The sequence below is a fragment of the Triticum urartu genome, chromosome 3 (assembly GCF_003073215.2).
Source record: "Triticum urartu cultivar G1812 chromosome 3, Tu2.1, whole genome shotgun sequence".
Taxonomy (NCBI): domain Eukaryota; kingdom Viridiplantae; phylum Streptophyta; class Magnoliopsida; order Poales; family Poaceae; genus Triticum; species Triticum urartu.
The window spans coordinates 632,128,208-632,200,296 of NC_053024.1; the positions used below are offsets into that span (position 1 = coordinate 632,128,208).

A 72,089-nucleotide genomic window follows, 5' to 3' on the forward strand; every position below is an offset into this window, starting at 1 on the left:
CGCGCTCCGTGTGTTCCTCCTTCTCTGGCAACGTGCCCTGCGTCAAGTATGCCTTGAACTCCTCGATCCAGCACCCCTCCTGAGGCTCGAGTGCCAAGAGGAGGTGCACTCCTGAGGTTGGGCCGCAGGAGGGGGCTCCCAAGACCGGCGGCTAAGGGAGCTCCTCCTGAGGTGGCGCTGGCTCCACAGGCTGAGGTGTTGTTGAAGGCTCGAAGAGCCGTTCCTCGAAGATGCCAGGCTCTTGGGGCAACCGCTTGGATGCTCTTCTGGCGATGTCATCAGCCTCTTGGTTGGTGCCACGTGGCACATGCTGCAGCTCCAGGCCCAAGAACTGCTTCTCCATTTTGCGTACCTCCGCGAGATATGCCTCCATGTGCTCGTCCTTTGGCTCATACACCTTCTTGGAGAAGTTAACGAGGAGCTGCGAGTCTCCCTTGACGGTGAGGCGCTTCACTCCCAGGGCCACCACTGCCTTGAGGCCGGCGATGATGCCCTTGTACTCTGCGATGTTGTTGGAGACCTTCTCGCCCCGCTGGAAGCAGAGCTGCACGGCGTAGTAAAGTTTTTCCTGTGTGGGCGAGATGAGTACGGCTCCAGTCCCCGCGCCCTGGCGCACGAACGCGCCGTCGAAGTACATGACCCAGCCGTCCGGCACTTCATTCCCTGGTGAGAGGGATCGGTTTTCGCCTGCTTCGAGCTCTGGTGTATCGGTCCATTCTGCCACAAAATCGGCGAGCGCAGCCCCCTTGATGACCCTAGTTGTGCTGAACTCCAGGTCAAACGCTTGCAGCTCGATGTTCCACTCGGCAACTCTCCTCGCGGCATTGGGACTCCTGGGCACTCTCTCCAACGGGTAGGCTGAGATGACCTTGATGGGGTGACCCTGGAAGTAGTGGCACAACTTACGCGAGGCCACCAGGAGCGTGAGCAAGAGCTTCTGGGGCATGGGGTATCGCGCTCTCGCATCTCACAGCACTGTGCTGACGAAGTATACTGGGTGCTCGACAAGGGTGGGAGAGCTAACAGAGTTTCTGGCTCTTGGGGACTGAGGTATTTCCTGTGGATCTCCAACTCATGTGGCTTGACAACTAGCCAGTCCAGCCGTTTCCTCAAGAACATCGTCTTGGTGTTGTGTAGCCTTATCCGGCTTGGCGGCTTCATTCGCCGAGCCCTTGACTTGGGGCTCCTCTCTGAGGGCCACCAACGCCGCGCTAGCGGAATGGGGTGTAGCAAACAGGTAGAGTACCAAGGGCTCGCGAGGACGAGGCGCCACATCACCGGCGGGCTGGTCAAGTATCTCTTGAGGTCTTGAAATGCTAGGTCGGCCTCGGGGGTCCACTCGAACGGACCCTTCTTCTTCATCAGCTTGAAAAAGAGCAAGGCGCGCTCCCCCAGCTTGGAGATGAAGCGCCCCAGCAAAGTCACGCAGCCTGCAAGCTTCTGCATCTCTTTGAGGTTTTGTGGTGGACTCATGCCTTCGATTGCCTTGACCTTCTCCGGGTTGGCCTCGATCCCTCCGTGGGATACAAGGAAGCCTAGCAGCTTGCCGGAAGGGACACCAAACACGCACTTCTCCGGATTGAGTCGCAGCTCCACCTGGCGCAGGCTCGCGAAGGTCTCCTCCAGGTCCTGAATCAAAGTTCTTGCCTCCCGAGATTTTACCACAATGTCGTCAATGTAGGCCTCAGCGTTCCTCCCGAGCTGCCACCCCAAGGCGATGTGCATCAGCCGCTGGAAGGTTGCTCCTGCGTTGCGCAGTCCGAATGGCATACAAGTGTAGCAGTATACCCCGCATGGGGTTAAGAAAGATGTCTTTTCCACACCTTCCACTGCCATCTTGATCTGGTGGTATCCTGAGAATGCATCCAGGAAGCACAGTCACACTCCGCGGGGGAGTCAACAATTTGGTCGATGCACGGCAGTGGAAACGGGTCCTGAGGGCAGGCCTTGTTGACGTTGGTGAAGTCGACACACATGCGATCCTTTCCTCCTTTCTTCGGCACAATGACTGGATTTGCCAGCCACTCCGGGTACCGGACCTCGTGAATGACACCTGATGCCTCCAGCTTATAGGTTTCCTGAACGATGAAAGACTGCTTCTCTGTGGATTGTCGCATCGCCTTCTGCTTCACAGGGCGCACATTGGGGCACACCCTCATATGATGTTCGATTACTCCTCTTGGGACCCCAACTAGCTGCTTGGGCTCCCAGACAAATACTTCCTTGTTCACTCGCATGAAGTCCACCAACTCCTTCTCTTGAGCTGGGGCAAGGTCGGCGCCTATGATAAAGGTAGCGCCGGAGGCCTCGTCCATGTTGACTGGTATATGCTTCGTCTTGGCTTGACCTTGAGTGAATAGCTGCTTCTTCTTGGTCGGCGCAGCCCCCTTGGCCTTGGGCATGTCCTTGTCAGCCGGGCAAGCTGCCGCTGTGGCCCTGAAGGCTAGCTTGAGGGCCGCCACAGCTTCCTTGGTTCCCCAGCCATGGTAAGGATGCCATTGCTTCCTGGCATCTTCATGAGGTTGTAGGGAGGATGGGCCACCACCATGAACTAGGCTAGCATTGGGAATTCGAGGATGGCATTATACGGCAAACTGATGCAGGGCGATGTCGAAGTCGATTAGCTCGGTGCAGTAGTTGTCGCGCGTGCCGAAAGTCACGGGGAGACGGATTTGCCCCCGGGGGTTGGAGGTACCGCCGCCAACTCCGGAGAAGGACCGGCTGGGGTGGAGCCGCTCGAGCGGTACGTGAAGGATACTTAAGGCCTCCACAGAGAGCACGTTGAGGCCGGTACCGCCGTCGATGAGGGTCTTGGTGACGGCTACACTGCAGATGGTCGGCGTGCAAAGCATCGGCAGCATGCCCCAACCGACGGTGTTGACCGGGTGATCTCCAAAGTCGAAGACCAGGTCGGCCTTGGGCGCCGCCCACCCCGGGGGAGCCCCCTGCCGTGTGGCGGCGGTGCTGATCTGGCGAAATAACGGCTTGACGTGACGGTCCGAGGGTGGCGCCTGCGAGCACCGAGGAGAGCCGCGACGACCGGGGGTGCTGGTCCACCGAAGCGCGCGATGAAGAGGTCGCGCAGCTCCTCCCAAGAGGGCACGGAAGATTCTGGCAGATGGAGTAGCCAAGCGCGTGGCACGCCAACGAGGGCCATTGGGAACCAGTTGGCCATGATCTTGTCGTCGCCTCCGACCTCCAAGACAGCCTCCTCGTACATCAGCAGAAAGGCCGCCGGATCTGCCGCACCATCGTAATGGGGCGGCATCTCCGGCTTGAACTTGTGCGGCCACTGCACCCGCCGCAAGGTGGGGGTGAAGGCCCAGAGCCCCCCGGCGCCGCGGAGGGCGCCCGTCGATCCGGTCGGGGAAGAGGCGGCGTCCATGAGAGTCGGTCGGAGAGGCGAGGTCGTCGAGGGGCAAAGCTTCGGCGCACCCCTACCTGGCGCGCCAAATGTCGGATTTCGGGTTCTGGCAAAACCCTTGAGGTTCGAACACTAGGGTGCGCATGAAGATCTCCCCCCTCTCTAGCTCGCACACTCAACGATCTTACGGCCTAGCTCCACAGACCCAAAGAACACGAGACACAAGATTTATACTAGTTCGGGCCACCGTTGTGGTGTAATACCCTAATCCAGTGTGGTGTGGTGGATTGCCTCTTGGGCTGAGGATGAACAGTTACAAGGGAAGAACAGCCTCCTGAGGAGAGGTGTTCTTGTGCTTGGTGAACTTGTGTGTTTAAGGATGATCTAGATCCTCTCCTCCTTTGACCTGTCCCCCTACTATGCTGGTGGCTAGTCCTATTTATAGAGGCCCAGGTCCTCTTCCCAAATATTGAGCAGGAAGGGATCCCACAACGGCCAATTTGAAGGGAGACAACTAGTACAAGTTATCGTGACAAAAGTAGTCTTCGCCTGCCAAAGGCTCTGGTGGTGACGCCTTCTTGGGCTCCACGGTGACCTCTGTCCTGCCGTCCTACTAGTCTTGGTCTTGTTCCACCGATATGGAAACCTTTGCCTGATGCCTTGGAACTCCTCGCCTGCGCTTGCCTCCTTAGCACCAAAGAGGAAGCGAGGACACCGTGCTTGCTGGCGCCCGCCTGGTCTTGATCGTCATGGCTTATGTCATTGGAACCTCGCGAGGTTTGCCTTGCCTTGATCTCTCCGCCCCTCGCGAGCCAGCCTAGTGAGGCCACCCTTGAGGAGGTCTTGCGTCGTCCGCCTTGCGAGGCTTGGCCCCTCGTGAGGGTCTTGAATGTTTGCTGGTGAAGATGGGCCTTACGGGGCCGCTGGAGGAGCGATGTTGTGGGCCCCAGGCAGGCAAGTCTAGGGACCCCCGTTCCCAGAATGTCGACACGGTTGACATAGCCACTGCCAAAAATCCTAGTAATTTGGTTACATCGATATGGATCTCGGTCTCACCGAGATGGCCCTACAAACTCTCTGTTGCCTGTTGTAATTATTTCGGTCTCATCGAAATGTGCAATCTGTCCCACCGAGTTTTCTTGACCAACTCTGTTTGCTCTTTGCTAAAATTGGTCTCACCGAGTTCAAGCAATCGGCTTCACCGAGATGAGGTTTTGCCCTACCCCTAGCACATCGGTCCCACCGAGATTCCTAACATTCACATTTTGAACTAAATCGGTCTCACTGAGTTCTTCTATTCGGTCTGACCGAGTTGGGTCAAATGTGTGTAACGGTTGGATTTTGTGTGGAGGCTATTTATAACCCTCCACCCCCTTCTCCATATGTGAGAGAGCTATCAGAACGTGCCTACACCTCCACTACTCATTTTCTGAGAGAGAACCACCTACTCTTGTGTTGAGACCAACATATTCCAATCCTACCACAAGAATCTTGATCTCTAGCCTTCCCCAAGTTGCTTTCCACTCAAATCATCTTTCGACCATAGCCAAATCTGTGAGAGAGAGTTGAATGTTGGGGAGACTATCATTTGAAGCACAAGAGCAAGGAGTTCATCATCAACACACCATCAATTACCTTTTGGAGAGTGGTGTCTCCTAGATTGGTTAGGTGTCGCTTGGGAGCCTCCGACAAGATTGTGGAGTTGAACCAAGAAGTTTGTAAGGGCAAGGCCGCCTACTTCGTGAAGATCTACTCGAGTGAGGCAAGTCTTTCATGGGCGATGGCCATGGTGGGATAGACAAGGTTGCTTCTTCGTGGACCCTTCATGGGTGGAGCCCTCCGTGGACTCGCGCAACCGTTACCCTTTGTGGGTTGAAGTCTCCATCAACGTGGTCGTACGATAGCACCACCTACCGGAACCACGCCAAAAATCTCCGTGTCTATATTTCATTTGCTTTCTCCAAACCCTTCCCTTTACCTTCATATGCAATGTTTTACTTTCCCCTGCTACACTCTTAGAATTGCATGTGTAGGTTCATTGCTTGACTTGTACTAGTTGCTAAAAATCTGCCAACAATTAAAATTCGGAAAAGGTAAGATTTTTATTTGGTCAAGTAGTCTAATCACCCCCCTCTAGACCTACTTTCAATCCTACACTATCAACAATTGTAGAAATAATGCCAGGCTATGCAACAGAACAGGAGCTATCGGATCAACAATAGTAGCAACCTAATGCAAGAATAAGAGAGAAGAGAGTGGGCGATGTCTGGTTGATCAAGGGGGGTTTGCTTGCCTAGAAGCTCGGCAGAGAAGGACGGGTCGTCAACACCATAGTCGATCGGGGCAGCAGCGGCGTCAGTCTCGGAGTCTACCGGAGAGAAGAGGAGGAGGAAACAATGAATACAATGCAAACAAATGCATGACAATGCATGACATGACATGTAGCGGTGCTAGGTGTGCCCTAACGCGGTACTAGGCGGTACCGTCAAAGGGGGAAAACATCCGGGAAAGCATTCCCGGTGTTTTGGCATTTTTGAAAAGACGAACCGGAGGGGGGTGGTTGCATGTTCGATATGCTAGAGACGTGTGGCATACGAATGGACTGCATATTCGGATTCGTCTTGTCGTTCTAAGCAACTTTCATGTACAAAGTATTTTTCATCTGAGTTATGGATTATTTTATATTAATTTTTAAAATTTTAATTCACTTTTGGAATTATCATATTAATTTAATTAGAAAAAGCAATTATGATGTCAGTGTGACATCAGTATGATGTCAACAGGACCAAAGGTTGACTAGGTCACCCTTGGCAGGTGGGACCCGTTCGTCATTGACTGACTAACTAACTAATAGATTAATTAGATTAGTTCGCAGGTTAATTATGTTTAATTAGTTAACTAAACATGGTTAATTAATTAATTTTTATTTATATATTTTTATAACACTTGGGGGCGTGGGGCCCCATTGTCATTGGCCCAAAGGGGCATAGCGGGGCAGGCATCGGGCGCCTGCCAGGGCGGAGGAGAGCGCCGACCAGTGCGGCCAGGAAGCGTCGGGTGCAGCCAGGGGGCGCCGTCATGGGTGAGGCCGGCTGGCCGCAGCGGCCGAGCACGACGGCAGCGAAGTTGCGAGTAGGGGCCGCGGGCGCGGGCACAAGAGGCGCGACCACGGCGCGGCAAGCACGTGGCTGCGGTTGGAGTGGGCGAACGCGGACCAGAGCGCGAGGGGACGGAGTAGCCATGGTCAGGCGCGGGTGGCAGAGGGCAGCGGTGGTGGAGCAGAGGTAGGGTGGGGCAGCGTGCTGTCGGGGCGAGTTGGGGCGAGCGGGCGACGGTGGGTGGCAGCAGCAGCTCGCAGTGGCGAGCAGCAGGGGAAGGCGAGTAGATGCGGCCGACAATGACGACTACGGGGCGAGGCGGGCGAGGTGGGGCTCGGTGAGCCTCGGGCGCGGTGGCTGCGGGTGAGGTGCGGCGAGCGCAAGCAAGCTTCCGGGCGTTAGGCTCGGACGGGGTGGTGGCGATGGAAGCGAGTGGCACGGGCGCGCGGGGAGGCTTGCAGGAGCCAAAGTCACGGCGCGGACGGCGGCAGCAGTGTCGACGTGTAGCACCCAAGATGCGATTCTATTCCAATCACGTGATGAACTCATGATCGGGGCACAATCATATTTCGAGCGCATAGCAAGGTGGATATCATTACAACATACCATGTACTGAATAGATGAGAATACAAGATAAAGTCTTACACTCGCCACAAGATACAACATCAATACAACAGTTCATCAATACATAGCAATCATCATGCAAAAGAGCAGCATCCGGCTACGGATGAAATCAAACCAGAAAGAAGAACGACGTCCGCCCTGCTAGCCCAGGCTCCCCGACCCGGAACCTATCCCTTGATCGAAGAAGGAGAACTCCAAACAAGCAAGCATCGCACTCACGTCAGACCATCTCATTACCTGTACCTGCAACTGTTGTTGTAGTAATCTGTGAGCCACGAGGACTCAGCAATCCCATTACCATGGGTATCAGGACTAGCAAAGCTTAATAGGTAAGGAAAGGATAAATGGTGAGGTTGCAGCAAGCGGCTAAGCAATGTATGGTGGCTAACTTGCGAGTACAACAATAAGATGAGAAGCTACGCAACGGTCACAAACTAGTAATGATCAAGAAGTGATCCTGAACTACTTACGTTCAAACATAACCCAACCGTGTTCTCTTCTGGAATGCACCCGAAAAGAGACACTCACGGTCACGCATGCGGTTGGCATATTTTAATTGAGTTTACTTCAAGTCCTCTACAACCGGATATTGACAAATTCTCATCTGCCACATAACCACGGGCACGGCTCTTGAAAGTTTAAACCCTGCAAGGGTGTCCCAACTTAGCCCATGACAAGCTCATGATTCGCGGAGACATTACTCCATCGCGGGACCCTCCGATCAGACTCGGAATCCCGGTGCACAAGACATTTCGACAATGGTAAAACTAATCCAGCAAGACCTCCCGGCATGCCGACACCGTGATAGTAGCCGTGCGTATCTCGTCTCAGGCCACGTTCGGATGGGTCATCCTACAGGTATATACCAAATACCTCGGGTTTCCCCAAGGCGGCCCCACAGTCTACCCGTTTGGGACCAACACCATCAACACTAGCCCCCTTTTATTAGGTTGAATAACAAACCTCGGGTAGCGCCAACTCCCTATGCGTCAAGTTTATTATCATGTTAATTTATTATGTTGAGCAAATGGTAAAACCAATGTTGGGCCTTGCTAGAAGAGTTTTATTCAAAGCGAACTGTCAAGAGGGGCCCATAAACCCTCATTGTGTTAGGGATGCAAAATCAAGGAACATAACACCGGTATGACGGAAACTAGGGCGGCAAGAATGGAACAAAACACTAGGCAAAAGGATGAGCCTTCCACCCTTTACCAAGTATATAGATGTATTAATTAAATAAGAGATATTGTGATATCCCATGATATCCATGTCCCAACATGGAACAACTGCAACTGCACCTGCAACTAGCAATGCTATAAGAGGGGCTGAGCAAAGCGGTAACATAGCCAAACAACGGTTTGTTGGGATGATGAAAAAGGTTAGAGGTTGTTTCATGGCATATTGGAAGGCTTGATAAACAAGTGGTAGGTGGCGCGACATAGCGATAGCATCTAGACAACTAGCAAAGCAAAGATAGTAGTGGTATCCACAGTAACAATCATCTTGCCTGAAATCCCGCTAGGAAGAAGAACGAGTCCATGAAGAAGTCGAGCCAACGTAGTCAAACGGATCCTCACAATCGCAACATAACCGGAACTATCAAGGAGAAGCGCAACGGGAAAGAAGCAAACATCATGATAAACAACCATCACATAAACATGGCATGATGCACAATCAAGTATGATGCATGTCCGATTTAGTAAGGCATGGCATGACAAAGTGCAACAAATAATACTACAAGTTAAGTGGATCTCAATATGCAGCGAGTTGCATATTGACGAAACACCACATTTATTTATTTAGTTCTCTCCCATTTTTGTACCCAACAATATTAAATATTTTTAAACATGGCAAGAGGTGAAGCATAACTAAACTAACTATTTAGGCAAGTTTAAATGAGTCTGAAAATATCAAACAACAATTCCGGTAAATCCTCATGTGCATTTAGCAATTTAATGCAAACACCAATTTTGAACATTTTAAATGTGGTTATCATGATGCAGATGACATATACAAGTTTATGCATTTTTATGAAAACGTTGACATGAGCATGTTATGAAGCATTTGCCACCGTGACGAAACGAAAGGGGTGCCACGGCAACGATAACTGAAATGATGACACAGCAACATTCCGATGATCCGACAACTCGTCGAGATGTCGGTGCAAAAGAAAGTGGGCGTGAGCGTGTCATGCAAGGATGGTGGGGTGATCCCGGATACCGGGTATCCCACGGGTTCGTGGAAAGGATAACAAGGAACGTGCAAGGATCAATTCGGACACGGTTCAAATATGAGCAACTCATACATCACAAACATTCGTTCACGGACGTCGTCTCGGCGGCTATACCTTTGAAGCATGCGTTTTGGGGTGGATCGAGCTTGTTGAGGGAAGTAGTGGTTCAAGTTTCGAAGAGAAACTTGACAGATTTGAATCCCTTTGGGGTTGTCGTGGTACTTGGGATCTTTGGTCTTGCCGGTCTCGTTCTTGCGACGGTAGTCGAACTTGACGTATCCAAGGTCGATGGTAGTTGTACATGACGCATTGTGGAAATAGTTGTACTCGCGGCGTATCGACAAGGTACTTGGCGCATCCTTGGTCCTTCGGGTTCGGTTTTGGCGATTTCGTAGATGGTAGAAGAGGTGCTGGATAGTTCTGGCACTTGGCAAAAATCCTGTGACGATGTATGACGATCTTGGTTCGGGATTTGGCGTCGTTCATCAGGGTACTTCTCGGGACAACCGTCCAAACCAGAGAATCACGAGGGGCACCGGTCAGGATGGAGCTCAGATCCTTAGCGAGGAAGATACATAGGGGGTCGAACGGAGCCAAGGCTAGGCCCGTCGAAGCAGGGAATGGCGAGCGAGACCGACAGAGGAGCTGCAAGAGCGGCGCTCAGTGGAGAAGGCAAGGCGGCGCGGCGCTGTGCGAACAGGAGTGTCGCCGGATATGGGCAACTCCTCGACTCTGGTAGGGAAGAGCGGGTCCGGTGAGGGAGAGGAAGGAGGCCGGGAGCTCTGCGTCATCCGGAACCAGAAGGACACGAGGCGGACAGGGCAGGAGCGCGCAGGCGGCGGCGCGGCCTGGACCAGGGAAGCAGAGGCGGCGGCATGAGGGAAAATTCCCACGGCGATGGGCACCGGCGAACGGAGGCGGGCGGCAGAGGACGTTCAGCAGCATGAGGGCTCGGCAGCGCTGGGAGGACGGCGCTGTCAAGGGAGACGAGGGAGTGAGGGAGTTTGGGATCCAGCGTGGGGCTCTCCTGGCGGTGCTAGGAGGAACGAAGGGGAGAGAGGGGATCGAGCAGAGGGTTAGGGTTAGATAGGGGTGCGGGCTAGCCTAATGGGCCGGCCTGGCTATGGGCTAAAACACATAGAAAGGAAAAAACAAAATGAGAGATGGGCCAGCCTCGATTAAGAGAAAAAAGGTCTCTTCTACTAATTATAGAAAAAAACAGAGAAGCAAAATATTTATTTGGAAGAGCCAAATAAATAGGAATTGTACTAACATTTGGCATGTGGCTACTTTGATATATCAAAGCTCCACAACTAGAGGATGAGTATTTGGAGAAGATGAAGGATTTAAAAGATTTAAAAACAAGAGGGAATTAAGATGCAAGTTTGTTATGGTTAATTCCAAAATGATGGAATATTATAATATAGCTCCCTAAATATTGGGAGGATATGTTTCAAAGAGAATTTCACCATGTGAATTTCCCTCGATTTAAATGGATAGAAGACCCATACAATTTATTTAGCTGAGTTTTAATAAGGAGTGCAAGATGACATGATGCAATGCACATGATGCAAAGATGAATGCAACGAACAAAACAAATCACACGACGAATCTCAGAATCCATGGAAGGCATCTGGAGTGCTGGTCTTGGGGCGTCACAACTCTCCTCCACTTACAAGAGCTCTCGACCTGAGATCTAAGGATGGCACTGGGGAGAAATGGAAGAGGAAGAGGTAAGACAAAGTTGCTTCTTTGATGAACGAGTGAAACCATGAACCTTGAGAGGTTGAAACTTAAAGAAAAAGACATGACGGAGATAATGAAATTGAAAAGGGAAAATTTTCTTTTTGCCACTCTAGATTTTGCCAATTTTCCTTATGCCACTCTAGATTTTGACATTTCAGTTCTGCCACTCTTAACTTTTGACAATTATCACAGTTGCCATTTCGTGGCAAAACCAAAATAAATTAGAGTGGTAATTGTGATACATTGTCAAAAGCTAGAGTGGCAAAAGTGAAATAAAATTAATTTGCTAATGCCACATAATGGCAATTGTGATATTTTTCAAAAGCTAAGAGTGGCAATACTGAAAATGTCAAAATCTAGAGTGGCATAAGGAAAATTGGCAAAATCTAAAGTGGCAAAAACAAAATTTCCCAATTGAAAATGCTCCGTTAGACAAGAGGAACAAGGAATATGACGAGAACAAAGAGGCTGAAGGGATAAGACAGGCTTTGAAACCACTCCGGTTAAAGCAAGATAGAGAAGGGATAAGAATGAAAGAATTTGGACATCACTCGGCTGAAAATGGAAGGAATTGAACATGAACTTGATTAGATGAGATGATACTCGATGAGAGCAATAACACAATGCCTCTGGAACAAATGAAAAATAGAATGAAAAGAACGGAGATGAGAGAACCAACATCTCTCACAATTGAACTTGAGAGAGCACTCTTATGAAGGGTTGAACGGAGTTGTTGGAAAATCAACAACAAAAAGATATGATTCCCATGGACTTATGGAAATCATCTCAAAATTATGAGGTGACAACCAGCCACTACCAAAAGATTGATTAGCTAAGAGAAACGAAGAGATGGAAAAACTTCTTTCACCGCGAGAACAGGAGGAAACTTGGATCATTGATAAACACCATAATAGCAACATTCCTTAGGGAAGGATTTAAGTGAAATCTATACCAAGATAACACCAACGAAGAAATTATTGGGTTGAAAAGATCTCGTGAATGAATTGAAAATGATGGGTTTAAAATATGTCACTCTTGAAAACTTGTGAATCATGAAACACGAAGGGAAATTATCAAGAATGACGTAACACCACCTCAAAAGATAATGGAGAAGAATTGCAGTTTGGAATGCAAGATGAAGAATGCTTGAGCTCCTCCAATAAAATCTTGATGAAGACTTCGAGAATGAATTAAATCTTCCATGAACCACCATGTAGAAACTCTCGAAGAACTCCGGATAGATAAAAAGATGATCGCAAAGAAAAGAAGCTTGAAAACAATAAGATGAAGCCTTGCAATGATTTAGATGGAGCTTCGTGGCGAGTTAACTGAGAGAGCTTGGAACTCCGGAAAAGAAAGATGAACAATTGAAACCAAGAATTTTGATGAACCTCCAGAATAAGGAATTGAATTTGCTCGATGACACAAGAATAAGAATTACATTATGCTTATCCTCCATCAATTATATTGATGACCAATGGATTTGGCATACTACTCATTCTCGTTGAAAGGGGTTGAGGAGTGATATAGCGCAAACTTGAGAAGGTCTTGATGGATCCACCAGTGGGATTTGGAAACAACGAATGAATTGATACAATAATGAAGGAAGAGAAATCTTGAACGAACCACCGTAAGAATTGAAAATGAACGTAGCAAAGGCACAATTCACCGGGAATAATTAGAAAACAAATGAAGATACTTGGGGAAATTTAGATACAAGAGAATGAGGAGATCACGAGCTAACTAGGGAATACTTGAGCGATGCACCGGCAAGATTTGGACAACGAGAGCTGAAGGCTGAGAATGGATAATTCCGAAGTGATGGGCTCCAGAGAATCAACAAGAGAAGTATGATCCTACTTATTTCCAAGGAACACAGCCTCAAGATGATATTCCACCACAAGACCACAAGCAAAAAGGCAAGGACAAGCTTCAAGAGGAGATTGATGCATTTGAGGAAGCTCCCAAAGCTTTGGTTAAGTGGGTTCCCAAGACTACATCAAGTTCTACTTCATCAAGTATGACTGCAACTCCAAGGATTCCCATCAAGATGGTGTGGATCCCGAAGAAGAAGAACTAGAGAGTTCTTTAGGGTGACTCCGCCAACATACTTCACTCATATCATTTTGGCGAGGACAAGTGCAAACAACCTCCACATCTTGAAATAGTTCAAGGAGTCACAAATCCTCTTCTTGGTAAGACAATGGACAAGGTAACCTAATGCTTTCATGGACATCATCCTATGTGAACATCACTCTATGTCTATGGATATCCTTGTTTGTTCCTTGTGGGACTAACCTGTGTAGGTATTGAAAGTGCAACTCACTCTAATTGATTGCTCCAAATGATCTACATCAACATTGAGCATCCACATCTTCAACACCTACATGAAGTCATCATCGACAAAACCCAAGGTTAGTTCATCCCTCTTAGGAGGGATATCACATCTAGGGGGAGCTTTACTCTAATCAACTGAGCTAAAGCAACTCTAATGGTGTGAACACAACAATGCTTTATGTAAAAGTGGCAACCCCACTTGTGCTTAAACGATGAGTATGACCTACGATCAAATGTTCTCATTTGACTGCTCAGTCAATATACTCATATATAGATGACCTAGTCATCGCAAATTGCTTGATAGATGCTATAGTGATTGTGCATGCTTTGTCACATATTCCATTTGCCATCTTATTGTGTGAGCATGCTTTGTGCATCGCAAATTTGCCTTCCTCGGACCTGTTCTGACTATCACTCTGATCAGACATCTTGAACTGTGCATCGCAAATGTGCAGCGGAGTAAGGGTTCAGATCCCTCAAGCACTTTTGATGATGGCAGCAGGAGCACTCCAAGTAAATTTCCAAAGGCAGCCACCAGATCTAGAAAGAAGAGAACCTCAGATTCAGAGGATGAGGACAATGTGGCTACTGAGGATGAAGTAAGCTCCACGAAAAAGGTGCTGAAAAAGGAGTATGGAACAACTGCTACAGTTAAGCCAGGGATGAATAAGAAGGCTCCAGCAAGAAGGATTCCTATGTCTAAGGCCAGAGCCTCCACTCAAGAGAGAATGGAGTTCACTCTTGAACCCAAAGAAGGTGGAGACGGCAAGAAGAGGAAGGAGAGGGTCAAGAAGACCATTGCCAAAGTCATTGGCAAGCCCTCCATGATGAGAGACCCCTCTGAAGATGAAGAAGAAGAGCATGCTCCAGCACCCAAAGCTCAGAAGCTTATGGGAGATGCTATAAAGTCGGGGGCTGCAACATCAAAGCCCAAAGCTGCTCCAAAAGCTCAAGCTCAAAAGCCTCCTAAGCCTAAGAGGAACAGCAGAAGTATTCCTGCTGAAGAGAAGAACAAGGCCCCAGTGCCTGAAGCTTAAGAAGAGGATGATGAGTCTCTTGTTTTGAGAAAGTTGAAACCCAAGATCCTAGACCACAATGATACTCATCCAATGGCTGAAGACATGCACATCAGAAAAGATGCTGGACTAAGATTGTGGAGACAGTTGGATCCCTATGCTGTGAGGAGAAGGACTACAGTTGACTACAGGTTCCACACAAAAGAACAACAAGACTTCTATGAAACTATTTTTCTTGACAAGAAGCCCATTGTGTGTGACATGAGATGGGTTGATTGGGAATTCATCAAGGAGAATGAAGATCACTTCCCAGGAGTATATGAAAGTTTCAAAGCATGTGGAGTCGATGAGTTTGTTGGACAGAAGCTCACAAAATGGAATAATGAGCTGATCATGCAGTTTTACTCCACTGCTCACTTTTACCTAGATGGGAAGATCATTTGGATGTCAGAAGGTACTAGGTACCAGTCCACTGTTGAAGAATGGGCCAAGCTGATAAATGCCCCAAAGGAACACGAGGATGACTTGGATGTGTATGCCAAGAAGAAGAAAGACCACAACACTATGGCAAACATGTAAAAGGAGATCCCAGATAAAGCTTTGGACACTCACAAGCTTGGATCAGTACATTACTTGTTGTCTGGTCTGCCTACCATCAACTGGATCCTTAGGCACACATTGCTACCCAAGTCAGTAGATCACAAGATGATCAGAGGGCATTCTATCAACGTGCTACAGCTTTTTGATGTCCCTCAGAAGTTCAAGGTCATGAGTATGATTGTAGAGACAATCAAGAGGACCGCCGCTGACCAGAAGAGAAGCTATGTGTATGCTCCACACATTCAGGAGCTCATCATCTCCAAGATGGGCACATAAACATATCTGTTGGATAAGGAGCATCTACCCTTATATCCTGATTTTGAAGACAATATTGTAGTGATGAATGAGGAGGAACCATCATCAGTTCAAGCACAAGAGAAGAGAGCCAAAGCAAAGGCTGAGAAAGCTGCTAAGATGCCAAGTGTTGAAGAGGCATCTCAAGTTTTCCTGAAGAGAAAGCAAGATCAACTTGCATATCTGATCCAGTCTACACTGAGGATTGAGAAGGGCTTGGCCACCCTGAATCAAAATCAGGAGAGCTTGGACAGGATCGTAGAAACTAAATTTTATGATCTTGATCTAAAGGTAACTGAGATTCAAACAGTAGTTGAGCAGCTCCAGGAGGAAGCGGAAGAGAAGAGAGGGAAGGCAACTACTGATGCATTTCAGCGAGTGCCTAGAGGACAGAGGTTTGGTGCAGTGCATGTACCTAATACGCGAGCAACAACATCAGCACCAGCAGCCACAGCCTCTGTACCACCTCCAGCAGCCACTCCACCAGCTCCAACTACATCAACGGATGCCTTCGTCCTTGGAATTCTCTCTACACCACCTCCCGAAGACCAAGCCTGAGAGACGCATAGCACTATGCATATTTGAACTTTTTGGTAACTTGTTGCCAAAGGGGGAGAAATATGTATAGATCATAGGCTTCGAGAGAGTGTTTTTCTTCTTTGCCTTTTGGTTGAACTTTTTTTATTGTATGCCTGTGTGAGATACTTTATGTCCTTGTGTGAGATACTTGTGTGATCATGTGATTGATCATATGCTACTTTAATGCTTGCTTGGATGATACTATCTTTTATTTCTCTATAAGATCATTCACTTTGCTTGGTGATGAGTGCATGCTTTTAAGTTATATCATTTTGAGCGCTCCAACAAGATGTACGTGACATGGAAGAGTGACCCATGATCCTAATCGATTGTGCATTTGCATTCAAAAGAAAATTTTAATTAATGCACAAATTTAGGGGGAGCTCTTACTTATCACATACTTCTCAAAGCGACGATGTATTTCAATCTTATAATCATTTGTCGAAGCTTTGATCTATATGTTGTCATCAATTATCAAAAAAGGGGAGATTGAAAGTGCAACTATCCCTGGGTGGTTTTGGTAATTCCTAACAACTTATAACTCATTGAGCTAATACTATTTCAAGATAAATATTTCAGGAAAGCTCAGTGATTGGCATGGCATGGATTAAAAATGTGGACCCCTCAAAATGCTAAGGACGATAGATTGGCTCAAGATCTAAAGCTCAAGACTCTACATTTTACCTTTTAGTGATCCAAGATCACATTGAGTCCATAGGAAAAGCCAATACTATTAAAAGGGGATGAGGTGTTGCTTAATGAGGTTCTGGCTCAAAATGCTTAGTGATATGCTCCAAAACCCCCCAACCACTTTCTCATGTCCACATATGTCCCAAACCAAAAGTCAAACTCTGCCCACCGAAACTTTCCATTCGGCGCCACCGAGTTCAGTTGACATAGCCACTGCCACAAACCCTAGTCACTTCGGTCCCACTGATAGGGGTCTCGGTCTCACCGAGATGGGATTGCAAACTCTCTGTTTCCCTTTGTAACTTTTCAGTCTAACCTAGATGAGCGATCGGTCCCACCGAGTTGGCAATGCAAACTCTCTGTTTCCCCTTCGTAACGTTTCGGTCCAACCAAAATGAGTGAATTGGTCCCACCGAGTTTTCCTGACCAACTCTCTGTTTGCTTATTACCAAAATCGGTCCCACCGAGTTTGTGTAATCGGTCTGACCGAGATTACGTTATGCCCTAACCTTAATGAAATCGGTCCCACCGAGTTTACATGTCGGTCCCATCGAAAATCCTAATGTTCACATTTTGAACTGAATTGGTCTGACCGAGTTTTCTGATTCGGTCCCACCGAATTTGGTAAATTGTGTGTAATGGTTAGATTTTGTGTGGAGGCTATATATACCCCTCCACCCACTCTTCATTCGAGGAGAGAGCCATTAGAACATGCCTACACTTCCATCATACATTTTCTGAGAGAGAACCACATACACTTGTGTTGAGGTCAAGACATTCCATTCCAACCACATAAATCTTGATATCTAGCCTTCCTCAAGTTGCTTTCCACCCAAATCATCTTTACACCAAATCCAATCCTATGAGAGAGAGTTGAGTGTTGGGGAGACTATCATTTGAAGAACAAGAGCAAGGAGTTCATCATCAACACACCATCTATTACCTTTTGGAGACTGGTGTCTCCTAGATTGTTAGGTGTCACTTGGGAGCCTCCGTCAAGATTGTGGAGTTGAACCAAGGTGTTTGTACGGGCAAGGAGATTGCTTACTGAAGATCAACCCTAGTGAGGCAAGTCCTTCGTGGGCGATGGCCATGGTGGGATAGACAAGGTTGCTTCTTCGTGGACCCTTCGTGGGTGGAGCCCTCCGTGGACTCGCGCAACCGTTACGCTTCGTGAGTTGAAGTCTCCATCAACGTGGATGTATGATGGCACCACCTATCGGAACCACGCCAAAAATCTCTTTGTCTACATTGTGTTTCCTCCCTCCAAACTCCTCCCTTTTACCTTCATGTGCAATGTTTTACATTCCACTGCTATACTCTTAGACTTGCATGTGTAGGTTGTTTACTTGACTAGTGCTAAGTTGCTAAAATCTGCCAAGACATAAAATTGGGAAAAGGCTAGATTTTTATTTGGTCAAGTAGTCTAATCACCCCCCTCTAGACATACTTTCGATCCTACACCATCAACCTCGGGCGCCTCCAGCGTGATCACGCCAACGCGAAAGCTGAGGCATCCCTCGCGACCTCACGTGAGGCCAGCGCTCGAGCCTTGGAGGAGGCCAGGGAGGCAGACCACCGCCGCGAGGTCGCCGAGAAGCGCAGGCAGGAGCTCCAGACCCTAAATCCCTGGAGTAGCAAGTGGAGGCGCGTAGAGCTACCTTGGCGTCGATGAAGGGGGCACCGTCCGACGAGGAAGAGATCTTGAAGTGTGAGGAAACGCTAATGTTGGAGGCCACAGAGCGGAGCCTCGAGCTTGAGCGGTTGGAGACGAGGGAGCGTCAGGTTGCTCGGGCAGAAGATGCTGCCAGCGCGCGCGAGGCCAGGATCCAGGAGGAAGCGGACCATAGGGTGGCGGAGGCTCGCGCTGATCTTGCCAATAGGTACGACCTAAAGCTGAAGCTCATGGAAGCCGAAGCTGAGGGCAGGTCCACCGCCCTCAGGTCAAGGTTGGCTGAGGTGGAGCAGCGCGAGAAGGCCGCTGCAGCTGCCTTGGTCTCCGTGCAGGCCGAGTTGGCCTCTGCCCGTGCTGAGTTGCCCCCGCTTCAGCAGCGAGTTACCGCTGCTGAGTCCCTCGCGCAGTAGAGCAGGAAGGAGGCGATTCGCCGGTAGACATTGCAGCGCGAGCACGCCCCCATGCTCCGAGACCTCAGGACGAGGGCCAACCGGGCACTGGGCGCCATTTGCGATAAACATGCCCCTCATCCCCACGCAGAAGACTACGCCAGCCACCTCCGCTTCTTCACTGATGTCGTGACGTGCCTGGAGGACCGGGCCGAGAGGGCTCGCGAGCTCGTGGACGAAAAGAGCCGAGGCCTCCTTGGGCGCACGTTCTCCTGCGTCTTCAGCCATCTTCACAATGCCGACACCAACTTCGACTTCGATGCTGCCATCGCCCCAGTGCCCGGAGCTATCCGGGGCAACCTAGCACGCTGGGTGGATGATAATGTGGATGCTCTAGTCAGAGCTTTCGCTACTGATGATGCCGCAGTGGTGGTCGTGGCGGATGAAGGCGACATGGTCGATGATGGTGAAGACGACGCTGGCGACGACGCTAGCAGCATGTCCGGGGGCGATTCGGAAGATGCTGTGAGCGACATGTCTGATTGAGCTAGTGCTCCTTGTTTTGAACCTACGCACAAAAGCTTGGGCATGGCCCCTGAAGATGTAAGTGCATTTGTGGGGGAGCCCCCCATGTAATCATACTGTTGTTTTACTTCCTGAGCCATACTCGAGGCGTGCTTTTGTGGGTTCTCCAGTTCCTCTGCGAGCTTGCTGTAGTAACTTACCTCAATCCAGGCGGGCCTCGGACTGGCCTTGTAGTTGTCGATGTGTAGTTCTCCTGAGGGGAGTCCTCCACGGGCTCGTGAGGTTTCGGGCTTCTGAGGAGCCCGCTGGTCCGCCCGAGAGGGCCTTGCGAGAGGCAAGCATTAGATCATGGTGAGATGCGCGCGCATACCATGCCCAGCCCCCACTCATGAGGCGCTCGCAAGGGCGGGGCACTAGGCGCTGGCATCGAAGCAAGGCACGGAGCCAGAAAACTCGAGAAACCAGCGTGAACGAGAAAAGATGCCCCCCTTGCTTTGTCAATGAAAATAGAACTGCGAGTTCCAATCCAAAAGACGGGAAATCAAGTTACAGAAAAGGGGTTGAAAGAAAATGGCCGCATCCGGCACCTAGCTAGTCTTCTTGTCTTCTCACGGGCACGGAGCCTAGTGCTTTCACTGGCCGTGAGTGTAGTCATTGGGGGACTGTGTCGACGGCCAGCGCTGAGCATGGTGCTTCCACTAGGACGTGGATGGGAGCCCCCGAGGCCCGAGGGCGGCTCTCCGGAGACTCCGGGGCATGTACAGCCCCACTCATTATTACGTGAGAGTGTCACGGGCGGAGACCTTCAACAGGCGCGAGCCTTGCTTCATATCGCCAGACGAGTCCCCCCCCCTTGCGCCACCCTCGACCACCGTTGGGGCGTCAGGAAACCAGGACGATGCCCAGGGGCAAAGGGGACGCTAGCGGCGTCCTCGGCGACCACGGGCCCTCTGCCGGGGGGAGGGCTCGCCGGCGCCTCCTCGACAGAGGACCTACCTCTGGACGACGCCTTGCCCTGCGTGACATGTGGGAGGGCCTTGATCCTGACCCTTCCGTGTAGCCCCTAGTGCGCTGCCCCTGACTGGATTGGGGCTGCCGTGCTGGCATCACCGTCCACTGCTGTGACCTAGTCCACCTGCGACCCATAGTTAGCGTAAGCCTGCTCCTGAGATACCAGTGGTACCCCATGGTGGTTGTCGTTGGCGGGGTCGGCGAGGCTCCTGGGTGGCTCATGGAAAGCCTCGGCTTCCAGCATCTCTTCTTCCCAGCCTGACTCAAGGAACGTGCAGGGGTCGTCCTCTGGCGTCTACTCCTGATCCACCATGCGGGGCACATAGGCTTCCTGAGCTGCCTCTCCGGAACTTCCGCCGAGGCGCCCTGTGCCCCACGCCGCCGAGCCCGATGCGCCTCCCTGTTAGCTGTAGGGTGGCGCTCGATTGGGACCATGAGGAGCAACACCCGCACCTACGCCCCCGGGGGGAGGCAAGGGCATGGTTGGACGTCCGGCACTGCCGGTTGTGCTGACGCAGGCGAGCCCTCCTGGTGCACCTGGGAGCATGCGGGTGCATCGAGGCCCGTTGTGTGACCTGGCCACAACCTGAGATGTAACTAGGGAACAGAAAGGCGGCGTTACCCCTGGCTGCAGCATCCAACAGCTCGGCGACGCGCTCCAGCAACGCGTTGCGCCCGCGCTCCATCAGCCGGCACCGCAGCGGCTCCCGCGCCACCATGAGCGCGGCTCGCATGTGCGCTTGTTCCCGTCGGATGTGTGTCTCCATCATTGTTGCGTAGCTTGCGGACCTTGCGGCGGCCCGCGCACGCCGCGGCGTGAGGGTGGCGGACGTCGATCCGCGCTGCCCGCGCCCGTGGCATTGGGTGGCGCGCAGGCCGCCTAGAGCGCGGAGTCGAGATCTTCTTGAGCGGATGGAGGTGCTTGAGCGGGCCAGGCCGCTGAGCAGTCGGCCTGCGTCCTTGGATCGTCAGACATCGGAGACGCGGGGCGACAGCAGGTCGACCGATGAGGAGGAAAACCTCGGTGCACCCCTACCCGGCGCACCAAATCACTACTATAGGATGTTGCTAATGTGACACTACGATCAGAGACCCTTCGACGGAACTATGTGCGATGCCATACTCGCGAACGGTGGTGTAAAAAACTCGTCAAAAAAGGTGCAACACGTTTGCGATGGAGGATGCATCAAACACGGTTCAGATTTTTGTTGCGTGTGCGATTGAGGGCATACAGTTCAGTTCAGTTAACCGTTTGTGATGAGGAGGAAAAAAAGAAACGAGCAGCCAGATGAAGGTGTGTGCGACATACATCATACAGTTCACTCGGATGAACTGTTTGTGATTAGGTGTGTGCGATATACGGCATGCGGTTCACTCGGATGAACTGTTTGCGTTGAGGCAAGAGAACAGAAATGGTTCAATATAACAAGATGTTTGTGATAAGCCGCAAACAGGTCCGTAATCATAAAATGTGTGCGAATACCGATAATGGCATAAACGGTTCCCTAGTGTGGTCCGTGTTCATCCGATCATCATCTCCTTCTTGTGCTAGATCGATGTTCATTCTATGTTAAGTTTCCATTAATTGATGGCGTTTTATGAACACGCCACCGTTTCCTGCCATTTCCTGACCTGTTTCCCGCCACCCAGCGATATTGCGCATAGGCGGTGCGCGACGCACGGAGGCGACAAGCGCAGCCTGTAGCACATCCACCTTTTCCAAGCATGCCAACCCACCAAAGCGCCGCCTCTACCATCAACCTCGTCGACGAGGAAAACGAGTAGGTGCCATGGCCCGTCGAGGCCGAGGCGCTCCCCAGCAATGCGATGGACGACACCATGATGCGTGTCATCGCCAGGGTTGAGCAGACCTTTGGCGCATGGCGCTTGAGCGCCGCGGATCAAGATAGGCATGTCAGCGCCGACGGGCTGCAGCTTGCCGCACAACATGATCGATGGCGCGCTGCAGAGCAAGCTAGGCGCGTCTGCGCCGATAGGCTGCGGCTCGCCACACGGTAAGACCGTTGGAGTGCCGCAGAGCGAGAGGCCGGCGCGCCGCACAGCAAGAGCGAATCCATCGGCGCTTGTTTGCTGTTGACACGGCATCGCAGCTGGGTACACTGTTGGGGAACGTAGTAATTTCAAAAAAATTCCTACGCACACACAAGATCATGGTGATGCATCGCAACAAGAGGGGAGAGTGTTGTCTACGTACCCTCGTAGACCGAAGCAGAAGCATTGACGCAACATAGAGGAAGTAGTCGTACGTCTTCCCGATCCGACCGATCCAAGCACCGTTACTCCGGCACCTCCGAGTTCTTAGCACACGTATAGCTCGATGACGCTCCCCAGGCTCCGATTCAGCAAAGCTTCGGGGATGAGTTCCGTCAGCACAACAGCGTGGTGACGATGATGATGTTCTACCGACGCAGGGCTTCGCCTAAACACTGCAACGATATGACCGACGTGGAATATGGTGGAAGGGGGCACCGCACACGGCTAAGGAACGATCACGAAGATCAACTTGTGTGTCCTAGGGTGCCCCCTGCCTCCGTATATAAAGGATCCAAGGGGGGGTGCGGCCGGCCCTAGAGGAGGCGCGCAGGAGGAGTCCTACTCCTACCGGGAGTAGGACTCCCCTCCCTTTCCTTGTCCAAGTAGGAGAGGTGGAAGAAGAGAAGGAAAAAGGGGGGCGCCGCCCCTCCCTCCTTGTCCAATTCGGACTAGGGGGAGAGGGGGCGCGCGGCCTGCCCTGGCAGCCCCTTCCTCTTCTCCACTTTAGGCCCATGAGGCCCATTAACCCCCCGGGGGGTTCCGGTAACCCCCCGGTGCTCCAGTTTTATCCGAAACTTCTCCGAAACACTTCCGGTGTCCGAATATAGTCGTCCAATATATCAATCTTTATGTCTCGACCATTTCGAGACTCCTCGTCATGTCCATGATCACATCCGGGACTCTGAACTAACTTCGGTACATCAAAATGCATAAACTCATAATAACTGTCATCGTAACGTTAAGCGTGCGGACCCTACGGTTCGAGAACAATGTAGACATGACTGAGACAAATCTCCGGTCAATAACCAACAGCGGGACCTGGATGCCCATATTGGCTCCTACATATTCTACGAAGATCTTTATCGGTCAGCCGCATAACAACATACGTTGTTCCCTTTGTTACCGGTATGTTACTTGCCCGAGATTCGATCGTCGGTATCCAATACCTAGTTCAATCTCATTACCGGCAAGTCTCTTTACTCGTTCTGTAATGCATCATCTCGCAACTAACTCATTAGTTGCAACGCTTGCAAGGCTTATGTGATGTGCATTACCGAGAGGGCCCAGAGATACCTCTCCGACAATCGGAGTGACAAATCCTAATCTCGAAATACGCCAACCCAACATGTACCTTTGGAGACACCTGTAGAGCACCTTTATAATCACCCATTTACGTTGTGATGTTTGGTAGCACACAAAGTGTTCCTCCGGCAAACGGGAGTTGCATAATATCATAGTCATAGGAACATGTATAAGTCATGAAGAAAGCAATAGCAACATACTAAACGATCGGGTGCTAAGCTAATGGAATGGGTCATGTCAATCAGATCATTCACCTAATGATGTGATCCCATTAATCAAATAACAACTCTTTGTTTATGGTTAGGAAACATAACCATCTTTGATTAACGAGCTAGTCAAGTAGAGGCATACTAGTGACACTCTGTTTGTCTATGTATTCACACATGTATTATGTTTCCGGTTAATACAATTCTAGCATGAATTATAAACATTTATCATGATATAAGGAAATAAAGAATAACTTTATTATTGCCTCTAGGGCATATTTCCTTCAATACATATCCGGTCAGTACCCCCATTCCTCACCAGGAGTGGGCAGAGGCCCTCAGCGCCGTACTTGCACCAGAGGCCGGTCGCGCCATACTTGCGTCAGACGCCCGCCGCACCATTCGCACGGGTGCCGCCGTTCGCCTTGTCCGCGGCCCGCTGGATGCCAACGTGCTGGTCTATAGGCTCGACCACGTCCTTGGCCCAGGTGTCCACCTGGGCGCAGTAGAGGAACATGGTCGTCGCATCCTCGAGCTGGTGATCTCCGATGAAATAGCCAGCTTGGAGCTCGAGATCGTGCTCCAGATGTACCGCGGGCGTGTCGACCGCTTGGACGAATGCCTGCACGAGCTCAGGCAGAGCCAAGAGCTACCATAGGCAAGGGCTGCTGGTCATGGTCTCATGGACGGGTTTTATTTTGAAAAGTCGTTTCGACGTGGATAGCTATGTATTCACAGCAATCATAGTATTGCTCTGTTTATTGCTCTGTTTCAATGTGTGTACTTTGTTTTCCATTCTTATATGTTCTATTTCAATGTGTGTATATACGCTTTCTATTCTGTATATGTGGATGATAACAGCTAGATTCAAATTAGTATACAAAAACAGATAGAAAATGGAATTCATAATATATATATATATATAATATCATCACATATACGTGATGATACTTAACTACTAGGCACAATGCACAAAATTCAAAACAAACAATACTAAAACTAATAATCCCTTGTGGGGCCAGTATTCCGGCAGCCCCTCGCCAGCAGCTCCCTGGTGCGCGGCTGTGACGCCCCGAGACCGATGTGCCAGGTGTCCGCCAGTTATTCATTGTTGTTGCCTTGTAATTTGCTTGCGTGTTGCATCTTATCATGTCATCATGTGCATTGCATCATCATGTTTTAAAACTTGCATTCATCCGGGTTCTCCGAGTTCTCTCTGTTGTCCGTTCTGAGCCCAACCACACTTGCACGCGCCCGCGGCATGTCCGAAATAGTATTTTATAAGTGGCCGGAAAATGTTCTCGGAATGGGACGAAAGTTGGCGTGCGGTGTTGTTTTGTTATTAGTAGACCGCCTGCCAAGTTTCATCGTGTTCGGAGTCCGTTTGACGCCCCAACGGATAACTATAGCGGCAGTATAGCCGGTCTAACGTCGGACGTTTTCGGTCTTCAGAAATCGTGCCGGGCTGCATCTCTCCCCTCTTCTCTCAGACCAACCCGCTCTTCACAATCCGCCAGACCCAACCTAACCTCTCTCGTCAGCCCGCGGCCCTCCTCGCGCGCGCGTCCGAAAGTTGTCCCGGACCCGAAACGGACTTTCGTCACCGTTGGATCCGGATCATCCCCAAACATCTACAAAACGTCTCCGTTTTTATTTTTGGGCTACCTAACCTTTTTTCCCCGTCCGTCTGATTACGATCGGAGGGACCTAACCGCCCTATACTGATTTCATCTGCTATATATATATAACAGTCTAAACCCTAGTCCTAGCCTGTCCCATCCTCCCTTCCCTCGCGCCGCCGCCACTTTGTTTTCCTCGGGATCCCTCCCGATCCAGCCGAGCCGACCAACTCCCTCGTTTTCAGCAAGGGCCAACCATCTCCCTCCCTCGATCCACCAATCCAGCCACCTCCCGACCCACCAACTCATCGCCACCCTCAGCCGCCTCTGGATCGAGAGCAGGAGCTCTTCCCGAGTGAGAGTGCTCGCTCTAGCCGGCGACCACGAGCCGCAGCTCGCCGGAGCAGCACTAGGCCAGTCCCGCGCCCCCCTCTCCTTCATCTCCCTCCTCTGCTCATCCCCCTCTCTCCCGGAGCTCTCAAATCCCCTCCTCTGCTTCTTATCGCAGGAATCGAACGCAATCCTCCTCGCCAGGCCGACCCAGTCCCCTTCTGTTCGCCTTGAGCGTCAAGCGCAGCTGCCTCCTCTACCGACTTGCTCCCCGCCAGACCCGGTGGCTCGTAGCACCACCGCCGCCATCGTCCTGCTTCATGAGGACGAACCCCTGCCTCCTCGCTCGTTCCAGCGCGCCTCCGCCCGCGCCAAGGCCCCTGCCCTGCCTCTGCTTCTTTCGAATCAGGGAGGAGGACGCCCCTGCATCGGCTCGCTCAGTTCGTCCGCACGTTGACAGCGTCGTCGCCTCGTCCGGCCGCCGGAGTTCCCTCGCGTCAAGCCGCCGCCGCTTCGATCTCGCGCCGCTGCGCCTTCGCCAAGCCCTCCGTCGCGGCCTGCTTCCTTTGGTTCGAGCAGACGAAGAAGACGCAGGCTCGTCCCCACGAACGCCTCTCTCGTTGACCAAGTCATGCGAGAGGGCTGGATCGCCTGCGCGCATGGGCTAGTCGAGCTGCTTTTCCTACCGGCCCAACCGCTTCCTCACCGACCTGGGCCGAAGCCCATGGTGAGCAACCAGCAGCTTCCCCGGCCCAGTTTGCCTCAGATCTGGCCCGTGTTGTTTTTTCCCTGAGAGGACGATTTTTTCTAATTTCCAGAGACGTCAGTTTTACAGAAACCCCCCCTAGTTTCATGCATTTAATAACTTCACAACCGTGCATCGGTTCTAAATAAATTATATATGAAACTTGCTTAGAATTTTGTGTAGTTTCATAATATGTCACTTTCATCCATGTTTAAATATGTCTAAAATGATGTTTGGTTAAATTTACTCCTATGCCATGCTAAAATGATTTAATTCCTACTAAATAACCGTAGCTCCAAATTTAATAAACTTTATATGTAAATGGGGTAGAATTTTGCCTAGTTTAACATGGTGGCTTTACTTTGCATGTTTAATAACTCTAAAATTGTGTTTAGGTCAGATCAGCACCAAATCAAAAATATGCATATGGGGATTTACCGGAATTGTTGTTCGTTGTTTCCGGCCTCATTTAACCTTGACTAGATAGGTAGTTTACATTTTTTTCACCTCTTGCCATGTTAATCATGAAGGAAATATGCCCTAGAGGCAATAATAAAGTTATTATTTATTTCCTTATATCATGATAAATGTTTATTATTCATGCTAGAATTGTATTAACCGGAAACATAATACATGTGTGAATACATAGACAAACTTAGTGTCACTAGTATGCCTCTACTTGACTAGCTTGTTAATCAAAGATGGTTATGTTTCCTAACCATGAACAAAGTGTTGTTATTTGATTAACGAGGTCACATCATTAGTTGGATGATCTGATTGACATGACCCATTCCATTAGCTTAGCACCCGATCGTTTAGTATGTTGCTATTGCTTTCTTCATAACTTATACATGTTCCTATGACTATGAGATTATGCAGCTCCCGTTTGCCGGAGGAACACTTTGTGTGCTACCAAACGTCACAACGTAAATGGGTGCTTATAAAGGAGCTCTACAGGTGTCTCCAATGGTAGATGTTGGGTTGGCGTATTTCGAGAATAGGATTTGTCACTCCGATTGTCGGAGAGGTATCTCTGGGCCCTCTCGGTAATACACATCACATAAGCCTTGCAAGCATTGCAACTAATGAGTTAGTTGCGGGATGACGTATTACGGAACGAGTAAAGAGACTTGCCGGTAACGAGATTGAACTAGGTATTGGATACCGACGATCGAATCTCGGGCAAGTAACATACCGATGACAAAGGGAACAACGTATGTTGTTATGCGGTCTGACCGATAAAGATCTTCGTAGAATATGTAGGAGCCAATATGGGCATCCAGGTCCCGCTATTGGTTATTGACCGGAGATGTGTCTCAGTCATGTCTACATTGTTCTCGAACCGTAGGGTCCGCACGCTTAACGTTACGATGACAGTTATTATGAGTTTATGCATTTTTTATGTACCGAAGTTAGTTCAGAGTCCCGGATGTGATCACGGACATGACGAGGAGTCTTGAAATGGCCGAGACATAAAGATTGATATATTGGAAGCCTATGCTTGGATATCGGAAGTGTTCCGGGTGAAATCGGGATTTTACCGGAGTACCAGGAGGTTACCGGAACCCCCCGGGAACTATATGGGCCTTAATGGGCTTTAGTGGAAAGGAGAAAAGGGGCAGCCCAAGGTGGCTGTGTGCCTCCCCCTTCCCCTAGTACTATTAGGACTAGGAGAGGTGGCCGCCCCCCTCTCTCTTTCCCCCTTGGGAATCTTATTTGGAATAGGATTGGGGGGGAGTCCTACTCCCGGTAGGAGTAGGACTCCTCCTGCGCCCTCCTCCTGGCCGGCCGCCCCCTCCCCCTTGGCTCCTTTATATACAGGGGCAGGGGGGCACCTCTAGACACACAAGTTGATCCTTGAGATCGTTCCTTAGCCGTGTGCGGTGCCCCCTGCCACCATATTCCACCTCGATCATATCATTGTAGTGCTTAGGCGAAGCCCTACGTCGGTAGAACATCAAGATCGTCACCACGCCGTTGTGCTGACGAAACTCTTCCCTAACGCTTTGCTGGATCGGAGCCCGGGGATCGTCATCGAGCTGTACGTGTGCTAAGAACTCGGAGGTGCCGGAGTAACGGTGCTTGGATCGGTCGGATCGGGAAGACGTACGACTAGTTCCTCTACGTTGTGTGATCGCTTCCGCAGTCGGTCTGCGTGGGTACGTAGACAACACTCTCCCCTCTCGTTGCTGTGCATCACCATGATCATGCGTGTGCGTAGGAAAATTTTGAAATTACTATGTTCCCCAACAGTGGCATCTGAGCCTAGGTTTTATGGTTTGATGTTATATGCACGAGTAGAACACAAGTGAGTTGTGGGCGATATAAGTCATACTGCCTACCAGCATGTCATACTTTGGTTCGGCGGTATTGTTGGACGAGACGACCCGGACCAACCTTACGCGTACGCTTACGCGAGACCGGTTCCCCCGACGTGCTTTTGCACACAGGTGGCTTGCGGGCGACTGTCTCTCCAACTTTAGTTGAACCAAGTGTGGCTACGCCCGGTCCTTGCGAAGGTTAAAACGGAGTCTATTTGACAAACTATCGTTGTGGTTTTGATGCGTAGGTCAGATTGGTTCTTGCTTAAGCCCGTAGCAGCCACGTAAAACTTGCAACAACAAAGTAGAGGACGTCTAACTTGTTTTTGCAGGGCATGTTGTGATGTGATATGGTCAAGACATTATGCTGAATTTTATTGTATGAGGTGATCATGTTTTGTAACCGAGTTATCGGCAATTGGCAGGAGCCATATGGTTGTCACTTTATTTTATGCAATGCAATCGCGATGTAATGCTTTACTTTATCACTAAGCGGTAGCGATAGTCGTGGAAGCATAAGATTGGCGAGACGACAATGATGCTACGATGGAGATCAAGGTGTCGCGCCGGTGACGATGGTGATCATGACGGTGCTTCGAAGATGGAGATCACAGGCACAAGATGATGATGGCCATATCATATCACTTATATTGATTGCATGTGATGTTTATCTTTTTATGCATCTTATCTTGCTTTGATTGACGGTAGCATTATAAGATGATCTCTCACTAAATTATCAAGAAGTGTTCTCCCTGAGTATGCACCGTTGCGAAAGTTCTTCGTGCTGAGACAGCACGTGATGATCGGGTGTGATAGGCTCTACGTTCAAATACAACGGGTGCAAAACAGTTGCACACGCGGAATACTTAGGTTATACTTGACGAGCCAAGCATATACAGATATGACCTCGGAACACGGAGACCGAAAGATCGAGCGTGGATCATATAGAAGATATGATCAACATAGTGATGTTCACCAATGAAACTACTCCATCTCACGTGATGATCGGACATGGTTTAGTTGATTTGGATCACGTGATCACTTAGAGGATTAGAGGGATGTCTATCTAAGTGGGAGTTCTTAAGTAATTTGATTAATTGAACTTAAACTTATCATGAACTTAGTACCTGATAGTATCTTGCTTGTTCATGTTTGATTGTAGATAGATGGCTCGTGCTGTTGTTCCGTTGAATTTTAATGCGTTCCTTGAGAAAACAAAGTTGAAAGATGATGGTAGCAATTACATGGACTGGGTCCGTAACTTGAGGATTATCCTCATTGCTGCACAGAAGAATTACGTCCTGGAAGCACTGCTGGGTGCCAGGCCTGCTGCTGGAGCAACACCAGATGTTATGAACGTCTAGCAGAGCAAAGCTGATGACTACTCGATAGTTCAGTGTGCCATGCTTTACGGCTTAGAATCGGGACTTCAACGACGTTTTGAACGTCATGGAGCATATGAGATGTTCCAGGAGTTGAAGTTAATATTTCAAGCAAATGCCCGGATTGAGAGATATGAAGTCTCCAATAAGTTCTATAGCTGCAAGATGGAGGAGAACAGTTCTGTCAGTGAGCATATACTTAAAATGTCTGGGTATAATAATCACTTGATTCAGATGGGAGTTAATCTTCCAGATGATTGCGTCATTGACAGAATTCTCCAATCACTGCCACCAAGCTACAAGAGCTTCGTGATGAACTATAATATGCAAGGGATGAACAAGACTATTCCCGAGCTCTTCGCAATGCTGAAAGCTGCGGAGGTAGAAATCAAAAAGGATCATCAAGTGTTGATGGTTAACAAGACCACTAGTTTCAAGAAAAAGGGCAAAGGGAAGAAGAAGGGGAACTTCAAGAAGAACAGCAAGCAAGTTGCTGCTCAAGAGAAGAAACCCAAGTCTGGACCTAAGCCTAAAACTGAGTGCTTCTACTGCAAGCAGACTGGTCACTGGAAGCGGAACTGCCCCAAGTATTTGGCGGATAAGAAGGATGGCAAGGTGAACAAAGGTATATGTGATATACATGTTATTGATGTGTACCTTACTAATGCTCGCAGTAGCACCTGGGTATTTGATACTGGTTCGGTTGCTAATATTTGCAACTCGAAACAAGGACTACGGATTAAGCGAAGATTGGCTAAGGACGAGGTGACGATGCGCGTGGGAAACAGTTCCAAAGTCGATGTGATCGCGGTCGGCACGCTCCCTCTACATCTACCTTCGGGATTAATATTAGACCTAAATAATATGAGTAATATCTTTTATGGTCATGCACCCTTAAAGAGTGGTCTATTCTTATTGAATCTCGAGAGTAATGATACACATATTCATAATGTTGAAGCCAAAAGATGCAGAGTTGATAATGATGGTGCAACTTATTTGTGGCACTGCCATTTAGGTCATATCAGTGTAAAGCGCATGAAGAAACTCCATACTGATGGACTTTTGGAACCACTTGATTATGAATCACTTGGTACTTGCGAACCGTGCCTCATGGGCAAGATGACTAAAACACCGTTCTCCGGTACTATGGAGAGAGCAATAGATTTGTTGGAAATCATACATACAGATGTATGTGGTCCGATGAATATTGAGGCTCGTGGCAGATATCGTTATTTTCTCACCTTCACAGATGACTTAAGCAGATATGGGTATATCTACTTAATGAAACATAAGTCTGAAACATTTGAAAAGTTCAAAGAATTTCAGAGTGAAGTTGAAAATCATCGTAACAAGAAAATAAAGTTTCTACGATCTGATCGTGGAGGAGAATATTTGAGTTACGAGTTTAGTGTACATTTGAAAAATTGTGGAATAGTTACGCAACTCACGCCACCCGGAACACCACAGCGTAATGGTGTGTCCGAACGTCATAATCGTACTTTACTAGATATGGTGCGATCTATGATGTCTCTTACTGATTTACCGCTATCGTTTTGGGGATACTCTCTAGAGACGGCCGCATTCACGTTAAATAGGGCACCATCAAAATCCGTTGAGACGACGCCTTATGAACTGTGGTTTGGCAAGAAACCAAAGTTGTCGTTTCTGAAAGTTTGGGGCTGCGATGCTTATGTGAAAAAGCTTCAACCTGATAAGCTCGAACCCAAATCGGAGAAATGTGTCTTCATAGGATATCCAAAAGAAACTATTGGATACACCTTCTATCACAGATCCGAAGGCAAGACTTTTGTTGCTAAATTCGGAAACTTTCTGGAGAAGGAGTTTCTCTCGAAAGAAGTGAGTGGGAGGAAAGTAGAACTTGACGAGGTAACTGTACCTGCTCCCTTATTGGAAAGTAGTACATCATAGAAAACAGTTTCAGTGACACCTACACCAGTTAGTGAGGAAGTTAATGATGATGATCATGAAGCTTTAGATCAAGATACTACTGAACCTCGTAGATCAACCAGAATGAGATCCACGACAGAGTGGTACGGTAATCCAGTTCTGGAAGTCATGCTACTAGATCATGATGAACCTACGAACTATGAAGAAGCGATGGTGAGCCCAGATTCCGCAAAGTGGCTTGAAACCATGAAATCTGAGATGGGATCCATGTATGAGAACAAAGTATGGACTTTGGTTGACTTGCCCGATGATCGGCAAGCAAATGAGAATAAATGGATCTTCAAGAAGAAGACTGACGCTGACGGTAATGTTACTGTCTACAAAGCTCGACTTGCTGCGAAAGGTTTTCAACAAGTTCAAGGGGTTGACTACGATGAGACCTTCTCACCCGTAGCGATGCTTAAGTCTGTCGGAATCATGTTAGCAATTGCCGCATTTTATGATTATGAAATTTGGCAAATGGATGTCAAAACTGCATTCCTGAATGGATTTCTGGAAGAAGAGTTGTATATGATGCAACCGGAAGGTTTTGTCGATCCAAAGGGAGCTAACAAAGTGTGCAAGCTCCAGCGATCCATTTATGGACTGGTGCAAGCATCTCGGAGTTGGAATAAACGCTTTGATAGTGTGATCAAAGCATTTGTGTTTATACAGACTTTCGGAGAAGCCTGTATTTACAATAAAGTGAGTGGGAGCTCTGTAGCATTTCTGATATTATATGTGGATGACATATTACTGATTGGAAATGATATAGAATTTCTGGATAGCATAAAGGGATACTTGAACAAGAGTTTTTCAATGAAAGACCTCGGTAAAGCTGCTTACATATTAGGCATAAAGATCTATAGAGATAGATCAAGACGCTTAATTGGACTTCCACAAAGCACATACCTTGACAAGATTTTGAAGAAGTTCAAAATGCATCAAGCAAAGAAAGGGTTCTTGCCTGTGTTACAAGGTGTGAAGTTGAGTCAGACTCAATGTCCGACCACTGCAGAAGATAGAGAGAAAATGAAAGATGTTCCCTATGCTTCAGCCATAGGCTCTATCATGTATGCAATGCTGTGTACCAGACCTGATGTGTGCCTTGCTATAAGTTTAGCAGGGAGGTACCAAAGTAATCCAGGAGTGGATCACTGGACAGCGGTCAAGAACATCCTGAAATACCTGAAAAGGACTAAGGATATGTTTCTCGTATATGGAGGTGACAAAGAGCTCACCGTAAAAGGTTACGTTGATGCAAGCTTTGACACTGATCCGGACGATTCTAAGTCGCAAACCGGATACGTGTTTACATTAAATGGTGGAGCTGTCAGTTGGTGCAGTTCTAAACAAAGCGTCGTAGCGGCATCTACATGTGAAGAGGAGTACATAGCTGCTTCGGAAGCAGCAAACGAAGGAGTCTGGATGAAGGAGTTCATATCCGATCTAGGTGTCATACCTAGTGCATCGGGTCCAATGAAAATCTTTTGTGACAATACTGGTGCAATTGCCTTGGCAAAGGAATCCAGATTTCACAAGAGGACCAAGCACATCAAGAGACGCTTCAATTCCATCTGGGATCTAGTCCAGGTGGGAGACATAGAGATTTGCAAGATACATACGGATCTGAATGTTGCAGACACGTTGACTAAGCCTCTTCCACAAGCAAAACATGATCAACACCAAGGCTCCATGGGTGTTAGAATCATTACTGTGTAATCTAGATTATTGACTCTAGTGCAAGTGGGAGACTGAAGGAAATATGCCCTAGAGGCAATAATAAAGTTATTATTTATTTCCTTATATCATGATAAATGTTTATTATTCATGCTAGAATTGTATTAACCGGAAACATAATACATGTGTGAATACATAGACAAACTTAGTGTCACTAGTATACCTCTACTTGACTAGCTCGTTAATCAAAGATGGTTATGTTTCCTAACCATGAACAAAGTGTTGTTATTTGATTAACGAGGTCACATCATTAGTTGAATGATCTGATTGACATGACCCATTCCATTAGCTTAGCACCCGATCGTTTAGTATGTTGCTATTGCTTTCTTCGTAACTTATACATGTTCCTATGACTATGAGATTATGCAACTCCCGTTTGCCGGAGGAACACTTTGTGTGCTACCAAACGTCACAACGTAAATGGGTGATTATAAAGGAGCTCTACAGGTGTCTCCACTGGTAGATGTTGGGTTGGCGTATTTCGAGAATAGGATTTGTCACTCCGATTGTCGGAGAGGTATCTCTGGGCCCTCCTGGTAATACACATCACATAAGCCTTGCAAGCATTGCAACTAATGAGTTAGTTGCGGGATGACGTATTATGGAACGAGTAAAGAGACTTGCCGGTAACGAGATTGAACTAGGTATTGGATACCGACGATCGAATCTCGGGCAAGTAACATACCGATGACAAAGGGAACAACGTATGTTGTTATGCGGTCTGACCGATAAAGATCTTCGTAGAATATGTAGGAGCCAATATGGGCATCCAGGTCCCGCTATTGGTTATTGACCGGAGATGTGTCTCAGTCATGTCTACATTGTTCTCGAACCGTAGGGTCCGCACGCTTAACGTTACGATGACAGTTATTATGAGTTTATGCATTTTGATGTACCGAAGTTAGTTCGGAGTCCCAGATGTGATTACGGACATGACGAGGAGTCTCGAAATGGTCGAGACATAAAGATTGATATATTGGAAGCCTATGTTTGGATATCGGAAGTGTTCCGGGTGAAATCGGGATTTTACCGGAGTACTGGGAGGTTACCGGAACCCCCCGGGAACTATATGGGCCTTAAGTGGAAGAGAGAGAAGGGCAGCCAGGGTGGCGCCTCCCCTGGTCCGAATTGGACTAGGAGAGGGGGGGGGGGCGCCCTCTCTCTTCCCCTCCTTCCCCCCGCTTTGAGAGTCTATACTACTAGAGAGATTCCTTTGGGGCCAAGGGCCAGCGCCACTTCCTGCCCTTTAATACGGGGGCAGGGGCATCCTAGACACACAGAAGGACCTGGATCGTTTCCTTAGAGGTGCGCCTTTCCACGAACGCTCGATAATATGAAGCGTGCTTCGGGGAGAGCTCTAGCGAGGTAAGATATCATGATAGACCTAGATCCAGTGTGCGTATGAAATCTTCGACCTTGTGGAGGATCAACTAGATCGTCTGATGAAGCATGTGAAAGGATCGATATGGTTGACTAGAGGGGGGGTGAATAGGCAACTACAATTTTTAGCTTTTCTTTACCAAATTAAACTTTGCATCAAAGTAGGTTGTCTAGATGTGCAACTAGGTGAGCAACCTATATGATGCAAACAAGCATACAAGCAAGCAAGGGAAAACACTAAAGCTTGCACAAGTAAAGGTAAGAGATAACCAAGAGTGGATCCGGTGAAGACGAGGATGTGTTACCGAAGTTCCTTCCTTTTGAGGGGAAGTACGTCTCGTTGGAGCGGTGTGGAGGCACAATGCTCCCCAAGAAGCCACTAGGGCCACCGTATTCTCCTCACGCCCTCACACAATGCGAGATGCCGTGATTCCACTATTGGTGCCCTTGAAGGCGGCGACCGAACCTTTACAAACAAGGTTGGGGCAATCTCCACAACTTAATCGGAGGCTCCCAACAAGAAGCTTCACCACAATGGAATATGGCTCCGAGGTGACCTCAACCGTCTAGGGTGCTCAAACACCCAAGAGTAACAAGATCCGCTAGGGATGAGTGGGGGAATCGAAAATCCCTTGGTGGAAGTGTAGATCGGGGCCTTCTCAACCACTCCCAAGCAAATCAACAAGTTTGATTGGCTAGAGAGATCGGACAAAAGAGCTGGAGCATTAAGGAGCTGAGCAATAAATGGAAGCTTTGGGGGAGAGAGAGGTAAAGAGAAGAGAGGATCTTTATATAGTGGGCAACAATCTAGTGTGCCCCGACACCCAAGTCCTCAGCAGGGGTACTACCGCTGAGAGGGGGCGGTACTACCGCCAGGACAGCGGTACTACCGCGCCAGCCGGCACTGCGCGCTGAGGAGACTAGTAGGGAAAGGACCCAAATGCGGTACTACCGCGGTGGTAGGGGCGGTACTACCGCTCCTGGAACGGTACTACCGCCTCTACAACCGACTAGTGCCGCAAAACCCGACACGAGAAAAAGACCTCTCGAATCGAGGCGGTAGGAGCCAGACTGCCCAGTGGTACTACACAGCGGGGTCACGGGCGGTACTACCGCTGTGGAGCGGTACTGCCGCTTGTGACCCTTCGCGTACTACCGCTGGCAGTGCGGTACTACCGCTGGGGCACAAAGAGAGAGAGAGAATCTCTCCAAAGAGGCTGAGGACGAGGCAGAGGTGCCAGGCACCCCAGCGGTACTACTGCTGTGGAGCCACGGGCGGTACTACCGCTGTAGAGCGGTACTGCCGCTTGTGGCTCCTCAGCGGTACTACCGCTGGGTTGCGCGGTACTACCGCTTGGACCCAGACAGGACAAGGAAGAGAGGAGAGATCTCTTCAATGGAATGGAAAAGCTCGAGGGTGAGAAGCTGATGTGTACGGATTCCACCCATGCAATACCCCAGCGGACCCCCTCTTGATAGTACGGTGCCCTCTACGCAACTAGTCCACCAGAAAGAAACGAAGAGCTACACCGTCTGAATACACTCGATAATATTGTAGCGGTGCTTAGGCGAAGCCCTGCGACGAGTAGAACATCAAGATCGTCACCACGCCGTCGTGCTGACGGAACTCTTCCCCAGACACTTTGCTGGATCGGAGTCCGGGGATCGTCATCGAGCTGAACATGTGCTAAGAACTCGGAGGTGCCGTAGTTTCGGTGCTTGATCGGTCGGGTGAAGACGTACGACTACATCAACCGCGTTGTCTAACGCTTCCGCTGTCGGTCTACAAGGGTACGTAGATCACACTCCCCTCGTTGCTATGCATCACCATGATCTTGCGTGTGCGTAGAATTTTTGAAATTACTACGTTCCCCAACAGTGGCAGACTTTTTGTAATGCAGTGAGTAACCACAAGTAGTTGTACATGTCAGCTCATCAAGAATCAAAAGGTTGAATGGATTCCCCCACCACCCGATTTCATAAGAAAAGACTTGTTCATGATCGTCAGTGCTCCGTATACGGCGGTTCTGAGGTCATGCAACGGTCAGCAAGGTCATATCAAACAAATGTTAGTCAGAGCGTCTTCCTCCCCTCCTGGGAGATACGAGATGATTTGGTCAACAATCAAGTTTGCAAAGGTCTAACAGATGAAGCAGTCAGGAAGATTCGAGAAGTGATGAGGTACGTTCTGTTTAACTGATATTAGTAAGTTCTTGTTGCACGGTGCATTAATGTTTATTCAAGACATTTGCATCTAAGCATGATGGGTTTTCCAAGATTTGCCTAGTCCGTTAGCAGTTATCTCACCGGGTAAATGCTTGCACACAAGCTACATGGTTCCGGAGGTTTCTATAGTGGGATAATAAGTTTTGTCTTCTCCAATGTCCTTGGTACTCGGATATTGATCTAATTCTCGGCATGGACTGGCTTTCTAAGCACAAGGCTCAGCTTGATTGTGCTGCCAGGCAGATTCAATTGACACATTCGTCTGAGGAGGATGTGTCGCTTCTGTGATGATACCATTCGACTGTTTTCTCTCAATGAGAAGGGCGAGTTGGATGCCTCTCAGATTCTCGTTTGTGAATCAAGACGTCTTTCCAGAAGAGCTTCCAGGAATGCCTCACCGGGCCAGTTGAATTCGTCATCGATCTTGAGCCTGGCACGGAACCTGTTTGCAAACGTCCTTACAAGCTTGGACCAGAAGAGTTGAAGGATGAAGAAACAACTCGATACAAGAGCGTATGGGTCTCATCCAAGTTCTTCTCCATGGGGTTGTGGTGTTCTTTTTGTCAAGAAGAAGGATGGAACGGACCGAACTTTGTGTCGACTACCGCCCATTGAACAAGAAGACCATAAAGAACAAGTACCCACTTCCCAACATCAATGAGCTTTTCGAACAACTCAAAGGTGCTCAAGTATTCTCCCAAGCTTGACCTTCGTATGGGCTATGATCAGATTCGCATTCGTGAACAAGATATCCCCAAGACATCATTCAGAACAAGCTATGGTTCATATGAATACACTGTCATGTCTTTCGGCCTTGTCAATGCTCCTCCAACGTTCTCTCGCATGATGAACTTCATCTTCAACCCCTACACAAATGACTTCGTCTTGGTCTATCTCGATAACATTTTGGTATTTTCCAAGAACAAGGAGGATCATGCCAAGCACTTGATATTGGTGCTGGACAAACTTAGAGAACATCAGTTCTATGCGAAGTATTCAAAGTGCGAGTTTTGGCTCGATGAGGTTCTCTACCTTGGGCATATCATCTCCGCCAAGGGCATAGCTGTTAATCCTGAGAAGGTGTCTACAATTGTGAATTGGGATTCACCTCGGAATGTGAAGCAACTCCGCAGCTTCCTTGGGCTCGCAAGCTATTGCCGAAGGTTAGTTGAGAATTTATCTACCATCGCGAAGCCTCTTTCCAGCCTCCTCCAGAAACATGTGAAGTATGTCTGGTCGCCTGAATGTGACATCGCTTTCAACACCCTCAAAGATAAGTTAGTCACAGCTCCAGTTCTGACTCCTCCTGATGAATCCAAACCATTCGAGGTTTTCTGTGATGCTTCCCTGCAGGTCTCGGTGCTGTGTTAATGCAAGAGAAGAAAGTTTTGGCCTATACCTCTCGCCAGTTGAAGCCCAACGAAAAGAACTACCCCACTCATGACCTCGAGTTGGCGGCAGTTGTCCATGCTCTTTTAACATGGAGACATCTCTTGTTGGGAAGGAAAGTGGACATCTTCACTGATCATAAGAGCCTCAAGTACATCTTCACTCAGCCCAACCTCAACCTCAGGCAGAATCTTTGGGTCGAGATGATTCAAGAGTATAATCCGAGTATTGAATATACTCCAGGCAAGGCCAATGTCATTGCTGACGCATTGAGCAGGAAGGCTTACTGCAACAGTTTGATTCCCAAGCCCTACCAACCAGAGCTTTGTGAAGCTTTCCGCAAAATTAATCTCCAAGTTGTTCCTCAAGGATTCCTTGCTAACCTCCAAGTCTCTCCTACTTTGGAAGATCAGATTCGCGAGGTTCAACTTCTTGATGCTATGGTGAAGAAGGTGAAGATTGGGATTGCCAAGAGTCAACCCAAGTACAAGTGCTATCGCCTTGATGACAAGGATACTCTATTCTTCGAGGATCGCATTGTTGTTCCTAAGGGTGGCCTTCGTAAAGTCATTATGAACGAGGCTCACAATTCACTCCTCTCTATTCACCCTAGAAGTACAAAGATGTACCATGACCTCAAGCAGTCGTATTGGTGGACTCGAATGAAGCGCGAGATTGCTCAGTTCATGAACGAATGTGATGTCTGCAGAAGGGTGAAAGTAGAACACCAACGGCCAGCTGGTCTCCTCCAACCTCTTGCCATTCCAGAATGGAAGTTTGACCATATTGAGATGGACTTCGTGAATGGATTTCCAAAGTCCAAGCGTGGCAATGATGCTATCTTTGTTGTCATCGACAAGCTCACTAAAGTGGTTCATTTTCTTCCTATCAAAGAATCTATCACAGCAGCTCAGTTGGCAGAGCTATATACCTCCAGGATTGTCTCCTTGCACGACATTCCGCAGTTGATATCTTCAGATCATGGAAGTATCTTTACCTCTAAGTTCTGGGACTCCTTTCAGAAGGCCATGGGCACCAACATTCGCTTCAGCACAACTTTTCATCCTCAAACTAGTGGCCAAGTCGAGAGGGTGAATCAAATTCTTGAAGATATGCTCAGGGCATGTGTCATTTCTTTCGGTATGAAGTGGGAAGATTGTCTTCCATATGCCGAGTTCTCCTACAACAACAGCTTCCAAGCGAGTTCGGGCAAGGCCCCATTCGAGATCCTCTATGCCAGAAAGTGTCGTACTCCTCTTAACTGGTCAGAGACTGGTGAACGCCAACTACTTGGCAATGACTTGATCACAGAGGTTGAAGAAATGTGCAAAGTAATTCGTGAAAATCTCAAAGCCGTGGAATCGCGCCAGAAGAGTTACTATGATAGCAAGCATCGTGACTTGCCTTTCGAGATCGGAGACCATGTCTACCTCCGCGTCTCTCCAATAAAAGGTACTCGTCGCTTTGGTATCAAATTGAAGCGTGCCCCTAGGTACGTGGGTCCTTTCAAGATCATTGGCAAAAGAGGCGATCTCGCCTATCAACTTGAGCTTCCATCCAACTTTGCAAATGTGCACGACGTGTTTCACGTGTCTCAGCTCCGCAAGTGTTTCAAGACTCCTGACCACACCATCAACTTCAAAGAGATTCATCTCCAAGAAGACATGTCTTATCAGGAGCATCCCGTTGCTATTCTTCAAGAAACTGAGCGCAAGACTCGCAACAAGTCTATCAAATTCCTGAAAGTGAAGTGGTCACACCATTCCGACCGTGAAGCCACCTGGGAACGCGAGGACCACCTCCGTTCCGAATATCCGGAGTTTTTCCAGTCCTAGATCTCGGGACGAGATCCTTTCATAGTGGTGGAGTGTTGTAACGCCCCGTATGTAACCTGCCATATTTGTATTCCAACTCTTGCCATTTTCGGCACTAAGTTATGATATTTCCTCGTTGTTGGGTTTTGTCGTCGTGTTGCTTTTGTCCTTGTCATGCATCTCACATCATGTCATCATGTGCATCGCATTGGCATACATGTTCGTCCCATGCATCTGAGCATTTTCCCCGTTGTCCGTTTTGCACTCCGGCACTCCTATGTCCTCCGATGTCCCCTTTTGCCTCTTTTCGTGTGCAGGTGTTAAACGTTCTCGGATTGTACCGAGACTTGCCAAGCGGCCTTGGTTTACTACCGATAGACCGCCTGTCAAGTTTTGTGCCATTTGAACTTCGTTTGATACTCCAACGGTTAACCAAGGAACCGTAAAGGCCTCGTGTGTGTTGCAGCCCAACATCTCTCCAAAGTGGCCCAAAACCCAGCTAAACCCCCTCCATCATCTCGGTCGTTCAATCACGATCACGTGGCCGAAAACCGTGCTCAATTTAGAGTCTCCTAGCTCCTTCTATGTATAAATAGGTGCCTCCCCCGAAAATTCCGGATCAAACCCTAGCTCCCTCTCCCCTCCGCGTGGCCGGACGTGTCCGCCCGCCGCCGGACAGAAATCCCGCCGCCGCCGCCACGTGTCATCTCCTCATTCGCCGCCGCCCCACGCCCACATCACCGCGCCGCCACCCGCGCGTCGGCCCGCCGGGCCCAGGCGGGGCCCGCCCGGCCCGAACCGACGTCACCTGCCATCCGCGAGACGCCGCGCTCGCCCGCGCCGGCCTTCCCCGACGAGCTTGCGCCAGTGCCGCCACAACGCCCGACCCCGCCTCGTCCTGCCCTCGTCGCCGGCGAGCCCCGCGCCGACCCCGCGCCGCCCTCCGATCCAGATCCGGCGAGTTCTTCTTCTCCGGCGAGGCCCAACACGATCTCCGGCGAGATCTGAAAATATTAGGGTTGACCTCCTTTCTCCCCTTAGTCCCCAATATTTTTAGCATACTTCATCACATCATAACTTTGCATCCGTGGCTCCATTTTGGGCGTGTAGCATATCAAATTGTTCGTCTCGATGTGCACTTCATTTCATTCCATTGCACCATGTTCATTTGAGTTCATCTTGATGCCCTAAATGCTGTTGCAAGAGTGCTATGTAATGTTAGTTTTAGATTCTTAACAGATTATGGACATTTGTCATTTTTGCCATTTTTAATGTGTGCCTCCTATGATCTTGAGCCCTACATGTGTTTTGTTGTATGCCATGCCATCTTTACAGGGGTGTATGCCATGTATTTTTGTAATAATTGTGGTGACTAGCACAAGCATGCAAAGTAGCTCTCGTGATGTTGCTGATTTCAGGGACTTAGAATTCTTCTAAGTCATTTCCCTGATGATATTTCTAAGCCATGTATTCATGTTGCTACAGAGTGATCCATGCCTATTTCGAGCATGCTCAGTAAGGATGATTTTGAGATATTTTTATGCTCTATCCATCCATGTCTTTGTTTGCAATTATGGAGTACCCTAGCATGACTTAATCTTGCTCTACTTTTGCTATAAAATGTTCCTGGCAGATTGTTTACTTGTTAATCAATTTTGCCGAGGTTGTTGTAGTTGTTCCATGCATGCTATGAGAGTGTTCTTGCCATGGTTATCTTATTTATCATGTCTTCTTGTTGGGTGTATGCTTAGTTTGTCATGCAATGCCTTGTGGTGAGTGCATCGAGCTCGCAAACATGCCTACGTAACTCTGTTTTTGACATGCCCAGTTTTCTGCTAAGTCTGAATCTGTTAACGAAACTTTCTATGTTTACATGTGTGCCATTGTATTTTCTGATCCCTTTTGGCTTATGGTCAGTAAGGGACTTTTGTTATATGCTTTGTGTAGTTTCATGCTATGCCTTGCTTTGCCATGATATGTTCCTATAGCATGTTGTTATCTTTCTCTAAACATTGCTTCCTGATGTTAAATCCTGCCATGTTGTTATTTTCACTAAGTCTGTGAACCTGATATCTTTTGCACTTTTGCCATGCTTGTTTGAACCTGCTATTGTGTGATTTAGCCGTAGCTCAGTGTTCATCTTTTGTCAAGCATCTTGAGTGGATCACTGCCATGTGCTTTGTTGCTATGTTAGAGTGCAGTAGCTTATTTTTTCTTGATGCATTTAGATGGCTTCGTGCTATTAATCGCAGATTGGTGCCATTATTGTTTTGCTTGCCATTTGCAAACCGTGCATCCGATTCCGGTGATCTTTATATCGATTTTGACCGAAATCAACTCATCTTTCCAGTGGCACTCTTGGTTTTCCAAGTTGAGGACTGGTTCAATCTTTCCTTTTCGAAGCATGAATATGCATTGCATATCACGTCCCGCATACCATGCCATGTTTTGCATCATGTTGCTTGCGCATTGCACCGTGGTTGATTGTGTCTTCCTTTGCTTGTGTCTTGCTTTGGGTAGAGCCGGGATACGAGTATGTGATCGAGGAACCCGTTGAGTACGCTTACGAGGATCAAGCTTACGTCAACTCGGAGAACTTTGCTGGCAAGATGATCATACCCTCGAAATCACTTCTATCTTTGCTTGCTAGTTGCTCGCTCTATTGCTATGTCTGTGCTATGTTACCTACCACATGCTTTATCATGCCTCTCATATTTCCATGTCAAACCTCTAACCCACCTTGTCCTAGCAAACCTTTGTTTGGCTATGTTACCGCTTTGCTCAGCCCTTCTTATAGCGTTGCTAGTTGCAGGTGAAGATTGGAGTTTGTTCCTTGTTGGAACATGTTTATTGTTGGGATATCATTATTATTACTTGTCTACTTTAATGCACCTATATACTTGGTAAAGGGTGGAAGGCTCGGCCTTATGCCTGGTGTTTTGTTCCACTCTTGTCGCCCTAGTTTCCGTCATACCGGTGTTATGTTCCTTGATTTTGCGTTCCTTACACGGTTGGGTTATAATGGGAACCCCTTGACAGTTCGCCTTGAATAAAACTCCTCCAGCAAGGCCCAACCTTGGTTTTACCATTTGCCACCTAGCCTTTTTCCCTTGGGTTCCGCGGACTCAAGGGTCATCTTTATTTTAAACCCCCGGGCCAGTGCTCCTCTGAGTGTTGGTCCAACTTGTCAGCCGCCGGTGGCCACCAGGGGCAACTCTGGGCTGGCCTACCGGAAGTTTGGACAATCCGGTGTGCCCTGAGAACGAGATATGTGCAGCTCCTATTGGGATTTGTCGGCACATTCGGGTGGCTTTGCTGGTTTAGTTTTACCATTGTCGAGATGTCTTGTAACCGGGATTCCGAGTCTGATCGGGCCGTCCTGGGAGAAGGAATATCCTTCGTTGACCGTGAGAGCTTGTGATGGGCTAAGTTGGGACGCCCCTGCAGGGATTTGAACTTTCGAAAGCCGTGCCCGCGGTTATGGGAAGATGGGAATTTGTTAATGTACGGTTGTAGAAAACCTGAAATCTTAACTTAATTAAAATAGATCAACAACGTGTGTAGCCGTGATGGTCTCTTGTCGGCGGAGTCCGGGAAGAGAACACGGTCTCGGGTTATGCTTGAACGTAAGTAGACTTGGATCACTTCTTGATCATACATTCTCGAACGTGCTTTGCCTTCTCTTCTCGCTCTCATTTGCGTAAGTTAGCCACCATTTATGCTAGTGCTTGCTGCAGCTCCACCTCATACCTTTTACCTACCCATAAACTTAAATAGTCTTGATCGCGAGGGTGTGAGATTGCTGAGTCCCCGTGACTCATAGATTACTTCCAAAACCAGATGCAGGGACCGATGATACCGTTCCAGGAGATACGACTGAGCTCAAGTGGGAGTTCGATGAGGACTCAGGACGATACTACGTTTCCTTTCCAGATGATCAGTAGTGGAGCCCAGTTGGGGCGATCGGGGACATTATGCATTTGGGGTTGTCTTTATTTTGGTTCCGTAGTCGGACCTTGATTGTATCTGGATGATTGTAATGGTATATTTATGTATTGTTTGACGTGGCGAGTGTAAGCCAACTACGTACCTCTTTTCTTATTCAGTACATGGGATGTGTAAAGATTACCCCTCTTGCGACATTGCCTACAATGCGGTTATGCCTCTAAGTCGTGCTCCGACACGTGGGAGATATAGCCGCATCGTGGGTGTTACAATGATGGAGCTGGAGGATGCAACCCCGGAAGGGTTAGTCAATGAACCCAACCCAATGTTGACGAATAGTTAGGTGGAACCATTGGTTTTGTTCAAAAACTATAAGTACAACAGCGGTGGTGTCAGGAGCAGAAGTAGCCAGCAGGCGCAAAGGAAGGAACAAGAGCTCTGAATGAAGCGGGAACTTTGAAATAATCCAGTTGTCATTGCTTTAGTGGGTTGTGTTGTACGGGTGGGCCGATGGGCCAAATGGAGTGTGGGCTTGCAGTTTATAAGCAAGCGAGGTTGCCCTGTAGAGATCATCGAGTTTGAAATGAAATCATTCTGAGCCTCTTGCCTATCTCTCCTCTTATCCTCTCCAAGCTTTCCTCCTTCTCCCTCTTCTTAGTGACGCCATGGTCGCTCCCTCCTCCTCCTCCTCTCTTTAGCTACCTCGCCGCCGGCGAACTGGTCCAACCCACGGTCGTGACAGTCTGGTATTAGAGTCTCTCTCCGCTCGCGCGCCACAATTTTTTTCTCGAATCAAACCCGGCAAATCTGAGGTGATGGTCGCGGATCGTCCTAGGGTTTGATCTGCATAAATCTTGACCTGAGGTGGTTTGATTCGGAGAAACTACGACGACGACGGCCTTCAAGCTGAACCCGCAGACGCGCTTCATCGCGGGCGAGATGGAGGCGTTCTAGGAGCGCATGCTCAAGGAGTTCGCTGAGCTACGCGCGGCGCAAAGCAAGTGGGAGGCGGTGGATGGCATCTGCGCCTAGCTTGATGCCCTCGATGCCAAGATATCCGAGCATTCAGCACGGCTGGACCAGGTTCAGGTCAAGGTCGACCTCTCCTACGACACGCTGGGGTAGGTACAGCAGACGCACTTCCACGCGGTTCAGACGGGGAAGCAACACGTGATGGGCAAGAGCTCTTCGCCAATAGCGTCGGAGGTGTCAGATGGCATACTGGGGGTTGGCCCTGGTTTCGTAAATTGTGCTCTGTTGCGTCCAGTTTAGGTACCGCTCAAGCCCGTCGTATTTCCTCAGCCAGTGCTCCCTATAGAAGAGGAACATACAACAAAGCGTCAGTGGATGCCTAAGATGGATTTCCCGAGGTTTGATGGGTCTGATGTGAGGATTTGGCTCGATAAGTGTGAGGCGTTCTTCAGGTTATATAATACACCGGACAGTTTTAAGGTTACTTCGGCCTCTCTGCATCTGACAAACAATGCAGCCCATTGGTACCAAGCATTTAAGAAAACAGGTGCGCTGCACACTTGGGACCAATTTTGTGCAGCGATTTTGCAAGAGTTTGATGTGAATGTGTATCGGCAGAAAATGAAAGACCTGAATGATGCTCAAACAAACAACTACGGTGGGGGAATACAAGCAGCAATTCTTACAATTGGTCTACACAGTCAAGTTATATGAGCCTACAATCAGTGATACATTTCTGGTCACTAGGTTTATCATGGGTCTCAAAGAGGAGCTCAGGCCGGGGGTGGAGCTGAAAATTCTATCGAATGTGCAACTGGCAGCTCTATATGCATCAGTTTAGGAGGGTTTACTCTTGCAACAGAAATCTAGTTTTTCTAGGACACCATATGTGAAGACAGAGAACAAAACTAGCCTAGCTACAGGGGACTTGTGGAAAGCCAAGCAACTCAAGGAATATCGCAAAGCAAATGGATTGTGTTATAAATATGGTGAGAAATTTGCACCTGGCCATATGTGCAATCAGGTCCCAGCTCCTGGGGCTCAACTCAAGGCAGCTAAACTGGTGGACCCACACGAGATAATTTCTGATGTTGTTCTTGATGCTTTGGTACAAGGTGGAACTGAGGAATGTGCAACAATTTCAGCTACAACTTTGTCAGGTGATGTTCACCTAAAAACAATACAATTGAGAGCATTAGTGGGGAACAAAGTGGTGTTAATTTTAGTGGACTCAGGCAGCACCCATACTTCTGTCGACCAGGCTTTGCTAAGCAAGATTTCTGTCCCAACTGAGACCTTGAAACACCCAATGCAAGTCAGAGTAGCAAATGGAAATATTATAAAGAGCACTGAAGTGGCACCTAAAGTAACTTGGTGGATGCAGCGTCATAGTTTCACTAATGATATGCATGTGTTGCCTTTAGGAGGTGATGACATTATACTGGGTATGGATTGGCTGGAACAGTGGGTGTCATGCTGTGTCACTGGGCTGAGAAATGGATACAATTCCAACATGAGGGACATGTGGTGAGATTACAAGGTGTACTGCCTGTCAAGCAAGAGCAAATTAAAGAAGTAACTGTAGAGAAGATAGAGAGTTCACTGTGGGGGAAATGGTTTACTTGAGACTGCAACCTTACACTCAATTCACTGTGGTGAACCGCCCATCTCATAAGCTAGCACTGAAGTATTTTGGACCATACAGAATTCTGGAGAAAATAGGAGCAATAGCTTACCGTTTGGAGTTACCTCGAGGCTGTCAGGTACATCCAGTTTTCCATGTGTCTCGGCTGAAAAATCATGTGCCTAATCATACGCCCGTGTTTACATCTTTGCCTGCACTGATCGATCTTTCTGCACCTGGAATTTTTCTAGGGGAGATATTGGATCGTCGTCTGGTCAAGAAGAGCAACACATCGCATCTGCAAGTGCTCATCAAGTGGGCTACTATACCGACGACTTCGGCCACCTGGGAGGACTATGAAGTGCTAAAGCAACGTTTCCCCAATGCACTAGCATGGGGGCATGCTGGTTCTCCTTGGGCGAGTACTGTAAGTGCAACAACGGTGGTGTGTGATACGTCTCCAACGTATCCACTTTTTCAAACTCTTTTGACCTTGGTTTCGACTCTAACTTGCATGATTTGAATGAAACCAACCCGGACTGACGATGTTTTCAGCAGAATTGCCATGGTGTTATTTTTGTGCAGAATAAAAAGTTCTCGGAATGACCTGAAAATCAACGGAGATTTTTTATGCAATTAATAAAAAATATTGGCGAAAGAATCAGCACCAGGGGAGCCACACCCTAGCCACAAGGGTGGGGGGCGCGCCCTCCGACCTTGTGGGTCCCCTGGACCTCCACCGACCTCAAGTCCAACTCCATATAATCACTTTCAGGTAGAAAAAAATCAGGAAGAAGAATTCATTGTGTTTTACGATGCAGAGCCGCCGCCAAGCCCTGTTCTTCCTCGGGAGGGCAGATCTGGAGTCCGTTCGGGGCTCCGGAGAGGGGAATCCGTCGCCATCGTCATCATCAACCATCGTCCATCACCAATTCCATGATGCTCACTGCCGTTCGTGATTAATTCCATCGCAGGCTTGCTGGACCGTGATGGGTTGGATGAGTTTTACCATGTAATTGAGTTAGTTTGGTTAGGGTTTGATCCCTAGTATCCACTATGTTCTAAGATTGATGTTGCTATGACTTTTGCTATGCCTAATGCTTGTCACTAGGGCCCGAGTGCCATGATTTCAGATCTGAACCTATTATGTTTTCATGAATATATTTGTGTTCTTGATCTGATATTGCAATTTATAGTCACCTACTACGTGTTATGATCCGGCAACCCCGGAGTGACAATAGTCGGGACCACTCTGGTGATGATCGTAGTTTGAGAAGTTCATGTATTCACTAAGTGCTAATGCTTTGATCCGGTACTCTATTAAAAGGAGGCCTTAATATCCCTTAGTTTCTAATAGGACCCCGCTGTCACGGGAGGGCAGGACAAAAGATGCCATGCAAGTTCTTTTCCATAAGCATGTATGACTATATTCGGAATACATGCTTACATTACATTGATGAACTGGAGCTAGTTATGTGTCACCCTATGTTTTATAACCTTTGTATGATGAATGCCATCCGACATAATTATCGATCATGGATCCATTGCCTACAACCTTTTCATATATTGATCTTTGCTTAGCTACTTTTCCGTTGCCACTGTTACGATTGCTACAAAACTGCTACTATTACTTTTGCCACGGTTACCACTACTTTCATACTACTTTGCTACTAAATACTGTGCTGCATATATTAAGTCTTTCAGGTGTGGTTGAATTGACAACTCAGCTGCTAATACTTGAGAATATTCTTTGGCTCCCCTTGTGTTGAATCGATAAATTTGGGTTGAATACTCTACCCCGAAAACTGTTGCGATCCCCTATACTTGTGGGTTATCAGTGTCAGGAGCAGAACTAGCCAGCAGGTGCAAAGGAAGGAACAGGAGCTCTGAATGAAGCGGGAACTTTGAAATAATCCAGCTGTCATCGCTTTAGTGGGTTGTGTTGTACGGGTGGGCTGATGGGCCGAGTGGAGTATGGGCTTGCAGTTTATAAGCAAGCGAGGTTGCCCTGTAGAGATCATCGAGTTTGAAATAAAATCATTCTGAGCCTCTTGTCTATCTCTGCTCTTATCCTCTCCCGAGCTTTCCTCATTCTCCCTCTTCTGCTCAGCGACGCTATGGCCGCTCCCTCTCCTCCTCCTCTCCGTAGCTACCTCACCGCCGGCGAACTGGTTCGAACGACTATCGTGACAAAAACTTGGTCTAATTTCGTAGGGAAAAAGGTCCGGAGTTGTGTGTTGTAAATTACGAACTTACCGTTGGAGTCCTTCGGGTTGTCATGAAGCTTGACGATGGAAGCAAGCGTCAAGTTGTCGAACATGATGTGGAGATTCAAGTATTTTTGTTTTTTGCATCAAGGTGTTTCACGTTAACATGAATAATTTTACGGTTGAAAATTTGGAAGAACTCATTGGGTCCAAATTTGTTTTGGAGAAGTAGACAGGAGGTACAGATTTTGTGCCACGACATAACACTTTGTGCTTCTGGTAATCCTGAAAATTAAACTTTGATAGCATGAGAATGACTCAAGGTAGGGGATCCCTACATTAATTTTACGAGGGGAAATGATGATAAGCAGAAGCGATCCAACTTGCGTTGAAATGAAAGATTGGCAATGCCTTACATACTCAAATTACAACACTCTACTTGTCACCTCCTAGTCTTTAAGCCATTGAAACTAGTAATCCATAGTACAACCACGAAAGGGGAAGATAGGCATATGGAGACTACTTGAGATACGAAGGGCATTTACAACTTAATCTCCCGAAGCAAAACTTGGGCTTGCTAATCACATTGGTACAAACATAACCTCACATATCTGGGTTTCGGCGTCAGCACTTCTGATCGGCTGAGCAAGAGCAGTTTCCTTGGTCCTGTTTCAGTTTCTGCATAAACCCAAAGATAATAAATAATTTTATTTCAACTTTTTTTCATACTTGCGTATTTTTTTAAGCAAACATGTCAATGTGTCTTTAACAAGGCCTCCTGGAACTGGAGGTGTGATATATATAACACAGGCGTGAGCACTGAGCATACCTCGATTTGGTCCTGCAGCACTTTGATGTAGTCAACAGCAATATCCAGCATGTCAGAAGTATTTGTTTGCTGCATAACCAAGAAGAAACTTATTAATATTTCTGATGCACGGTTGCAATCCTGAAATCTGAATTAACTAGGTCCAGGTGATTAACAGCTACTTGGGTTTTGGGTTTTTGTCAAGGCAAAATGCATCCAGTTTAGGTGAAAATTGTCACGCATTAGTACTTTAGTGAGTACGGGCTTCTATAATTCTTGGTGAAAATTCCATCCATGTCTGCTGACAGCATTTTTTCGAGAACTGACGAAGTTGACATTGCCCATTACTGCCAACAATAATTCAACTGGTTTAGTTACCTTGTCCATGTTGGGCACGAGGTCTTGCAGCCTCCTAAGCCTCTTGCTGATCCTCGTTCTTCTTTCCTATAAACATCACAAACAGGAAAATGATTCAGTTTAAACATCCGATCGACAGCGAACATGCAAGGAGTAATGGTGATTTTAAGTCAAGTTGGAGCCGATAATGTCGGAGAGAAAGCTAACTGACCCTCTCGGCGATGCTCCGCGGGTGAGTGGCGCAGCCGCGCTTGGCGCGGACCCTGCAGGCGACGGAGTCCTGCTGCAGCTGCAGGTAGTCGTCCATGCCAGGCATGTCCAGAGACGAGCCAAACTGAATTTGGAGCAAGGTGTTAGAACTTAGAAGTGCAAACAATGGCGGCAGCACGCAGTCCGGACGAGCCATGCGAGCGTACTGTACCTGGGAGTCGATGTTGCTGTAGCTGGTGACCATGCCGTCGTCGCCGTCGGCCATCAGCTTGGCCTTCTTGCCGCCGCCACTGGGCGCGGAGAAGATGATGTTGGAGTTGGTGTCGTCCCAGGAGCTCATGGAGAAGCTCCTGGAGAGGTCGCCGGAGCCGTTGCCGTGGCCGGTGCCGATGCTCTCGCCGACGTCGGCCGGCGGCATCGGCGTGGGCGTGTGCATGGCCATCCCCATCTCCGCGATGTGCGGCATCATGTCCTGCTGCCTCGAGAAGCTCCACTGCGAGCTCAGCCTCCTCTGCTGCGCCGCCATCGCGTCGACGTTGCCTCCTCCCTGCGAGTGCGCGTAGCCGCTCCCCATCCCTCCTCTAGCGCCGCCCATGCCGCCATTGCCTGTGCATCAACAGTCCCAGAGCAGGTCAGCAGTTGTGAGAGTGACTGACTGCGACGCCCCACGCCCGGCCCGGCCCGCCAACCGCTACGTCGACCCAGGACACGACACGAACTACTACCACCGCACCATGCTACCCTACACCTGGTACTGCACTGACACAGAGCTAAAGACAAGCCGGCGTTTGTCATCATCAAGCAGAAATGAACAGTGGTCGTCGGGCATCCCGGTATATCCAAAACTTAAAATATATCTAGATACATTTATACCTGCGACAAGTAATTCAGAATGAAGGGAGTTCGCACGTACTGGGTCACTGGGAGAATAATCACTACGTAAAGTTCGGTGCGTATAAACAGATGATTTGCTTTGCAACCGGCACATCATTTTCACCCTTTTTATCACTACCACTGGCTTTATTACGCCAGAGAACACAAGGCGGGGGGTTAACGGCTGTAAGTGGCCTGACTTTTCAAAGTCGTCGAGCCAAGGAAATTGCTGCGCTATCTTTTAGTTTAGTTTAGTCGGCAATCAACGGCCATACGAAAATGAATAAAAATACACGGCAGAAAGACACATGGTGCAATTTCTAATCATCCCTTTGATTTATTAACATTTTGCCTCATGACAGTCACATCAGATCGACGCGGACGCGACACGCATGGTATTAACCTGCGTTATCTCCGTGTCGCTTCTTCTGAATTTTGTTCGCTAATTAATCGTGGATGACCAGGTGCTGCGAGCCGCCTGCGTGACATGTGCTGGTAATACTGGGTGATATGCTTAGTCGGACAAAAGAGGGGTGACATGTGTCCAGGTTCTCTGATGGCACTGCCAGCAAGGAAGGATCAGGCCACGTCAGCGAGATACAATGTCCCCCTACCCCTTGTGTTTATTATGTAGGTGGGTTCAGTGCACTGATTATATGTGCCAATGAAGTTTGCATATATGATTTGCATAGAATAATGGGTCAATGATAGTGCTGCATCTGAGATGAGATGAGATGAGATGGATAGATAAGGTGCGCTTAATAACTAACAATGGACAGGATGATGAGGAGGAGGAGTATGCTTTTTATCCGTTAATAGAATATAAGAAAGATGATTCCACCCCCTCCGTCTCCTTCCTTCCTTCCTGGCATTTGCCAGCCACCCAACAGATTAGGAGATGGGAGTACAGATTACTCATACAAAACCACCATTGACCTTCATCGAGGTGAGCAGTACGTACTTCGTCCATTTCAAAATTATTCGTCACAGAAATAGATAGATGTATCTAGAACTAAAATACATTTAAATATATTTATATCTGGGACAAGTAATTCGGAACGAAGGGAGTGAGTATTATCTAAGCACGGTGAGGCAGTAGAGGCGTAAGCTACCGCTACCAAAACTGAATTGATTAAGCGCCCGCTAACAAGGCTGGCAGATCACGGACCAGGCTTCCACGCAAACCATGGACGAGCTAGAGAGGTCGATCATGGAGGAGGAGCAGGAAACAGGAGCGAGCGAGCTCGGCCACCGCGGCGGGCCGGCCGCCTAACCTATGGGCGCACGACACACGAGAAAGGCACTCGGTAGGCAGGACCGCAGGACGAGCGATCGATCGACCGACGGCGGGAGAGGGGGTGCGAGGGGGTAGGACGGGGGCGTAGGTGCGTACCGTGCGGGTCGGCCATGAGGCGGGAGAGCAGCCCGGCGGGGGAGCTGCTGTGGCGGAGGAGCCCCGGCTGCTGCTGCTGCTGCTGCGGGAGGGGCACGTGGATCTCGCTGGAGCCGCCGTAGGCCCGCTGGAGCGGCGCCGGGGCGTCCGCCGTCCGGCAGCTGGACTCGCAGGAGGTCAGCCCGGACGACTCCCCCGAGAAGAACCGGCTCACCACGGCCGCCACCGGCTGGTGCTGCTGCTGCTGGGGCTGGGAGTGGGAGGGCACCTCCCCTCCGCCACCGCCCCCGCCGCGCGCGACGGAGTCGGCCAGCGCGGCGAGGAAGGAGCCCGGCGCGGAGCCGTACCGCGCCAGCTGCGGCGGCGGCGGCATGCCCCTCTGGTGCGCCGGCGTCGGGCGGTTCATGGCCGAGGACCGACGGCGGGTCAGCACAGCACGGCAGGAGGCGCGGCGCCGGGGGGCTGCCGAGCTAGTGCGCGCGCCGATGATTGGTGGTGCGCGCAGAGCAGGGCAGGGCAAAGCGGGGGCGAGGTGGGCCGGTGGCGGCTGCGTGCGTGCGTGCGTGCGTGCGTCCCCCCTGCCCCTGCTCCTCCGGCCCCCTTTTAGCGCGGGCGGGCGCGGCGCTCCGAGGCTCCGACTCGCGCCAGGGGGGATGGATCGCGGTCGTGGGTGGATGCGTGGCCGGGCCCCATTCATATAGGCGGACGGCGACGCGCCAAGTCATGCGTGGCCATGTGCGCGCCCGCGAGGACGACACGGCGCACGCACGGGGTCGTCGGTTTCGGCCGGGCTCTGGCTCTGGCTCTGGCTCCAGTCCCCGGACCAGACCAGATATTCGGACGGAGGCGCGCACGCAGAGACTTTTCCTCTCTCGTCTCCCGGCACGGCACACCACGCGAGCGGTTTGCGGCGGTGACATGCACGGGCGAAGCCGCGACGCGCGTGGATCTGATCGGCGTCGCCGTTGGCCGTACCTTTCAGGTCGGCAGCTGTATATTCTTCTTCTTCCTCGCCCCGGCGCCCGCTGCGTCACGGCAGTGGACGGGGCTGTCAGCCAGACGGGTCATCCGTCCATCTCTATCTGCTTGCCTCAATAGTAGTGCTAGATGTGAACAAACCTGTGGTTCGATCGTTTGAGAAACAGTGGTATCCCTAACCCATCAGGGTTAAACTTCTTGCGCTCGCACTATTTTTTCTTGATTTATTTCAGGATTTTTGGCGATATGTTTTCAGTGGCAGAAGACGTTTCCGGTGACCACGATTCGTCTACGGTGACTTTGTAAATCTCAAGGATATACTGGCTCAGTCTCTCGAATGTGCTCATAAGGACAGGGTATGCGTGTGTATGTGTTCATAAGTGCGAGTGTATGTGTGTATGTGGGAGCGCTTGCATCTGTAGTGTGTTCAAAGAAAAATAATTGTACGAGATTGCGGATTTTGTGGATAGGAAATCTCGAACATTCAGAAAGGCGAAGGCGTATATGTTCTTGGTCCACTTGTGGCATGGACGAATTGGTCAATTCGTTAGTTTGTTCGCGTCTACTCGTGGGATATTCTCTTCCATGCGCATTCCTGGATGGCTGTTGACAGCCTACATCATACAAGTCGTTGTGCTTAATTCAGGTCCATCAAAATGTTTCTTTTGCAATGCTCCTTTCTATGCAGGTCGAGAAAGATTGGCTGTCTGTTGACAGCCTACACACTCTAATTAGACGAGTTTAATTCATGTCAGCCAAAATGTTCCTTTACAATATTTCCTTTCTCTCCTGGTAGAGAAAATGACATCTCACTTCTCTCGGCAGGAGGAACCCTACCCCTCACCACTTCAAGATGCTGCCTCGGCGGACAACGCTGGCGGGGCTCATCCTCTCGCTTGGGGAGGTCCCTGGTCAGCGCAACGTTGACTGTCGACAGTGCACGCGTCCAATGGAATTCGGGTACCAGGGTGGTAGCCCCAAGGTCCTTCAGGGGTGGTTGTGATTGTTAAGTATCGTGATTAGTTAGGAAATACGGGATGGACTAGAATATGTTCTCTTTTATCTTGTATTTTAAATTGATCATTGTACTCCTATATATATATGCTCACGAGGCTCAAGTAATAAACAACAATTCATCAGTCCCTCTCTATCCCTTCAAACATGGTATCAGCCTAACCGATCTAAACCATAGCACTGCGCCGCCCTAGGGCGGTCAATCTCCATGATCACCGCCGGGGGATTGTTCGCATCCACTTGTGGGATATTCTCTTCCATGCGCGTCTGTGGATGGCCGTTGATAGCATGCACCATGCAAGTCGTTGTGCTTAATTTAGGTCCACCAAAATGTTTCTTTTTCAATGTTGCTTTTTATGTAGGTAGAGAAAAACTGACTGGTTGTTGACAGCCTACACTATCTAATTAGACATGTTTAATTCAGGTGTATCATGCAAGTCGTTGTGCTTAATTCAGGTCCACCAAAATGTTTCTTTTGCAATGTTGCTTTCTATGCAGGTAGAGAAAAACAGACTGGTTGTTGACGACCTAACTATCTCATTAGATATGTTTAATTCAGGTCAGCTAAAATGTTCCTTTACAATGTCTCCTTCCTCTCCTGGTATAGAGAAAAAGACATCTCACTTCTCTCGGCAGGAGGAACCCTACCCGTCCCCTCGTCTGCCTCACCACTTCAAGATGGTGCCTCGGTAGACAATGGCGGCAGACTCATCCTCTCACTTTGACAGTGCCACGCATAAACTAGAGTTTACGCTTCTATCACTCTAGCAAACCATCATTTACTTGATACTTCCCAATGTCTTCCCCTGGCTCAAATCATGGTGAAGTGTCATGTAGTCGACGTTCACATAACACCATTGGAGGAAAAATAACATACATCTCATCAAAATATCGAACGAATACCAAATTCACATGATTACTTATAACAAGACTTCTCACATGTCCTCAGGAACGAAAGTAACTACTCACAAAGCATGTTCATGTTCATGATCAGAGAGATATTGAATATCATTAATGATCTAAACATATGATCTTCCACCAAATAAACCAACTAGCATCAACTACAAGGAGTAATCAGCACTACTAGCAACCCACAGGTACCAATCTGAGGTTTTGAGACAAAAATTGAATACAAGAGATGAGCTAGGGTTTGAGATGAGATGGTCCTGGTGAAAATGTTGATAAAGATTGGTCCTCCCATGATGAGAGGATCGTTGGTGATGACGATGGCTTCGATTTCCCTCTCCCGGAGGGAGGTTTCCCCGGCGGAATCGCTCCGCCAAAGACCTAGATTGCTTCTGCCCAGGTTCTACCTCAAGACGGTGGCGCTTCATCCCAAAAGTATTCTCTCCATTTTTTCTAGGTCAAAACACTTCATATAGCGAAAGATGGGCACCGAAGGCTGGCCAGGGGGGGCACAAGCTCAGGGAGCGCGCCCCCAGGCTTGTGGCCACCTGGTGGGTCCCCTCCTGGTATTTCTTCGCCCAATATTTTTATATATTCCGAAATATTTCTCTGTAAAGTTTCAGGACATTTGGAGTTGTGCAGAATAGGGATCTCAGATTTGCTCCTTTCCTGTCCAGAATTCCAGCTGTCAGCATTCTCCCTTTTCATGTGAATCTTGCAAAATAAGAGAGAAAAGGCATAAGAATTGCATCATAAAGTGTAATAACCGTTCATAATGCAATAAATATCAACATAAAAACATGATGCAAAATGGACGTATCAACTCCCCAAAGCTTAGACCTGGCCTGTCCTCAAGCAAAAGCCGAAATCGATAATCATGGCCACATGTTTAGAGATAGAGGTGCCGATAAAACAAAATACGGACATGTGGGCATCATGATCATCGTTAGAACATCAATATATTGTCATATAACTTCTCATGCTAAAGTGATAGTTGGTTCACAAGGTAAAGTATGAACCATAAACTTCATTGAAAACTAACAAACTATGATCTCAGTCATTAATGCAATTGCAATTTGTCATAATGTTAGAAAAGAGTCTATGTCAGAGCTTTTATTTAGCAAGTTCACATACTTGACCATCATTTTGTCTTTCACAATTGCTAAAACTCACGCGATACTTATGAGATCAAAGCTTCAGTCAGACACATAGAAACATAGGGGCTTATAATTTCGCCTCCCAACCATTTACATCAAGGGTAATGTCAACAATAATAACACATGATCACCTACATCCGACTGGATATGTGTGCCTAGATCTTTCCCCAGCACATGATGCTTGCTAAAAAGAGAAAAATAAAAGGAATGATGAAAGATCACCATGACTCCTGCATAAAGGTAGGTATTTAAAATGAAAGATAGGCCCTTCATGGAGGGAAGCAGAGGTTGTCATGCGCTTTTTATTTGGATGCACAAACTCTTAATGCAAAGGAACGTCACTTTATATTGCCAGTTGTGATAGCGACCGCAAGACCGAACCCACTAATCATGCATAAAAGAGTTCAGAGAAAACTCAAATAATATTCATGGATAGATTTGATCATAAACTCACAATTCATCGGATCCCAACAAACACATCGCAAAAAGTCATTACGTCGAATAGATATCCAAGAACATAGAGGAGAACATTGCATTGAAGATCAAATAGAGAGAACAAGCCATCTATCTACTACCTATGGACCCGAAGGTCCATGGTAAACTACTCACGCATCATCGAAAGGGCAGCAAGGATGATGTAGAGCCCCTCCGTGATCGACTCCCCCCTTTGGCAGAGTGCCGGAAAAGGCCTCCACATGGGATCTCGTGGTTCTGAAACTTGCGGTGGTGAAAAAGGTATTTCATGGACTCCTCTGTTGGTTTCATGATTTTAGAGAATTTATAGAGGCCGAGTTAGGTCAAACGTAGGCACACAGGCCCCACAAGCCACCAGGGCGCACCTGAAAGTGCAACTATCCCTGGGTGGTTTTGGTAATTCCTAACATATAGCTCACTGAACTAATACTCTTTCAAGATGATCGTTTCAAAAAGTACAATGATTGGCATGGCATGGACTAGGAATGTGGACCCCTCAAAATGCTAAGGACACAAGTTGGCTCAAACTCAAGACTCTACATTTTCATTTTAGTGATACAAGATCACATTGAGTCCTGATAACCCACAAGTATAGGGGATCGCAACAGTTTTCGAGGGTAGAGTATTCAACCCAAATTTATTGATTTGACACAAGGGGAGCCAAATAATATTCTCAAGTATTAACAATTGAGTTGTCAATTCAACCGCACCTGAAAGACTTCATATCTGCAACAAAGTATCTAGTAGCAAAGTAGTATGGAAGTAACGGTAACAGTGGCAAAAGTAACAGTATTGGTTTTGTAGTGATTGTAACAGTAGCAACGGAAAAGTAACTAAGCAAAGATCAATATGTGAAAAGCTCGTAGGCAATGGATCAGTGATGAATAATTATGTTGGATGTGATTCCTCATGCAGCAGTTATAACATAGGGTGACACAGAACTAGCTCCAGTTCATCAATGTAATGTAGGCATGTATTCAGAATATAGTCATACGTGCTTATGGAAAAGAACTTGCATGACATCTTTTGTCCTACCCTCCCGTGGCAGCGGGGTCCTATTGGAAACTAAGGGATATTAAGGCCTCCTTTTAATAGAGTACCGGAACAAAGCATTAGCACTTAGTGAATACATGAGCTCCTCAAACTATAGTCATCATCGGGAGTTGTCCCGATTATTGTCACTTCGGGGTTACCGGATCATAACACATAGTAGGTGACTATTGACTTGTAAGATAGGATCAAGAACTCACATATATTCATGAAAACATAATAGGTTCAGATCTGAAATCACGACACTCGGGCCCTAGTGACAAGCATTAAGCATAGCAAAGTCATAGCAACATCAATCTCAGAACATAATGGATACTAGGGATCAAACCCTAAAAAAACTAACTTGATTACATGATAAATCTCATCCAACCCATTACCATCTAGCAAGTCTATGATGGAATTACTCACGCACGGAGGTGAGCATCATGAAATTGGTGATGGAGGAAGGTTGATGATGACGATGGTGACAGATTCCCCTCTCCATAGCCCTGATACGTCCATTTTGCATCATGCTTTTATATCAATATTTATTGCATTATGGGCTGTTATTACACATTATGTCACAATACTTATGCCTTTTCTCTCTTATTTTACAAGGTTTACATAAAGAGGGAGAATGCCGGCAGCTGGGATTCTGGGCTGGAAAAGGAGCAAATATTGGAGACCTATTCTGCACAGCTCCAAAAGTCCTGAAACTTCACGGAAGACGTTTTCCAAATATATAAAAAATACTGAGAGCAAGAACATCACCAGGGGGCCACACCCTGCCCATGAGGGTGGGGGCGCGCCCTACCCCCTGGGCGTGCCTCCCTACCTCGTGGCCCCCCTGGTGGCCCTCCGGTGACCATCTTCTGCTATATGAAGTCTTTCGATGGAAAAAAATAAGAAGCCATCTTCTCAGACGAAACTCTGCCGCCACGAGGCGGAACCTTGGCGGAACCAATCTAGGGCTCTGGCGGAGCTGTTCTGCCGGGGAAACTTCCCTCTCGGAGGGTGAAATCATCGCCATCGTCATTACCAACGCTCCTCTCATCGGGAGAGGGCAATCTCCATCAACATCTTCATCAGCACCATCTCCTCTCAAAACCCTAGTTCATCTCTTGTATCCAATTCTTGTCTCCAAGTCCGGGATTGGTGCTAGTAGGTTGCTAGTAGTGTTAATTACTCCTTGTAGTTGATGCTAGTTGGTTTAATTGGTGGAAGATCATATGTTCAGATCCTATATGCATATTAATACCCCTCTGATTATGAACATGTTTATGTTTTGTGAGTAGTTACTTTTGTTCCTGAGGACATGGAGAAGTCTTGCTATTAGTAGCCATGTGAATTTGGTATTCGTTCGATATTTTGATGAGATCTATGTTGTCTCTCCTCTAGTGGTGTTATGTGAACATCGACTACATGACACTTCACCATTGTTTGGGCCTTGAGGAAGGCATTGGGGAGTAAGTATATGATGGGTTGCTAGAGTAACAGAAGCTTAAACCCTAGTTTATGCGTTGCTTCGTAAGGGGCTGATTTGGATCCATATGTTTCATGCTATGGTTAGGTTTACCTTAATACTTTTTTTGTAGTTGCGGATGCTTGCAACAGAGGTTAACCATAAGTGGGATGCTTGTCCAAGTAAGGGCAGTACCCAAGCACCGGTCCACCCACATACCAAATTATCAAAGTACCGAACGCGAATCATATAAGCGTGATGAAAACTAGCTTGACGATATTCCCATGTGTCCTCAGGAGCGCTTTTCTCTATATAAGAGTTTGTCCAGGCTTGTCCTTTGCTACAAAAAAGATTGGGCCTCCTTGCTGCACTTTATTTACTTTTGTTACTTGTTGCTCGTTACAAATTATCCTATCACAAAACTATCTGTTACCACTTATTTCAGTACTTGCAGAGAATACCTTGCTGGAAACCGCTTATCATTTCCGTCTGCTCCTCGTTGGTTTCGACACTCTTACTTATCGAAAGGACTACGAAAGATCCCCTATATTTGTGGGTCATCAAGACTCTTTTCTGGCGTCGTTGCCGGGGAGTGAAGCGCCTTTGGTAGGTGGAATTTGGTAAGGAAAAATTTATATAGTGTGCTAAAATTTACTGTCACTTGTTACTATGGAAAGTAATCCTCTGAGGGGCTTGTTCGGGGTATCTTCACCCCGACTAGTAGAGCAAAGAGTTGCTCCTGAATCTACTGAAAATGAAAATGACTGCTTTGAAATTCCTTCGGGTATGATAGAAAAACTACTTGCTAATCCCTTTTTAGGAGATGGAACAAAACATCCTGATGAGCATCTAATGTATGTGGATGAAGTTTTTGGATTATTTAAGCTTGCAGGTGTACCCGGAGATGTTGTTAAGAAGAAGGTCTTCCCTTTATCTTTGAAGGGAGACGCATCGACATGGTATAGGCTATGTGATGATATGGGGTCTTGGAATTACAAACGATTGAAATTGGAATTTCATCAGAAGTTTTATCCTATGCATCTTGTTCATCGTGATCGCAATTATATATATAATTTTTGGCCTCGCGAAGGAGAAAGCATCGCTCAAGCTTGGGGGAGGCTTAAGTCGATGTTATATTCATGCCTCAATCATGAGCTCTCAAGAGAAATGATTATTCAAAATTTTTATGCTCGGCTTTCTGATAACAATTGCACCACTCACTACAAAAAAAGACACATCCGTGACATTTTGGGCCGAACGAAAAATTTGTCTGTCATACATATGACACCTCTATGACGATAATTGTGACAAAACCCGGTATCATCATAGATGTGGTGAGCTCCTACTTCTATGACAAAAAATCATGACAGAAAATGGGCTTTTCGTCCTGGGCGGGCCGGAGACGCAGCTGCATGACATTCTTTGGGCCGTCCATGACGGAAAAACCCGTGGTAGAAGCGAGGGGGAGGAAAATTTCACGGAGTTCCCGGTTACGGTGGGAGGTCGGGGGCCAAGCGATGCGCGTTTCTCTCGTACACGTACGCGCGCGTGTGCGAGGCGTTGGCTCTAACTGAACCCGAGCGAGGCGTTGGGCTCTAACTGAACCCGAGCGATTGCACTGCAGCCTACACATTACTGAACCCGAGCGATCGATCGATGGCTGTTAACTGAACCCAATCGAGCGATTCCTTCGCTACTGCTGCTAACTGAAGCCGATCGATGGGATGAACAGTGAGCGTTGCGGGGGGGGGGGGGGGGGGGGGGGGGGGGGGGGGGGGGGGGGGGGGGGTTGTATGAACAGTGAGCGGTGGCGTTGCCTCTGGATGAACAGGACCCCGTGGTGTGGTGGAGGGCTGGATGAACAGTAGACGGTGGAGGGGTGCCCGTGGAGGGGTGGATGAACAGGACCCCATGGTGTGGAGGGCTGGATGAACAATAGACGGTGGAGGGGTGCCTGTGGAGGGGTGGTTGAACAGGACCCCGTGGTGTGGAGGGCTGGATGAACAGTAGACGATGGAGGGGTGCCCATGGAGGGGTGGTTGAACAGGACCCCGTGGTGTGGAGGGCTGGATGAACAGTAGACGGTGGAGGGGTGGTTGAACAGTAGCCGGTGGAGTAGCGCGCGGGGGAGGCTGGATGAACAGGAGCCCGTGGAGGCTGGAGGAGGTCGACGGTGGAGATGAACAGTATCCCGTGGAGTCCCGTTTTGCGGTACGCCACACCCTTCCCGATGAACAGGACCCCCGTTTCGACCGTAGCGCTCCAACACAAGTCCGCTTCCTCCGTTTTGCGGTACGCCACACCCCTCCCGATCAACAGGACCCCCGTTTCGACCGTAGGAGGTCCGTTTCCTCCGTTTTGCGGTACGCCACACCGCTCCCGATGAACAGGATCCCGTTTCGAACGTGGCCGGTCGAACACAGGGCCGTTTCCTCCGTTCTGTGGTACGCCAGGCCTCGTTTCCATCGCCTGTTCCGTCCAAGCCCTCCCGATGAACACGACACATTCCGTTGCCTCCCCATGAAGACGATGCATTCCGTTGCCTCCCCATGAACACGACGCATTCCATTGCCTCCCCATGAACACGACGACGATGCTGTTTCTCCGTTCTGACCCAGCCATGTACACGAGCCCTTGCCGTACGTATGCGCGAGTAGGCATTCGAGACCCCGCCCGTATGTACACATACGTGGCCGTATTTTCTTTCTTGCACCCTGACCACTATACGTACGTGTACATGCTACATGCGCACCTCTACTACGGCACGTGCGCGCTTGTACATCGACCAGTATATATGTACGTACACGTTCGCGACCAGAATGACAACGCTACGTACGCTTCGACCAGGTGGGTCCCGACTGTCAGGCACTTCCATGCGTGCGAAGATGTAGCTGGTGGGTCCCAGCTGTCAGGGGGGCGAATCTTTTTTTTTGCCCGGACGCACTTCCTTGCGTGCGATGGTGTAGCTGGTGGGTCCTGGAAGTCAGGGGGGAAACGTTTTTTTTCACAAAATACGGTGGCCCGTCCGGTGGGTCCCCGCTGTCAGGTGGAGGAATAATTATTTTGCATGTAATAAGGAGGCACTTCCTTTCTGCGGTTGTGGACCCAGCTGTCAGCCTCTCCACGTACAGTCCATGTCCGATGGAAATCGTTTCTTGACCACGTTGACCATGCCGCGCCGAGAGCACCAGGGCGGTGGACGAGGGCGAGGCCTAGGAAGGGGACGGCGGGGAGCCGGGGAAGACGTGGCAGTGGAAGCCCGCGCGGAGAGGAGTATGAGGGTTCACTGGTTCGGCTGCGGTGTGAGGCTGCCGTCGCCACAGGGCCTGGCCAGCGGTGGGAATAGTAGGGGGCGGTGAGGCCTCCGCGGCAGCACAGCCGGCCACGGGAGGCAGGAGCATGCGGCACGACCGGCACTGCTTTGGGCGACTAGAGCAAGAAGACCAGAGGTTGAACAAGCACTACGACCGTTGGATGGACATCGTACGGTCACTGGAGTTAGAATCGTTCATATTGACTGAAGTTGACAAAGGCCCCCGTCCTAGTCAACTTAGTAGGCCCACAAGTCAGCCTCCCACCATGGTGGGTCCCAGCTAGCAGGGGGAGTATTCATTTTTTTGGTGCGTAATAAGGAGGCACTTCCAGTGGGTCCGAGCTGACAACGGGGGGAACATTTTTTTTCGCGAAATACGTTGGCCCGTCCGGTGGGTCCGAGCAGTCAGGGGGGAAACATTTTTTCATGAAATAAGGTGGCCCGTCCGATGGGTCCCTGCTGTAAGGTGGAGGAATAATTATTTTGCACGTAATAAGGAGGCACTTCCTTGCGTCCGCCTGGACCCAGCTGTCAGCCTCTCCACGTACAGTACTCTTCCGATGGAAGTCGGTCGTTGACCATGTTGACCACACCACGCCGAGAGCACCAGGGCAGTGGTCTAGACGATGGCGAGGCCTATGAAGGGGACGACGCGGAGCCGGGAAAGAGCAGCAGTGGAAGCCCGCGCGGGGAGGAGTACGAGGGTTCACTGGTTCGGCTGCGGTGTGAGGCTGTCGTCGCTGCAGAATAACAGGGGGTGTGGGTGAGTGGAGGGATGGCCTGGCCAGTGGTGGGAGTAGTATGGGGGCGGTGAGGCCTCCGCGGCAGCACAGCCGACCATGGGAGGCAGGAGCAGGCGGCACGACCGGCGCTGCTTTGGGCGGCTGGACCAAGAAGACCAGAGGTTGAAAAAGCAATACGGCCGTTGGATGGACATCATACGGTCACTGAAGCTAGAAACGTTTATTATTGACTAAGTTGACAAAGCCCTTGGTACGCTTCAACTTAGTAGGCTCACAGGTCAGCCTCCAAAACGGTGCGCACCAGATGTCAGGGGGAGGAATCATTTTTTGGGCGGCCGAAGCTAAGAATATCCGAGATTGAAGAAGAAGCACGACATCCGTTGGATAGACATCCAACGGCCACTGCTGCTAGAACCGTGTGTTGACTATAATAAGTTGGCAAAGCCTTACATACGCGTCAACTTATTTTTTTAGAGGACGCGTCACTTAGTAGGCCCAGAAGTGTGTGGCAGAGAACTTATAGCCCATTTGCGTTTTGTAAGAATGTACAACCCATTTTGGAATTCTAATGGAATTTACAATAGCCCATTTACAGTTTGTTAAAAGTACAGCCCATTTTCTAGCTAGGACAATGATTAATAATTTCAACCAACCGTTGAAGACAAAATTCAATAAAATTTCCCACATTTTGATGGGCTCCGAAATATTTTTATCCCGAAATTTCTAGTCAGATTAAATATAAATTTGTATTACGTAAAAATCCAACGAAACATTGCGCGCGCAACAATGAAAATTTAAGATTTTCAAAATCCATAAATAATATTTTATAAACTAATTTTGTGTTTGGTGCATTTTTTATATTTACTGCCCAGTTTTTATAATTACATCCCATTTATTATTTTTTTTAAACCCATTTTCCTGTTAAGCTTAATGCATCCCTCCTAGGAAAGATTTGCAGCCCAGCAGGGTGGAGAATAACAAGTTGACCTTGCCTGGGTATTCCTCAAAAAGATGTATAGCTGGGCTAGCCATTTTCATCTTGAAAAAAATAGTATCTGGGCTGGGCTAGACGGGCCACAGCCCGCCCAGTTAATACCCTGCTCTCCTCTGAACAACAATGAAATCATCGCCAAGAAAAACTATGCAGTGCTCACGCCTCAAAAACACAAATACTGCTCGAGCTGCTTGGTCCCAGTTGTCGGCCGCACCTTGTGCCATTCTCTCATTTATATTGACTACATAGGTTGACAATGGTGTGGGACTGTGATGTCAGGAAACCAGGAGAAAGCAAAAAAAATAGTTGTACATAATAAGGAGGCACTTGCGTACGTACGGCTATGGCCCTAGTGGGTCCCTAGTGTCATCCAGTCAAAATAAATTCATCTCTTGAATCCTCATGTTCGTTGACGATGTTAACAATGCTCGGCGTCACGGCGAGCGCAACAACTCGAAGGACAACGGAGAGGGCCTCGCGGGCCCTACGGATGGTCTGGTACAGCGCCCGCTACTCATTTAGGAAGCCAGGATCATCGGACACCTATGAGCACCTTCGAGAAACTGAGACGGCATGAAACGGTAAGGCCGCGCTTGGGAGCTCTGGTTTATTTCAAACCCGTATTAACATACAAGTGTAATTTACTCGTCATCGAAAACAACGCGTAAAATACAGGCGTAATGAAACCGAGGGCCCGAGGTCTATAAGTAAAACCGGCGGGTTACACGTGTAATTTGAGAGACCAGTGTATATTTTACGAGCACTGCTATATGGACGACATTACCAGACGATACATGCACGACGTGCGTATCATGCCATCCATGGGCAAGGCTGAAACAACAGCTAATGGTTGGATTAGCAATCGTCTGAGTGTCGTTCAGCGTTTTTATCATGTGTCAAGTACTTCCGATATTTTACTAGTCGAAATCGACCAACCAAGTGCCTTCGCCTGAGACCATCTGCTTTAATTTACAAGCGTCAGTTTTACAAGCGGTTTTGGTTGGAAAACGACGATCCAATCACGACCTAATATCATGAGTTGATCGGAAGATCATATGGTTTCACGTCTAACCTACCCGACTTGTCGTATAGGCTATGAATGAAACATCAGACGATGAACTTCTTAAGCACGGAAACAACAGAAGAGGATGATCTTCTTAACAAGCAAATCACTGGCATTAGATCGACATGCAAAACAATACGAAGCATTATTCTCAGGAGGCACGGTGAACAGCTCGTGATGCCGCATGCCACAACATTCCAAGCTCAACTTTGCAATCAAACACAAGGCCTGGCATTACATAGACAATATTCAGAACAAACTCTTAACACAGGAATATCTCAGCAGATTAACTATTTACTTCTAAACTGAACACAGGAATAGGAAAAAACACTCGACGCTGCTCACAGCAAGGGCGTCCCACTCAAAAATATCAAATGCATGTCTTCTGGCTAACATCAATGAGCAAATTTTGACAAGGTTTTCCAATTCCAATATATTAAACTAACATCTTCTTGCTAACATCAATGATTAAAGTTTGACAAGCTTTTCCCATTCAAAATATGTAATGCCTATGATCGTGGAGTCCTGTCGCTTCTTGCTAACATCAATGATTAAACTTTGACAAGTCTTTCCCATTCAAAATATGTAATGCCTATGATCGTGGAGTCCCGTCGCTTCTTGTACTTGTTTGGGCACTTCTTGCCCACGGCACTCCACGTGTTGTTAAATTGCCAATGGTCTCTGCAGACTAGTCATGTCACCGGTGTCTAATATTTATGGCACCGGCTGTAGCAATGGAGGGATTCGGTGCCAAACTAAGAAAAGGTGAAATTGGCACCTCTTTTGGCCTACATAGTGGAAGGCCTAATACTATGTAAAGCTTCTCGGTCATTCCTTCTGTAATGTAGCGCAAACAATGACTGCTTCTTTCTGCAAAGTGGAATGACCAACTGGACCCAGTAATGCAGCAGTTTGCCTTGGAAAAATTGGCTCCTTTTATGCAGTTGAACTAAAATCGAAGTCGGAATAAAACCGAGCTTTAATTTTGATATCCCTGTAAGCAACAAAAGGTATAAGGGAAACAATTACTGAGAAATAACGGTTGATGACTTGTACTCCTAGAAGAAAAACATCTACTGATCTACCTTATCTTAATGGGAAACAAAGCAGGAGAGTAGCAATTCTCAATCAGTGTGATTCATTCATATTAACTGAGACATTATCTTAACAATGCCTTGTTTCAAGATGTATAAAGAACGAAAAAGCAGAAAAGTATCATTCCTAAAACAATGCGACTGATTCATTTTAACAGAGACATTATCTTAACAATACCTTGGTTAAACATGTAGAAAGAACTACAAAGCAGGATAGTACCATTTGTAAAACACTGTAAGTCTGTAACTGATATATAATAACAGAGACATTATCTGAACAATACATTTCTTAAACATGTACTCCGGCCGATCCCTAATAGAAATGGTACTCCTGCCGATCCCTAACAAGTGTTTGCAGTTTTGAACTAAGATTCAGTTCCAGGGTAGAGTGGGCGCAACAACAGTATGTGCTTCCATCTACTTATAAAGGGGGTGATGCAGAGTTTGTTGTAACAAAGCAACAAGCATCATGTCTGGGTTGGTTCCATTTTTGTTCACTACTTAATGGGAAAAGACAACAATACAATAGCTTCAATTCAACATTTATTTAAAACGGTACCAATACAAGTAGCACAACATCTCAAAGCACACTGCACAATCATGTGGATGAAGGCCTGTACTGACCTTTCATGAGACCGACAACGATAAAATACGAATCTGCCAACACGAATAGGAAATCCAATCTTGTTTCGTGTAGTTGCACTGAAATCAAGCAAAGTGTTTCGCGTAGCGAAGCAAAATGTCGCAATAGCAACAAGTTGAATAGATATCCCTGTATAAACAGAGGCAAAAAGGAATCAATTACTGGCTAATAAAGGAGGATGAAACATGCGGCCACAAAAATGGTAATCCCGCCAATCCCTAACAAGTGTTGCAGTTTTGAAATAAGATTCAGTAGTTAAGTCTGAGAGTGGCATCAATTACTGGCTTATAAAGGGGGTGATGCTGAATTTGTTGTAACAAAGCAACAAGCATCATGTCTGGGTTGGTCCCATTTTTGTTCGGGAAAATACAGCAATACAATAGATTCAATTCATCATTTATTTAAAACAGTACCAATACAAGTAGCACAGCATCTCAAAACACACTGCACGATCATGTGGATGAAGGCAAGTACCAACCTATCATGACGCACACAAGATCACGTACGAATCTGCCAACACGAATAGGAAATCCAATCTCGTTTTGTGCAGTTGCACTGAAATCAAGCAAAGTGTTTCGCGTAGCGAAGCAAAATGTCACAATAGCAACAAGTTGAATAGATATCCCTGTATAAACAGAGGCAACAAAGGAATCAATTACTGGCTAATAAAGGAGGATGAAACATGCGGCCACAAAAATGGTAATCCCGCCAATCCCTAACAAGTGTTGCAGTTTTGAAATAAGATTCAGTAGTTAATTTTGAGAGTGGCATCAATTACTGGCTTATAAAGGGGGTGATGCTGAATTGGTTGTAACAAAGCAACAAGCATCATGTCTGGGTTGGTCCCATTTTTGTTCACTACTTAATGGGAAAAGACAGCAATACAATAGCTTCAATTCATCATTTATTTAAAACAGTACCAATACAAGTAGCACAACATCTCAAAGCACACTGCACAATCATGTGGATGAAGGCCTGTACTGACCTTTCATGAGACGACCAACATAAAATATGAATCTACCAACACGAATAGGAAATCCAATCAAGTTTTGTGCAGTTGCACTGAACCCAAGCAAAGTTGCCGGTGTGACATTTAAGTTTTCTATAGCAACAAGTTGAATAGATATCCCTGTTTTAAGAGGCAAAAAAGAAAACAATTACTAGCCAATAAAGGAGGATGAAACATGCGGCCACAAAAAGAAGTATCTACCTTATCTTGATGGAAAACAAAGTATAGGACAGCAGCATTTCTAAAACGGTTGCATTGATTCATATTAACAGAGGAATTCTTTTAAAACAGATCAGTAGTTAATTATGAGATTAACAACAGCAAAATAGCTGCATGGGACATGCCAGCACCATGTGCGTCCACACATATAAATGGGTGATGCAGAGTATGTAGCCAAGCAGCATATATGCGCTGGTCCCATATTTGTTCTCTTTGAACCTTCTTCCTATGTGAGGGCAGCAAATCTAGTCGTGCACAAACTACCCGACCCCCCAGTTTCTTTCCCTTTTCAACAAAGAGATCGGTTCCTTACAGATGTGTGTACTGGGTTACCCCCTTTTTCCCTTTTCGACCTACAAAGCAGCTGGATAGCCAGTCTATACTACTTTCCGCCCCTCCTTTCCTCATTGAACCACGTCCTAGATTCTTGATCCAGCCCACCGCACCCTTCTTTCCTCTTTTAACCAAGACATAGATTCGACTACAGATCGAAAAAGATCCACATGCAGCTAGAGCAACGACGGTTTCAAAGAAACTTATACCTTAGGGTTGTCGGGATGTGGCAAGGCGTGCGGCGGGAGGCCGAATCTTCCCACACTACGTACGACAGCAAGGAAGAAGGGGTCGGTGGCCCTCCCGCACAGGCGCTGGGTGAAAGAGAACAGCGCAGCCGGCAGTGGATTACCTCCCTCGCCGAAGGCGATAGAGTGAACGCTGCACCTCCTCCCCTTCCCGGTGCGACAGGATACAGACGCCTCCTTCACCAGCTATGAGGGGGGAGAGAGAGACAAGAGGCCAATGCAGTCTTGTTTAGATCTGGTGAAGAGAGGGTGAGAGGCTATGAATATAGCAAACCCTAGCAAATGAACGCTGAGCCTCAAGCGTGTAACATATATGTAGTGCGGCGAGCGTGTGGAGAGTGCAAACCCTAGCGAACAAGCGCTGAGGCTCCCGCTTATATATATACTACTGTAGTACGGACTGAGCTCCGGTGCCTTCACTGCACTTGCTTTTGGTTGTATGACAGACATTTTGGTCCCACATGTTGTAAAACCCTAGCGAAAATTGCACCAACGTGAAAGACGACTACGTCTCCAACGCAACCAAGGTGAACTGACGAAGGATATCATCTTCGTGCATAACAAGCAAAGAGCACTGATGAAGACAACTTGTTTTTGTCGAAAATCGATCAGCTTCACCAGCCGACGCAACCATGAGGCGCAACCATGAGAATCGATAGGTCATCGTGGTGATGCATCATCCACTTGGCATCAAGTTTGGGTGAGGCACCTAAGAAGTTCGACAAATCCTCACTGTGGTCTGTTTCTTCTCAGTAATCAAGCTCGAGGAAGGAAGAACCACGTGGCAGAGGACAGTGAGGCGGAACAACAATGGCCATCCAATTTTGTGCAGTTCCACTAAAATTGAGGAAGACATGCCCGGGTATGGAGACGCGCATCGCTGTTTCCAAAAATATAAAAAAAGGGTTAGCAACGACATCTCAATTGTCAATAAGAATTAATGAAAAGTACACCAACAAACAGAAGCATCATAATTATCTTGATGGGAACTAAACCAGGATACCCGAGAAAAAAAGCATTTCTTCATTTAACTAGTGATAGTACTACCACCATATGGACAATGACCGCACAACCACCATGTACTTTTTGTTGAAACAACATGTATACCTCCACCGAGGCATAAATCAGGACAACTTTTTGAGTGGCATTTCCTCTATAATAGTACTAGTAGGTGATGTTGGACCAACCGACGAACCCTAGCTACTATGCATGGGGAGCTGGGGAGTAGTCGCATAGAAGAAAACCCGCACGCAGTGACCTGGGGAGCTGGACCAGTACAAGAAGTTATACCTCAGGTGGGCGAGATGTCGTTTAGGCGGGCGGGCGGGATCTGCCCACACGATGGCAGCGAACAAGGGCGCGGAGGATCTTCGTCCGCGCCAGCGCCGGCTCCAAGAGGACGGTGCGCATCGGCTTCCTCCGCTGCCGACGGCGACAACGTCAATGTTGCACCTCCTCACCTCCCGCAGCGGACGGGATTCGGCCGGATCTGTGACCACCAGTGAGGAGAGAGATAGAGTGGACACTGTCATCTTGTTTTGATATGGAGAGGGTGAGAGAGCAAGACGCGAGAAACTCTATCAAATAAGAGGCTATAATGGAGTAAAAAATCTCTCCATAGAAGTGGTTTTAAATAGAATACGCACGTTCCCGGAAAAAAGAAACGAAAACTGGCGTACAATTTTTTAAGAGTCTGTTTAGGACACATCTAGATGTGACATAGTTATGTCACATATAAGTTGATGTCCACTCTGTTTGTGGTCTTTTCCTTGTTTTTTTGTTTCTTGTTGCTACATTATATACTTGTGGGAGCTTAGATGTGATATCCTTAAATAACATCTAGATGTGAATTAGACAAACTGATTTTCTAACATACCAAGAAAGAAAACTCGATCAAAAACACGACCCGCTTCCAGGTCGCGAGAGTCGTCACGCACACACACATAGACATAGACATGCATATCCATGTTTACGTAAAATTCCATTTCCATCTCCATCTCCAATCATATTTGTCCAACTGGCACATTATTTACGTTGTTAATTATATACGCAGCAATATTAACGTACATCATCTCTTGTTTGTGCACGTCCGGACCGCTGCCACGGCCGGTCCTGACCAACCCGAACCCTCTTCATCATCCGCGCGTGCTTCCCGCCCGAAACGGTCAGTGCCGCATTCATGCCCGGCCAGAGCGGACGCGACCTCTCACTGGCGCGGCAATGAAGCGGCGCGCCGGTCGAGAGAGCGTCGCTCGCGCCGCTTCCGGGTGCACGCGGCTGCTCCACGTTCAAAGGTCGCAATAGCCGGCTACAACATGTGCGATCTCTTCCAGTAGTAAGTTCTTGGGAGTCCGTGCTACAGCTAGCTATCCTCCCCCAACTCG

The 72,089-nt window shown here is 48.2% G+C and overlaps 1 protein-coding gene across 1 annotated transcript; it reads right to left on the reverse strand.

Annotated features, from left to right (window-relative positions):
* Positions 1-49,749: 49,749 nt before the first annotated feature.
* Positions 49,750-53,691, reverse strand: LOC125545492 (transcription factor bHLH128-like). Its single transcript, XM_048709446.1, has 6 exons — positions 53,027-53,691; positions 50,972-51,366; positions 50,762-50,884; positions 50,572-50,637; positions 50,215-50,283; positions 49,750-50,063 (listed from the first exon to the last, which is right to left on the reverse strand). The coding sequence occupies exons 1-6, from the start codon at positions 53,430-53,432 to the stop codon at positions 50,010-50,012; spliced, it is 1,113 nt and encodes a 370-aa protein (XP_048565403.1). The 5' UTR covers positions 53,433-53,691; the 3' UTR covers positions 49,750-50,009.
* Positions 53,692-72,089: the final 18,398 nt, after the last annotated feature.

What these genes read in the sequence shown, in the direction of transcription:
- LOC125545492 (XM_048709446.1), bottom strand. Translation starts at nt 53,432, where the DNA reads ATGAACCGCCCGACGCCGGCGCACCAGAGGGGCATGCCGCCGCCGCCG. An exon ending in ACAGCAACATCGACTCCCAG is followed by an intron (nt 50,885 to 50,971) that starts GTACAGTACGCT and finishes CTCCAAATTCAG; the next exon opens with TTTGGCTCGTCTCTGGACAT. An exon ending in TGCTGCAGGACCAAATCGAG is followed by an intron (nt 50,064 to 50,214) that starts GTATGCTCAGTG and finishes GGGTTTATGCAG; the next exon opens with AAACTGAAACAGGACCAAGG.